Raw genomic sequence first — 72,089 nt, forward strand, 5'->3', positions numbered from 1 at the left:
TGGTCAAGCCTTATAATATAAGCCTCAAACAATAGAACTACGTAATCCAATTCACTCCAAAACCATTCTGAAACCAAACCATCCATCCTTGTAAGTTACAAAACAACAAATAATAATACGGGAAGCATCAAATAGGAAAACGATTATTAAATTCACAAAATGACCATCCATGTCGTTATATGCTCCTCCTCTTAAACAAATGTTCATCCTTAAATGAGTTTAGAGTCATACCTAGGATATCAAAAAGGTGAGGATATCTGCTCCACATATCATGCTTTAACCTCTTCGTTGAAACTATACTGATACAATATTCTTTTACCCCAGCTTTCGAACCTGCCTATCAAAAATGCTCACCGACTCCTCCTCATAGGCTAAATTCTCATCCAACTGCACAGAACTAAAATCCAACACGAGAAACGAATCCTCATAGTACTTCCGAAGCATGAAAACATGAAATACCAAGTGAACTCCTAATAAGTTGGGTGGAAAAGCAAGTCTTTAGGCCACCTCACCTATTCTATCTAGAACCATGAATGGACCAATATAACAAGGGCTCAACTTGTCCTTCTTCTCAAATCTCATTATGCCCTTCATAGGCAAAACTCGGAGAAGAACCTTCTCACCTTCCATGAAAGCTATATCACGAACCTTCCTATCATCATAACTCTTCTGTCCGGACTATGTTATACGAAGTCGATCCTGAATCAATTTCACCTTCTCCAAAGCATGACAAACCAAGTTTGTGCCCAATAATCTAGCCTTACCCGGCTCAAATAATGCAATTGGAGAACGACATCGCCTCCCATATAAGGCCTCGTACGAAGCAATCTGGATGCTCGACTAATAGCTTTTGTTGTATGAAAACTCCGCTAATGGAAGAAACTGATCCCATTGGCCCACGAAGTCTATGATACAGGCCCTCAACATATCCTCCAAAATTTGAATAGTCTGCTCGAATTGCCCGTCCGTTTTAAGGTGAAATGCGGTACTCAACTCAACCTCCATTTCCAACTCATGTTGAACAACTCTCTAGAAGTGCAAAGTAAACTTAGTGCCTCTATCCGAAAAAATAGGCACAAGAACACGATGCAAGCGTACAATATCCCTGATGTAGATCTTAGCCTTCAAAGTGTATGAAGTCATGACTGAAATGAAATGCATAGACTTGTTAGTATGTCCACAATGACCCAAACAACATTAAATATTCTTAATGTCTGTAGCAATCTACCATAAAGCCCATAGTGATGTGCTCCCACTTTTACACTGGTATCTCAATCTTGTGAAGTAACCCACTAGGAATCTGATGCTTTTACTTGACTCTTTGAAAATTCAAACACCGAGCAACATATCCAACATTGTCATTCTTCATCCTCCGCTCCATCAATAATGGTTCTTCAAATAATAGTACATCTTCGTAGCACCTGAATGAATAGAACACCGCAAACTATGAGCTTCGTCAAGTATCAAATCTCTCAACCCATCCACATTAGGAATACAAATCCGAACTGAAGTCTCAATACACCATCATCATCAATAGACACTTCCTTAGCACCACCATGATGCACTATGTCCTTAAGGACAAGCAAACGGGGATCATTATATTGATGAGCCTTAATGCGCTAAACCAAGAACGATCGGTATATAACATAAGTAAGAACCTTGCTAGGCTCCAATATATCCAATCTGATGAAGCTGTTGACCAAAGCATGAACATCTATAGCCAGAAGCCTCTCCCCAGCTAGAATAAATGTTAACTCCCCATACTCTCTGTCTTTCTACTCAAGGTGTCTGCTATTACGTTGGCCTTCCCAGAATGATATAGAATGGTGATATCATAGTACTTCAAAAACTCCAACCTCCTATGTTGCCTCAAGTTCAAATCCTTTTCTTAAATAGATGTTGAAGACTTTGATGATCTATATACACCTCAGAAGACACACCATATAAGTAATGCCTCCAAATCTTGAGCGTGTGAACAATAGTTGCTAACTCCAAATCATGCACTGGATAGTTCTTTTTATGGGGCTTCAACTTGATGAGTAGGCAAATCATACTACTTTCTTGCATTAATACACGCCCAATGTCAACCCATAAAGCTACAAAATAAATCGTATAACCCGATCCTGATGGAAAAACCAACAGTGGAGTTGTAGTCAAGGCTATCTTGAGTTTCTAAAATCTCTCGTCACACTCATCCAAACACATGAACGAAGTTCCCTTCTGAGTCAACTTAGTCAATGAGGGTATAATAGATAAAATCCCTCTACTAAACGATGGTGATACCTAGCCAAACCCAAGAAGTTCCTGATCTATGTAGCGGTAGAAGGTATGCGCCAACTCTAAACTACCTTAATCTTGGTCCACCTTGATCCCATTACTAGATACCACATGACCCAAGAATGTAACTGAGTATAACTAAAACCCATACTTGGAGAACTTAGCAAATAGCTTCTTCTCCCTCAAAGTCTGGAGCATGGTCCTCAAATGTTGCTCGTGTTCCTCCTTATTACAGGAATACACCAATATATCGTCAATAAACACAATATCAAAAGAATCGAAATAAGGTTGGATCACATTGTTCATCACGTGCACGAAAGCTATTTGGCATTAGTCAACCCAAATGAAATCACCAAAAATATCATCTACAAGCTTAAACAAGCATCTCATTAATGGTATACAAATTTTGACGAGTTATTTTCTCATTTGGTTTTGAGATGAATCTCACTGATGATTATGTATACCTCAGTTCAGTGGGAGTAAGCATATTTTTCTGATTTGTATGCATTTGGATATTTGCAAATAATTTTGAGACGTTGGGAAGATATTAAATAACCTAAAATTTTATCTTTAAAAAGCAGTCAAAAGGTTCATATGGTATTTACAGAGAACATACATATATTTTTATACTCACACAAAGAAAGCTGGAAAGTTAAAGATAATCAGCTATTCAGATACAGACTTTTCTAGATGCCCATCTAGTATGCTTGGTTGGTGATTTATATCGGGAAGAGTTTTAAACAAACACTCATAGATATTTTCACTATGACAGTCGAGTTTATAGAACAATATGAGGAATCTAATATATGGAATATGATTGTCGACTTTTGTCACTTGGCTGCGACTTTTAGATGAAATTGAAAAATCACTTCATTTATTTTATGATAATAAGTCAACAATCATGTATTTCAATAACAACGGGAGTTTGGTAAAGTCAAAGTATATTAACATAAAGAAGATTATTAAAGAAAGAGTTTAGAGTGGTTCGATGTCTATAGAACATATTAGTACAAACTTGATGGTTGTCCATCCACTTACTAAGGGACAACCACTCAAGGTCTTTCATGAGCACACTACTCATATGGGTATCGCACCCCCTTTTTTCTTTCCTAAGCAGAAATCGGGTTTATGACATTTGGAGAGACAACTCATTCCTTTTGGGAACTGGGTTTGAATTTGGAGAGTCGCCACTAATGATTAGGGTGCATTAAGACACCAAAAGAGTTCGATTTGAATAACCAGAGATAAGGTAAGGGCTTGAAATTATTCTAAGGGGAAGGTGTTAGGCACCCCTCAGAATCCACTAGTGTGGTTCCCGGCCAGACAATTATTGTGAATTGAGGTACAATTAACGTATAAGCAAATAAGGCTCAAATAATAGGGGATTTCAACACATAATGGTTTGAAAGTAAACAAATTTTGAAAGAACAATTAGAAAACTGATTTTTTAGAATAAGAAGTTAAATTGCTAAAAGAATAAAGAATAAAGGAAAGGGGGTCCTAGGTTTATTAAAAAATATGGATAACCCCACACAATGTCCGGTAATCACTCCTCAATGAGGGGCTACACGTGACATTATCGCGTGGTCATCATATCCATATCTACCCTTCCTACCCCATTAAGGTATTAAAGCGCAGATTGGTCTCGATTCCTTATTGCATGCTATTACCCGTCCCATTCCTATCAATCCCGGAGGCACTTAGGACTACTATCCTAAAAGGGAGGGATGATGGGCTTATTTAGAGTTTCAAAAGTAAAAATTCTAAGGCGACATACAAAAACACATATTGCATATGAAAGGGGAAACACATAAGCATATAGGCTCAAGTATACCTCCTCTAACAAACACATAAAGTAGCATGTCTTACACATACTGCTTAGGTCTGATTGAAAAGCATTAAAGACGAGGGAGATGAGATTGTTGAGGCAGTTTTAGTTTATTGCATAACTCAGATAAGAAGTTTGAATCAGGCCTACCTGCTGGTTGTAGTGATTAACAGATTCAGTTTAATTATTCTAAGGTTTGCCTCAGTGTTTAGACAAGGTCCTATAGGCATGATATCTACTGAATTTAAAAGATGATGAGATAGTAGAAACTTGAAATAAATTATTCGAAATCCTATAAGCATGCTTGTTAAACCTTGTTAAGCGAGGGAATTAGGTTATTAAGAGTAGCAGAATGAACAAAAATAAATTGAACTGGTTACATGTTCTGCAGGTGGTAGTATCTACTATTATTGACTTTAATTCCTAGGAGCATGTTATCTAACATTAACTGTGAATGACAGCGAATCAGATTGATTTAAGAAACCCCTATAGGCATGATTTCTATGCATTACTTATTTTAAACCTTATAGGCATGGCATCTAAATGAAGTTTGAATATGCAGAATTAAAAGTACCCTATAGGCAGGTTTTCTACATAAAGTTGAATATGCAGCATTAAAAGTACCCTATAGGCAGGTTTTCGTGAAGTTCGAATATGCAGAAGTAAAACACCCTTCTACCCTTGCATGCATAGTTACCCAACCCTTTTCACTAGCCAGCCCCAAGTGTTTATTACAACTTATTACAAACCAGAATAACAAATTACATCAAAACAGAAAAATACAAAGAAAGTACAACTAAAGAAGGCTTGATTCTTGACTTCCTGTCTGAGTTACGAGATAAACCAACTCAAAGACCATTGATCCAAATCCTTTCTCCAATTTGAGTGTGTCAGAGTTTCCTAAAAGACTCAATGGGACTCCGGGCAGTGCTCCCAAATTATATTACTAGAATAGGGACAAGTGCAGTGTGGAAGTGCCATCCCTCAAGTGTCCAAGTTCAGAGGGAGCTCATGGGTCACAAGATAAGGCTCACAAGAGAGGGGCAGAACTTAAGTCTAAGAGAGAGTGCAGGTGAAGAAACAGAGTAAAGAAGAGGGAAAGAGGTGCTGGGAAACAGTTACAGAGTTAAGGACTTCACACAAAGGGGTTCAGGGATTGGGGATTGCAAAGAGCCTATGCACTTAGGCGTTAGTTAATTCTGGGCATGCACAACAATAAGGAGTATTATTATGCTTACAAAATCAACCAGAATACACAATCACATAATGGTAACATAAAGGTTATGATCCCAGGGAAATCACGTTTGAGTCATAGACAGCAATACTTAATACTGTCATGCCTCAAACAAACCATCAGTATCAAACACATTGGGGTAAGGGTTTAGGACACATAATAGATTCAAAACAGGTAGAAGGAAATTACAGCATGCTAAATTAAGTAATGTACTAAACACAAGCAATAGGCAAACAAGAAGGCAAAAGTATTAAGTAAACATATTATTAGGATGCTGAAATCTTAATCAGAACATACCAGTTTAAAGAAGCAAAATATAGTAAAAGCAGGTAGCAGGACTTTGAATACAAGCCACAGTACAAGTAGCAAGAGAGAATAATTTGAGTGTAAGTGATTTCAGAACTAAGTGCGTTCGTCTATGTTAATGAAAGAGCAGGGTATTTATAGTTTGAAGATAGACAGAAAATAAGGCAAGGATCATAGTTTAGCAGTAATTATGGAACTATGTACCAATTAAAATCAAATCAGTATAAGGACTTCCTTTAATTAATGAGTTAAAATCAAATGGAAATGGGCAGAAAACATTTAATGAAAGAAATCAAGTAAGCATCATGTGCAGAGTAGACAATTAGGGGTAAGTGCATAGAGGTTTAATTAAGGAAAGAATCTTTGAAATACTCGGTTAGCCAAATAAGGTAAGAAAACAAAGTAAAGTTGCAGCATATGGAGACAATCGAAAATTAGTACATAGCAAATCAGGGAGTCAAGGATTTCAAAATCACTAATTTAATGAGAGTGACATGGGTTCCCAAGAATAAACAAGTAAACCAAGTTAAAGGCAAGAGAATCAAAAGTCTAAGGGGAAGTTTTCAAACCAATTCAAAAAACAGGGAAATCAGTAAAACAAGGAAAGAATCAATTACACGAGTGCAATCAGAATTACACGGGAGATTTGAAATCAATCCAAAATTGAATGTCATTTTAGAGGGGAATTTAGCATATAAAAGAGTGCATAAACATTAGGCATGCGAGGCTGAACTTGTGACAAAGAGAATAACAATCACAAAATCAGTAGATAGTGAATTATCCCAACATGGTAGTCACATAGGTCAACTTAGTAATAGGGAAAAAGGGTATCAGAGGCATGCAAAAGTCCGGGTAAAAAGACTTTTTCTGAAAAATATAATCTAGTTTCAATGCTTGCAAGAAACCAAATCACATAGAGAAATAGAAGTTGAAACAAAAAAGACTTCGAGTCCAGTCGAGCTAATTCAAACAGATGAAGCAGTTTTCAGAAGTCCGAATAGGTCCAGAGAAATTAGGGTTTTGAAAGTAATCAAATTCAGAGCATGACTAACAAGTAAATCACATAGTAAGAAGTCTCAAGACTCGAATGAACCCAAAATTTTAGGGTTTTCACCATCAATCGAGTTCTAGAGATGAAAAATAAGTAAATCGGACAAATACTAACAAAATAGATTCAGAAATCTCAAAAGGTCAAAACCCTTAATATGCAAACTCGAGTAAAATAACAACATAAGGAAACATAGAAGAGCATGTTATAAAATCAGAGAAAGCTTCGAAATAACTTAACAGAAACTCAAATCGGAAAAGATAAGGGTTCTTGAAGGTAGAGTTTTGAAAGAAACCTTGAGAAAACGTTTAAAAGTTTAGAGTAAACACAGATCTAAAACAGATCAAAAGAAATCGAAAGAACCTCAAAGGTTAGGGTTTCAGCAGAACCCCAGATGGTGAGAAAGGCTTGGAAACCATCGATCTAAGCAGGAGAAGTCAAGAATCCGGCTTGAATGGCCATGGCTGGCTGGAGCAAAGTCAAAGATGATCGGAGACAGCCATAAGAACTGAAACCGACCAAGGTCTGGACCGGTTTTTCCCGATATGGCCTTGAAACCATAGTACTCGAACACATAGAAGCCAAGGGAAGTGGATACAGGCCTCCAATGGCTTCGGAGGCCATGGATTTGGAGGATTTTCAAGTGGTAATTGAGGGCGGCGGCTACGGTTTGAGAGGGGATTGAGAGACGATTGAGAGATAAGGGGGGTTCAGAGGCGGCTGTAGGTGAAAAATGGTTAGGGTTTGGGGGTAGTTGGGAATTAATTTAGGAAAGAGTTGGTGGTGGCCGTTGATCATTTTGATCAACGGCTTGGATTGAATGGGTAGGTAAGGGATCCGGGCGGGTTGTTCTAATTGGGTCATGGGTCGGGTATGGCTAGGATTTGGGCTGGGTAATTGGGTTTAAAATTGGGGTTCAATTCAGGATACGATTGAAATACAATTGGGCTATATTTTAAATAGCCACTCTTACCTTATTTATTTTATAAAAAATAGTATAATAATTTTTAGAAATAAATTAAAGGTACTAAAATGATTAATAACACATAATTGTCAAATTAAAAATATTAGACCTAATTTTTATAGACCTAAATGTAATTAATCTAAAAGAGGCTAATGTAGCAATTATATGCAATTTAGCTTTAAAAATACTAAATAAGTTTGTAAAAATATGCAAAAATTACATTAGCTATATTTTAGTATAAATATGAGAGTCCAATAAATGAATCACCAAAAATAATAATTTTAGGAATAATTATTGTTTTTTTCTGGATAAGATAGAGTAATAAATTGATTTAAAAATCTTTAAAAAATTAAGAAAAAATAATAAAATATTTGGACATATTTATATATGCATACATATGCTATTTTAAAAGTATTTTGTATATTAAAAATATATAGGGAAAAATTGGGTATCAACAATGGGTTTCATGTCATTTGAGGATATTCAATTTTAGTGGGAGTGTAACCTTCTGAATGTTCTTTATATAGACATAATTTGGTTTTCAATTTAAGGTTCAGGTAATGATTTCAGTTTAAGAATACTTGAGGTTATTTTTGCAGAAATAAAGTATTCAGTTTATTTTACACTCAGGCTTATTTTTTAATTGGACTAGTTGAAAATAGATATGCTTAGATCAATTGCATGTAATTTTCATGCTACGTATTCATACGTGATCTATGTCATTTGGTTATGTTGGCATTCGTGATCAAGGAATGTTTAGTTGTGTTAAATGCAGCAAAAACTGCCTTGGTCCAATATTGGCATGATTGATGGACGAGATTGTTTGAAGGTATTTCAGATTATGATAGCAAGTATTTTGAGCTCATAGGGTGACATATAATTATAGGGCTATATGTACTATATATGTATAGCCCAAGTGGGGATTGTAAGTTGTATGGACCAACACATATATGTATTAATAATAATTGTATTTTGATTGCTATGGTTGTCCCAAATTGAAGTGATCCGCTAAAGTTTAAAATTAATGGATTCATAAGACACCTCATAAAGTTTGGGATCTTATGTGTAGACACACGGATATAATTCAATTTTAATGATGGGCTGAATTAGTATTACAAAAGTATGTGTATCTAAAAATGGATTATGGCATCCAATCGTTGGAAGAGAGTGAGGGCTTACATCTTGGTTTTGGAGGACCAATAACCACATGACGAATGATTACATTCTCTCTAGTGGATTCGATACGCTTCCGCATCTAGTTTTAATTCTTGATGATAGATCTTGCATAAAAAATAATAGTTTCATATTAAAGTTTTTGATTCTAACAATTGCCATCAGAGCAATGTATCATGTTAAATCATTAAGATTTTCTTCAAGTATAATCGATAAATAGAAACTAATAGCTTCTGGGTCAGGTAATTTAGGTTCTTCCGGGTTTTTGGCTCATTAGGAACGAGTTCTTCGTATTTCAAGTTGTTAAGCCACTCCTTGTGATTTAGTCATGGTACATTTTGGTTCGGAGAGTTGGAGATAAGAAGAGCTTTTTGAAGAGATGAGGTTGAGAAAAGATTTTGGACAGGTTGAAAAGGGTGTTCTGAAGAGATTAAGATTGTCGTTTCAAGTGAAATGGCTATAGAGGAAGGAAGAAGACTTTGTTATGCTAGTTTTAATAATCGCTATAGTATTTAGACTTTTGGACATCTTTTCTTGGGTTAAACTGCTTTGCCTCGTCTCATCGGAGGTTGGACGTTTAATGCCATGGTCCCTCGGAATTGTAGAATTCCAAGCAACTCAACCACATCTCAACTAGGTATCTCCAGCCCCTAATGCTGAAACCACAATTCAGTGGACTAAGTTAATGTGGAACAAATCAGGGGCATTTGCATCTATAACCGCTTTTTATGTCATGTTTTAACTTATGCCCGCTTTGCAAAAAAATTGCAAGCGTACCCGTTTTTTCGCATAACTTCAACATACGGGGCTAAAGTAGCAAAGACAATCACGCAAAACTTCAGCATTCTAGTAGTCGGGCCTGAAGTTCAGCTCTAGAGTTAAAGTTTTTATTTTGTAACTGGCGAACTTCAGCTCTAGTGTTAAAGTTTTTGTTTAGTAACTGACGGACTTCAGCTCTAGAGCTGAAGTTTTTGTTTTGTAACTGGCGAATTTCAGCTCTAGAGCTAAAGTTTTTGTTTAGTAACTGGCGAACGTTTTTGTTTTATAACTATCTTACTTCAAATCTAAAGCTGAAGTTAATTAGTTCTCTTTTCTTTCTAATGCTTGTGTGTTTGTTTTTCTTCTTCTTAATGTGTGTATTCTGAGAGACAAACAACTATTCTTTCAAAAAATTCTCTTCGACAGATCGGCATTTGGAAACATATGTCTGCTATATCCTTTGGCACAAGCAAATTGTTATACATGGATTGCTTTTCAGAATTTATTTATATATAAAATACTATTAAAGTCCCAACCTTCAATGACACGTGCCTTTCTGCGATGCAAAAATTCACACTGCTATTGATTCTCGACATGAACAAGCAAGTGAATGTTACCACCATACATTCTAGTGCAGCATCAACAGCAGCAGAAGGAGAAAAGGGGCAGAAATTATTTAAAAAGTGGGTATAAATTAAAAGTTTTAAAAAAATGGGTATAGGTTAAATGAGAGCGACCAAATAGGGCGCCCCGTGCAAATTTTTACAACAAATCAGTGAACCCACTTCCCAATTGTCAATTTGTTGCACACACGTTTAATATACCCAATAAGACCCTCTTCAATTGCAAGATTTGGTGGCCCGAAATTGGCTTGGCTTCACCCAAAAGGCCTTAGTGGGCCGTTGAACTGGTATATAATATGTGTCAAGTATAGCAATGCCAAATGCACGTCCTGTTTGATAATGCTCATGTACATATTATCTCTGCACTACTACTATACATCCAAGCAGAGACTACAAATCCCAAAAGATCCGAGAAAGGACCTTTCAAGAGAAAACTAAAAGCAGTTGGAAACATTACTAAGGTCAACAACAATTACAGTATGAATATCACATTTCCTTGGACCATTAAAAAGAGTATACCCCAAGAGGAAAAGTTATTGGATAATTTCCCATTTACTTATATTATCTGACCAAACACTGCCACAAGAGAAAGCATTTGAGTGCCAACCTGGGCAATCAGGGCAATAATACATCAAGCTATTCTAAGTTTCTATAGCACATACAAGTAGTTTTTATCCTACAAGTTAAAACAAAGTTTCTCAAGCTCTGCTGTACACTTAGAGGATGGTTCTGCATAATGTAGACACCACCTTGAATGCTGGTAAAGGGGTGAGCAACCTGATCTAATACCACAGGTATATGCTACCTCCCTTCCGTGCGAGTTTGTTTCTTTCAATAAAACAGTTGCATTGTCATGGTAACATTGCATCACCGGTTGATGTAATCATTTGTACATCTGTTTCCCCAGCTGTTCCATTCGTTGAAGGATAGTCTTTGGAATCACCTGCAGACATAATAATATAGAATATTAAGTTCAAGTTACAACAGTGCTGCAACAATAACTATGCAAGCAAGTTGAGCTCGGCTATATCAATCCTCATTATCTCATGTTGCTCCATTTAGGCTCATCTCAGTTTAATATTATACTCCCTCTGTTTCAAAAAGAATGAACCTAGTTCCTTTTTAGTTAGTTTAAAAAAGAATGAACTCTTTCTAAATTTGGAAACAATTTAATTTTAAAATTCTCTTTTTACCCTTAATGAGATGATTTATAGCCACATAAATATCTAAGGATTGTTTTAGACTACAAGTTTCAAAAGCCTTCTCTTTTGTCTTAAACTTCGTGCCCAGTCAAATAGGTTCAAACAAATTGAAACGCAGGGAGTACAAAATAAGGCCTCTGAATAAAAGAATGACAAGTGTCTCTAGTTCTTTTCTGTATATTTTCCATAGGCATATCTTACATGACTAAATGACATTGGACCTAAAGCAAATATACTAACATGACTAAAACTTAATCCAACTAATTGGTATCACCTATATAGATCTTTATCTTCCTTTATGCCCCATCTTTTGCTAAGTTATGACAATATTCAAGGTTGTAAAACAAAACTTACCAAATATGGAATCAATTGACCGTCTAGGTGAGGTACTCCTCGTAGGATCTGAAAATACAAATGAAGAGTTAGATCACTCGCAGTATTTCAAAAGCAAAGAGGAATTTCACAGATACTACATGCCAAATCAGCGTACAGGGCACTGTTGGGTCTCAGGTAGGTTATGATGAGGCAATTTATCAGCACAGTAGTCCACTTTACCCCCCCCCCCCCCAAAAAAAAAAAAAAAAAAAAAAGAGAGAAACTCTGATGTGGAGTATGACTCACCTGAATTGTTGCGTAGTGCTTTGACAGCATCAAAATTTTTGTAAGTATAGCCAACGAAGCTTAAATCTTTGGGTGTCAATGATATCTACAAACCACAAAACAAAGGTTCGATGCATTTCTAAGAATTTTGAGGCAAGATACATTACTTGGACTTTAATTTGCGCATAAAATATAAAAAGGGAAGCGAAGATGTTAGAACCAAGGAAAATAGGGAAGTTGAGACAGAAGCTTCAAGATTTACTAAAAATAAAGCTAATGGAAACTTGAGATACCCATCCACATTAGCACCTACGTCTTGTCTGCTTGATATTTTTAGAGAACCATAAAATATTGTGTCGAAAAGAATGGATATTTTTAGACACATAAAACTTCAAACTTCGAAAAGTATTTTCTCATGCATCTGTAATAGCCTATATGTCCCAAAAGGAACATGATGTGCCCGGCCCCTTTTCCGTAGATCATATTAGGATGAAACAGCTTTCCTTCATTAACATTCAGTGAAGATGCATAGGTTCTCTTTTTTTTTTTTTTTATAACATTCAGTGAAGATGCATAGGTTCTTTGAGTGTCTGCTATTGAAAACCAAATCTAGGGATGGGACCGATCCCGAAAGAGAGGCCTTTCTTCATGGTTACGAAATTACATTGATCAAAAAGCAAGTTGATGATGCCATAAGTCAAACACACTTTTAATTGGATTATTACAAATTGACATTTAGAAATCATAGTAAATGACCACATCATACTATTGATTCATACAAATTTAGGAGAAGAACGATCAAAGCAGATGAAAAAAAACCACACTACCAATTCATATTAACTGAAACACAGGGATGTCCAAATACATAGGTTTCATCTGACTGTGTATTACATAATGTGTATTGTTTTTATTATGTGTTGATTCACAATTCCTACTACAAAAGTCTAAAGTGAGGTTATGGGATACAGCTTGTATACCTACAGAATAATTTTAGACGGTATTCTTTTAATTTAACAAGGAACATAGATACAGTTTTTAAGCAAATTTGAAAACCCTCCCTTCGTCCCTCTTTTGCTCTTTGCTGTGCTAGTTAAGTTCAGTCGTAGTGTTAAGAAGCGGTTACATAAACTTTGATAGCACCAAAATCTTACCATATTTGAAAGGTATTGCAATAGATAACGATGAGAATTAATGCTTACATACCTTCCGAGAAGGACCTGAACCAGATCTTGCCGGTGTTGGAGAATCCATCTAATGAAAAAGCCAGAATGCAAGTTATAAAGAAAAGCACACTCATGAAGTATTGGATAAAAGAAAAAAAAAAGGAAAAGTATGTATGCATCAAATTATGTCTACCATCTCATTTAAATATTTAAACTAATTAGAAGAGAAAATTTCTATGTACTTCATTATGTCATTAATACGCCTACTTACATGCGAGTCAGATTCCTTTTTGTGAGCCAAGAACATGAAATTTTTTTACTAGTGGTAAGATTCCAACTTAAGACCTTTGTCTGTTATGCTAACATATCGAATAGTTTGCATCATTCCTTCTAAACGCTCAAGAAGCTAGTGGGACATTTGTTATATCTTTAACAATACAAAGAAGAATGGCATGTTGACTTAGTAGAATTTCATATGTTTTTAACAATATGAAGAAGAATAGCATGTGTGACTTACTATAATTCCATCATATCATTGCAGAAGGCACAAAATGTAACACATCTTCTCATTAAGAGGATTAAGAAGAGTGAGATTGACGACAAGAAGGTTGAAAATGACAAACCCACAATTAAAGGTACCAAGAGTTGTTTTTCTAGTATGTCCAGAACTATACACCACCAAGCCCACTATATGTGGCTAACATAAACCAGAGAATGAGATAAAGGACAAACTCAACTTACATACTACATCAAGCTTAATAAATTTGGAGTATTTTTTATAAATGTAAAATTTTACTGATATAAAAAAGGAAACTCTGATATGAATGGGATACAAAAGTAGAGAATTAAGAAAAACAGTATGATTCTCTACGAAGGAGTATCCAAACACCTATGCTAACCGGGATATCAAAGGTACTCCAAATAATCTTAAAATTTGAGCATATAACTAGTTTAATGAGAAAATCATCAGACTATTGTCCAAATGGATAACAAAACCACAGAACGGGGTAGATATATTGAAAAACAGCTGTAAGTAGAAATCAGAAAGAGAAAGTGAAGTTCATAAAAAACAACTGTTCAAGAACTGTTAGTTAATAGACAAATGGACGAACAGGAAGGATTCCTGCTGCATCTTTTTCTTATTCTCTTTTTACTAAAAATTCTCTGCCACTGCTTTCCTCGTAGATTCTGAGGAAGATAGTGAACAGAGAAGGTTGTAGTTTGTTTATCAGTTAATGCAGATAGTGGGAAACTTATAATATCATACGATTTCTTATCAATTGGATAATTAGAGAGCAACTGTACAAGAGATCCAAAAGGATAAAAAGAATGATAATTATGTGCCATTTTGGTACTTAGCCAAACAAAATGTGCGCCATTGGTTATGTAAGAGAAGATTTTTGTACACAACCTCATCAAACTTCATAAAATTCTGAGTATCCAGCTCCCCATTAACTTCTGGTTTGAAAGCTGCCTCCATTTCATAAAGCTTATCCCACAAAATATCCTTGAACCAAGGATGAGCCTGAGAGAAGGCCACTTGGAATAAGTTTTACCAGAAGAAACAGAAAATATGTGATGAAACAATTGAATGTAATTGATTGAGATAGTACCTTAATTTGGTTTGCACCTCCTCCAGTGCCAAGTCTATGTTCAACATCACATAGCAACCTGCAAATGAGATCCTTTGCCTCCGCTGACAATTTGGCATCTTCGGGAAATTTAAGCTGATTTCTCCAATGGACAATCTGGAACCATAAAACACAGAGTCGAGATATGATAAGATTAAAAGATGTAGGCCGCAGAGAGGTATATAGAAGGTGTTTGGATAAGCTTACAAGCTGGTTTGGCTTGGCCATTGTTTGGTAAACACCAAAAGTACTTATAAGCCAAGATCAGCCAAAAGCTATAAGTTTTTCAACCCTAACTTAAAAATTTTTAGCTTATAAGCACTTCTTGTTGAACCAGATTTTCCTATTTTGTCCTTTTTTTTTTTGTAATTTCCAGAATACCCATCCCAAAATAAAACCCCTAGATCCCTCCATTAATTTCTGCCATTTGTCCTTCTCCCTACTTACAAACTTTAGTCAAATTATTATTAGGGCAAAAGCTTTAAGACATTTCAGTCATTTTAACATTTTTCCCCAAACATTTTTTTTTAACTGGTAAATAAGTACATTAGTGATATAAAAAACACAAAGAAAATACTCTGTAAAAAAAAGGCTCCTATCTATACAGAAATTGATTCCTGTAGTGAATTGATGAAATCTAACATACTATTTTCATCCTTTACATCCTGTGTTGCACCAATAAGCGAAAACCAGAGACACTTTTATTTTAACATTTGTACAGAGACAGCTTTCCCTTCAAAACACCTAGTATTTTTTCCCCGAATAGATTAAAAACTTACTATCAGTTTCATCACTCTATCCTAACACGTCATTGCTTCTTATTAATATCAGTTCAGCATTAAAAGTTTTCTTCAAAGCGGGCTCATAGTCATGGCTAATAGCTGGTGATCATGTAAAAAGAAAGGCAATAGTTACACTACACTGAGTTCCATACATTGATGGCATGTCATCAACATTCCTTTCTCGCACTAAACACTGGTTTGTAGTACTGGAAACATATCAATGTGAACACTATACTTCTATTCCGCTTTTAAAGCACAAATAGATAAGTTAAACTCACCGGGGCCACATTAAACAATCAGTGACTTTCAGTACTAGGCACAAAGGTCGGATCAGGTGTTCAACTAGTCTCCAGTAATGTATTAAACATAAATTAGGTTATCAATTGGACAAAATCCTGTACTAGGTGGTAACTTGTACTTCTCAACCTTTTTATTTTCCTCTTTTCATTGATTTTAACTGTGAAAGTAGAGGGTGGCCGATCTGCTTGCACAGCACCGCTGAAATACTCTAATCAAAATGAAAACACAAAAATACACAAGAGGAAGACAGAAAAGCAGGAAATATGCTACCTTCCTGCAAGTAGTTATTGGATCATCAGAGTAGAACGGAGGGTAACCAATGAGCATTTCATACATAATTGCACCAAGGGACCACCTGCATGTTGTAAGGCAGATAAAATGAGAAATGGATGCAGACAATCCTCCCACGATTGCACTTGTGGAATTATCAACTCTAGCAATTATCAATAATTTTCCCCACGTTTCACCAACTTTCACAGGCTCTCTACATTAGTATTTTGGATGCTTTTGGAAAAGATTTATGCATACTAGACATTTATTAGCAGAGAAACCAAGAATCTTAGTAATTTCAAAGAACATTACTGGCTATATATAATTAAAAAACTAACCAGTCACACTCCATTCCATATCCTTTCTTCAACAGTACCTCCGGAGCAATATAGTCAGGCGTACCCACTGTTGAAAAGGCCTTTTGACAGAAGAAAAACAGAATCAGAAAATTAGTGTCAAGACTTACATGCAAATTGTGAGTTATGAAATAACATAGATCAAAGGTTAAGTATCTATAAAAGTGCAAGTACAGATTCTATCCGACAGTCAGACCGCCATTTGCAATGAAGTGAAAATTCTTCAATTCACTCTCACACGGGCCATAATAACCTCTAGTTCCTGTGGTAATTCTTCTTTATGTATGTGCATGTGTTTGGGAATGTGATCTCTTAAGCTCATAAAAGAAAAACCTTTAACAATAATACTCTAACAAGTTACATTACGAGCTGAGCTTCCAGCAAACAGCAGCTTTTCATACAGCACATTGTTATTAATCACCTTTAAATGTCAGATTGTACTTAATGAAAAATGGAATAACAAACAGTAAATCCAAATGGGATGCTGATGGACGTATTTCCATTGGAAGTACTGTCTACCAAATCTTAAGAGGTTAAAACATAAACCTCTCATGTTTAAATAAAATAAGGCGCTCCTCACGTCCAATTGTTTTCCATGGTTTGACTTAATGGGGAAGCTGTCATATTTTAGAGAAATCATTGATTTCTTTACATTATAAACATTGTTGTCTTACATAGTACAGCATTTTGGGATTAGTCTCAACTCCCATTAGAAACCTAAATTGCATCAGACATGTTGGATTTGACAAACAAGTCAAACAGTCCCATATAAGTTGTGCAAGAGACACATCATTGAACTGGAAGTAGGAAAATATAATTAATCTAAGCAGAGAACCTTCATGATTTCAGAAAGTCCTAGCCTTTAATCCCAATTATGTTTTCCTCCTTTAATAACAGAATAACTGCAAAATTTAACGACTCCCACAAAATCCAAAGAAACAGAATGCATTTTTATAAATATCATACCAATTTCCTCCTGTTCATCTGCCAATGCTGAATCTGCTCACGAGGGCTTCTCCAGTTACTTCCATCATTGGCATCTGGGAAGCTGCTATCAATGTCCATCGGGTCCCTGATATTCTCATCATCCATAGCTTCATTTTCATTTAATGTAGATAGCGTTCTACAATCAAGAGGCTTACAGAGACCAAAATCAGAGAGCTTCATGTGACCCTTTTTGTCCAGAAGAAGGTTGTCAGGTTTGATATCTCTGGATGAAGAAAATGGGCAAATATGAGGAAGAGACAATTAGTTAGCTATAAAGTTTGTACCTCAAGAGAAAACTGTTACAGTCACAATATGCTGTAGTCCTAAATAAATTTCAAAGCAAATAATCTTTACAAGTCAAAAGTAAATGATGCACCTGTGAATGTAATTATGCTTGTGAATAGATTCTATGGCTAGGACACTTTGAGCAATATAAAATTTAGCTACACTTTCTGACAATGTGTCTTCTCTCATCAGCAGTGTCATCATGTCACCACCAGGAAGATATTCCATGACAAGGTAAAGATACTCAGCATCTTGGAATGAGTAGTATAATTTCACAATACAATGGCTGGCCACTTCTGCCAGCAGGTTCCTTTCTGCTCTAACATGCTCCACCTGCAACAATGCAATTTGTCAACATGGACAATAGGACAGCAACAACAACAACAAACTCAGTGTAAACCCACAAGTGGGGTATGAGGAGGGTTGAAAAGAAATACACAGCATTGTTAAATAGAAATACAGTTCACAGTAAATGGACAAGCCACGGAAAATAAGCAATAACAAGAAGCAGTAACCACAGCAAGATAATAAGATAACCGGAGCAAAAGAAACACCCGGTAGTAGTAGAAATCCAAGTATAAGAAAGTACGAGATAATATTGATACTACAGGTATGAAAAAGATATACGTTCAACTACTTACTATCCTTCTACCCCTAGTCTCTTATCAACGGTCATGTCTTCGGTAAACTGCAGATGTGGCATGCCCTGCTTTATCATCTCTCTCCAATACTTCTTTGGCCTACCTCTACCTCTCCTCCGACCCACCATGGCCAACATCTCACACCTTCTCACTTGGGCATCTCCTCTTCACATGCCCGAACCATCTTAGTCTCGCTTTCCACATCTTGTCCATCTTATCAACATGGATAATGTCAACTACAATAAATTTAAGCATATCATGATGATGCAAGCCGCACATGGACAAGTGATCCCCCCACCCCCAAAAAGAAAATCACGCCATATTATTGAGAAAGGATAGGATTTCAGCTTCAACTATAGACAAAGAGGATCTCCTTACTGATATACTAGTAATAAATATCCAACCTTGATATGACGCTTGATCATTTGCATTTATTGAAGGAAACAATGTCCATCTTATAAGCATAGACCTCTCACTCTCGAGGAAAGGGGGTAGGAGAAGGGTCAACTTGATTATGTTTCAAAAGAAAGCTTTTTGATGAAATATGTGACCATCATATCTAAAAACTTAAGTTGTTAGAGAGTTCACATTCTTTTTATTAGTAGAGAGATCAATTGTTTTAAATACGCCAATTCACGAGCGAGGCGCCTGATTCTTTTTCATATGCCAAGCACGTTGAAATTCTTTTTGATAATGGGTGGCGGAGAGACTCAATCTTTGGACCTCTATCTGCTATTTCATGTTTTGAAATGTGTGTCTCATGTGAAAGCTTAAGCTATTTAAAAGCACATTTTTATCTACATAATTATGTCTCAGCACTTTTAATCTATGAATATGTGGGAAAGAACAGAGGGCCCTAATAACATTCCCAAAACCACATGCAGAACGTATGCTATAAAATTCTCCAACATATCCCATGATATGGCTAACTTCCAAAGATGAAGAGAATGAAGAAGAGATTAAAGCTTGTTATTTACAGAATATTCAAAACAAAATCTATCAAGATCAATGTTATCAAAGGCGCGCTTAAAGAGCGCTTAAGCCCTGAAGCGAGGCTCAAAACATACTAAGCGCTTCGCCTCGCTTAGCGGGCGCTTCAACGTTGTCATCAAAGCTCTAAGGCATACGTTTCCTTGCCAATGAGCGTAATCCTGAAGAGGCCACATTAAATAACCGATATTTCACTTTATTGTAAATTTTCTTTAATTTCTTAGTCCATATATTTGGTATTCATGCTTATAAATATTAGTTTTGGACCACACATACATATTTGTAGTTTTTCTCCATTTGCGTTTTTCTTCATTTAAGCCCAGGCTTTATTGTGCTTAAAGCCCCAACATAGCTTAAAACTTTTTTTGCGCTTTTCGCCTTTGATAACACCGATCAAGATGCGAGAAACAAAGCAAGATAACAAGAAAAAACTCTACAAAGAAGAGCCATTCATTATAGGAAGAGCTGAGTGGGGGAATGATAATATTTTAACATGCAAACAAAAATGTCACTTTTAAGCTCTGACTTGGGAATTGTGCCTGCGCCATTTTTAATTATGTAATTCTCTCTCCGACGAGGCCTTTTCTGGCTAAGGTGTCATTTTATTATGGGTGATAGACTAATCTTTATTTCAGGTGACAAATCTTTTGAGTTAACAAACATTAGCTATGATCGGAGTAGATGGTTCTCCATTACGGAACGAGGCAGACGATTTACGAGCAGTATCAAGATCGACGAAAGTAACTTCCAGTGGTTCTGTTCAGTGCTTCATCTAGCATCTAGGGGAACAAAGGATTTATACAGAAGACGGGGAAGGAAACGACAATCAAATCTTTATAGGGTCCACCAAAACTACAATGTATATGGTCGATTCTTGAGGGTGGAAGCTTGGCTAGGGTACCGGAAAAAAGCCATCATCATTCCAGAATCAGAATTTGACTATGGTTGGGTAGAAATAGCAGACAGAATACTTCGTCATCTGGTAAATTGAAACCATTTCGCACCTCCAACGCTATTACTAAAAACTTATTCTGCAGCTGCAACTATTCCAAGCTGGCCAGTAAAGGCAGCACCAGCTCCTCTTGTGCATGAAAGCGATCATCCTATTTCTTGATGTCTAATTGGAAGGTTCTCGAGGTGTTCCCGCAGGTCTGATTGGACCAACATGATGTAAATGTTCACTCTATAAAATAGGAGAAAATGAAAAGATATGTGAAACTCTCACCATCACTCAATTTTTTTTTTGATAAGGTAAATTGTATTAATCAAAAGGGATAGAACTCCCGTGTACAAGAAGTATACAAAAAAGTAGAGAATTTACAACAGAACATGATTCTTTACAAAAGGAGCCCAATCTTCTATACACGTAGGTGCTATACGGGTGCACCAGAATGCGATTAAAGATAAAAGACTATTCCTAAGGTGAGAAAAACTAGACTCAATCCCTTCAAAAGCTCTTCTATTTCTCTCCCCCCAAACTATCCACATGAGAGCTAAAGGGGCGAACTTCCACGCCTTTTGCTTTCTTCTTCGACGGGAACCGGCCCAGCTGTATAGCATTTCCTTAACAGTGCTAGGCATGACCCATTGAACTCCAAAGAAGCACAAGATTGTTCTCCATAGGCCCGCTGCAACAGGGCAATGCTGTAACAGGTGATCAACTTCTTCCCTGAAATTTTACACTATGTAGCACCAACTAACAACTGTAATTCCTCTCTTCCGCAAATTTTCAGCAGTCAAGATCATTCCTCACGCTGCTAGTCATGCAAAGAAACACACCTTCGTGGGCATTTTAGGAATCCAGATTGATGAGCATGGAAAAGTGGCCTCATCTCTCACCAGCATGCTCTGGTAATAAGACTTTACGGTGAACAGACCATCTCCACGCAGCCCCCATCTCCAAGAGTCGGTAGAAGTGTATGTCCTATGTTGGCCATATAGCAGTGCCAACAAATCTTGGAGTTCTGCAATCTCTCAATCTTGCATGTTCCTTCTAAATGAGAGGTCCCATACTATGCCCCCTTCATGCTCCTTGCGAATCTGTTGGACCAACAATTCCTTCTGGTTCGAAACTCTGTAGACGTTGGGGAAAGAGACCTTCAGAGTATCCTCTCCACACCACATATGATTCCAAAAGTTGATTCTCCTTCCATCTCCCACCCTATAAGTGATGTTTTCATTAAAGTCTTCCCAATTCTTCATGATGCTTCGCCACATGCCACACCCAAAAGGTGATGTGATTACCTTATTCCTCCAGCCCCCTCTCGCGGAATCGTACTTTTCTACTATGACCTCCCTCCATAAAGCATGATCTTCTATACCGAATCTCCACAGCCACTTCCCTAACAAAGCTGTATTGAATACCCTAAGATCTTTTACTCCTAACCCCCCCCCCCAGTTCTTTGGGGAAGTGACTGTCTGCCAATTCACCAGATGAAACTTTCTAGTTCCATCCGCCGCATCCCAAAGAAAATTCCTTTGAAGCCGCTCCAGTTTTTCTATGACGCTCACAGGAGCTTGCAGCAGGGACAAGTAATACGTGTGCATGGACGATAAGGTGCTTTTAATAAGCACTTCCTTACCGCCTTTTGATAAGTAGCGTTTCCGCCATCCTGCTAATCTTTTTTCAACCCTTTCGATTACCGGGTTCCAAACCTAAGTATCCTTGTGCAAAGCGCCCAAAGGGAGGCCCAAATAATTAACGGGGAGAGAGCCCACCTTACATTTGAGAACGTGAGACAAAGCATTAATGTTAGCAACGTCACCTACCGGAAAAATCACACACTTGTCAAGGTTGATCTTTAGGCCTGATACTATCTGGAACCACTGCAAGACATGTTTCAAGTAGGTTAGTTGTTCTATATCAGTGTGTCATCCGCAAAAAGTAAATAAGAGACTCTTCGTGCACTGGGTACCCCGATTGGAGCTGAGAATCCTCTCAAGAAACCTCCGCCCGCCGCGCGATCCATCATTTTACTCAAAGTGTCTATCACTAAAATGAATAGCATGGGTGATAGTGGGTCACCTTGCCTAAGACCCCTGGAGCTGCCAAAGAAACCACACGCGCTACCATTAACCATAACAGAAAATTTGACTGAGGAAATGCAGTACTTGATCCATACCCTCCATCTAGCCCCAAATCCCATTTGCATCATGATGAAATCCAAGAACTTCCAATTCACATGGTCGAAAGCCTTCTCAAGGTCCAACTTGCATAGTAAGCCGGGTTCTCTATTTTTCCTTCTGGAGTCTACCAATTCATTTACCACCAACTGCGTGCAGGATCTGCCTTCCTTCCACAAATGCATTCTGGGAGGACGACATTGTCACGTCAAGAACCCTCTTGAGCCTATTGGATAACACTTTAGAAATAATCTTGTAAACTCCCCACTAGGCTAATAGGCCTGTAGTCCGTGATAGAAGATGTACCCTCTTTCTTAGGCACAATGGTAATAAAAGAAGCATTGCATTAATTCCCCTTTAATGGTGTCCCAAAAAACCTGGAAAAAGGCCAAGGAAAAACCATAAGGCCCAGGGGCCTTATCACCAGTACAACTCGACACAGCCTCTTGCACCTCCTCCTCCTCGAAAGCCCTCTCTAGCCACTCACTGTCTCCCTCCCCCATATGGTTGAACTCTATTCCCCCTAAAGTAGGCCTCCAGCTAGCTTCCTCCTTGTACAATTTTTCATAAAACCCCACTATCGCCCCTTTGATAGAATGTTTCGAGTCTGACAGTGAAGGCATGACGAGCCCTTTAATCTCTTCAAATGATGGTGCTACTAACTGAGACTGACTCACTTCTTTTAGAAACAGATTTCACCAGTTCTAGCATAAGGCAACTAAGGTCTATATCATGGAACTAAATTCCCCAACCAAAAGTTAGCATTTGTGTGCATGAAATATTTGTTATTTGTGGTCCCCCGCCATCACTCAATTAAAAGGACAACTTTGGTATTTTGCATATATTTGGCTTAACTGTAAAAAGTTTTCTTTAATTTTTATATTCCGTACCCAATCAAACACCTGCATCTCAAATGGGACTGAGGAAGACTAATTTTGACTGGAGTTCTACCCTTGCATTATGAAGAGTTTGATTTGCTAAAGAATCGATTTTTTTATTATTTTTTGATGAAGTAAGGTGTTGTATTGCTGGCATCAAGAAGATGCAATTAGTACAAAAGAAGAGATGTTAGCTCCAGAATCGATTTTTTATTATTAAATGCATGTTTTCTTAAAATACTTGCCCCACATTCTAGAGGGAGGTTTATGATACTTACTAGGTATCTTATACTCCCTCCACCTTCTTCGTGTTTACAGATCCGGAGAACTATCACGGCACTACAGCTTAAGCACCAGTTCTTCCACTTATATCTTTGGTGGTGATATTCATTTTTTGCTTACTTCTTTGTTTATCCAGGCCGCGTCCCAATACTTTCATTGTATATTTTGATACTCTTAGAGACTCCAGATTGTCCTTGTAGTTACCTTACCTATGTCTAATTTGGATCACATACCATATTATGTTACTTTTGGGGATGATTGTTGGCATGGTCCCTTTATGAGACGCGTGTATTGAGTAGGGGATTTTCAGTCTTCGATATCTTATAAATGTGATGTGCGTTGAAATATTGGTGCCTAATATGGTACTTAGATTATGATAGGGGTTAAAGGATACAGGTTCATTCGACAGGGAATATGCTGTTGTATGTCCGTCACAGCCCCCTATTTTGAGTTGTGTGTACAACAGAGATAAATCTATTTCATATTCACCGGAAAGAGGTAATGATGATGCGAATCTCTAGGAGTTCACCAGCGTAATTTGTATGGGTGGCTAATAAGGAACTGGAAAAGCTGCTGGAACAGTGAAACGAAAAGCTTTTGGAAAGGTTGCAAAAAGTATGACATGCACAACGGGCATAAGAGGCAGTGTGGTTGGACATTCCAACAGATAATATATGTAGTGTCATACAAATGGTCGCAGCAAAAGCATGGTGTCATGGCAACATTTGCCAAAAGAGGCTCAGTGCTGTTAGAATAATAACTGTAAAGCGGAATGGTGCTGAAGGAACAATAGCCAAGAATGACACACAGAAAATAAAAAGAACTTCTGAATTACAAGTAATGAGGAATCAGGAATGTTTCTTAAATCTTGGGATGCTTTACTATGACAAGATCATTATTTTTAATAATTATTATGAATAATTAAAAAATTATACACAATTCTTTTAAATGATTCCTAGACTTTACACTAGAGGGGGTATTTCCCAAGAAGTATTGAAAAGCCTACTGTGCAGACGTTTTTACCACAGGCTACTAGGATTATTTATCTTGGAAAATTGATCTCTCGGAAACAAAAGGGATTGACATAATGAGACGTCTTTGCATTAAAGTTAATGCTTCTTAACTGGTGCATCAAAGAATGTTAAACTCATTATATCAAAAAAATCAAAAGGCTCTGTTATTGTCCTCTAATAACACAGTTGGAGCAACCATCCGCCATTCACCACATCCCTCCCTCCCAAAAGTAAAGGTACAGAAAAACAAAGAGAATAGAAAGAGTATAAAGTTTATAGATAGTGCTTCATCATAGAAAGTTTAAACTTAGTTGCTTCAACACACATACCGCAGACATACATATGACAAAGCAGCAACATATGCTGAACTGGGCCCCTGCTTAAGAACATTGCAGACCAGGGACTTGTAATATCCAGAACCATCTTAGTGCACTCACTTTCCAACTTACAGCCTTTTCTCTTTTCTTTTTCTTTCTTTTTTTTTCATAACTACCAACTTACAATCTGTGTGAGCACTCACTTTCTAACACCGAGTTTTCTTACCATCATATAATGCATACTTTACCTTGTCGCACCATCTTACTGTTTTACTGCTCTTACTTTTTTTTAATCCTTGATTGTAATGGTAGTGCCGTCCCAAAGGGCAGTCTTACGCACCCCTGGTGGCTGGCTTAGAAATTAGATATCTAAAAAACCACCGAAGTGGTAGTTCTTGACTGCTCTTACTAATAAAAGTCTTACTTCTCCCCCAAAAAAGAACAAGGACTACATACTTTGCCAGAGAACTTGGAACAAAAGAAAAAAGATAAAAGGAAATATTCCTCTTCTGACCTGTCCCCTTATGAGCATTTCAGATTTCTTCAATTTCTTCATAGCATATATATTGCCTGATTTCTTCTCCCTGCATAAACGAACCTGCAGAGCCAAAGTATCAATATTATATCAAAAATAGGAATACATCTTCATGAATTGCTAGATTCAGATTTAGGGAATGCATCTCTTCCCTTCCAGGGTAGGGGTAAGGTTGTGTACATCCTACCCTCCCCCGACCCCACTTGTGGGAATACACACTGGGATGTTGTTGTTGTTATCCTTTTAAACAAAAGATGTTTTTTTCCCAGAGGCCACAGGATACTATTTCTATTAATTCATCATAGCTTAAGTAGTAGGTATTGGAAGAAGAGAGCCAGTTTTGATTTGATCCTGCATGAGTTTGAATGCATCTACCAACTTGGACCATGGAAGTCAAGTGCGAGCAGTATGGTTTTGTATGATTTTATTAATATCATGAATCGATATAAATGTTTTAAAGGGTTATATCACGATTTACATTTCACTTGCCCTTTAATTTATATTGATGAAGAACATGAGTTTTTTGATAGAACTGCTTACTGTTTATATCAAATATCAGTTGCATTAATTTTTATAAAAGTCTTGTCTCAAAAACTTGAGTTAGAGAGGGTTTATTGAGTATTGTGACGGTGTACTCAGCCCATGCGGGCTCCCCCTCTCCAAGGCCCCGCCTACTTTATATGTTTCAGGATGAGCCATGGTACGTGCCATGTGGATTGGGCTTAGAATGACTCTGTTTCAGGTAATTGATGAGACGCCACATCTATTCCGTGGCAACTGATATGTTAATTTTTATTTTCTTTTAGTCGGGAATTGTCCCGGTATTTATTCGAGGCTCCATAGATAGTTGTGAAGAGTTGTAGTAGTGAGGTTGTCTACGACATACATGAAAAGATATTTATTTTGCTTGGTCTCATTGTTATTGTTTGAATTGGAAAAATGTTCCATCATTTAACTTGAAAATATATATGATTTTCAAAGAGTTTCCGCGATTAAATTAGTTTTCATGCATATGGTTTGGGTGCATCATATGGGTTGGTTCGCTTGGGTCGAGTAGTGGGGGGTGTCACGAATTTGGGTCGTGACAGTTGGACTCGATACAAAGGTTAAATTAGTTTTCATGCATATGGTTTGGGTGCATCATATGGGTTGGCTCGCTTGGGTCGAGTGGTTTTGGGGGGGTGTCACCGGTCACCAATTTGGGTCATAACAGTTTGACTCGACACGAACTTTAAGATGGATATGAAAACTTTTGAAAGGTATATGAGTAGCAGTAAAATCTTCTCAATAAAGGTAAAATGGAAAAGTTAAAGATAAGTGTTCCAAATATAAAAATGTGTCATTCTTTTTTGAAAGGACCAATGAGGAAATAATGTTTGATAAATTGGAAAGGGGGAGTAATAATTATACCTCAACCTAAACTAGTTAATGTCGTTTTTTTTCCATGTAATTTCAAGTCTACCTAATCCCTTTTTACCACCTTCGGTCATTATAGTGTTGCACTCACAGACCAATGCATTGGAGGTCTGCGTAAAAGGGGAGCCTAGTGGACAAGGCATCCCGCGTTCACGCAGGTCTGGGGAAGGGCCGCACCCCAAGGGATGTGATGTAGACAGCCTAACCATACCCTAATGCAAGCATTAGTGGCTGCTTCCATGGCTCGAAACTTGTGACCTACAGGTCACACGGAGAAAACTTTACCGATGCTCTAAGGCTCCCCTTCATTTTTGGAGGTCTACGTAAAAATGGCAAAATCATGATGATAAGTTGGTGTTTCACCAACTTATCTCTTCTTTGTACTAAAACTTTTATATGATTTTATTAAGAAACTAAGGTATTTGTTAAGATTTATTAGCATATTTCTGGTATTACGTGATTTAGAAAAGATACAGAAAAAAATATGTCAAAATGAGTTAAAATGGAAAAATTTACTGTTGCCAGATATTGCTCTTTGCGATCACGGAATGAATTAATGCGATTGCAAACTTCATGGAAAATGTCCATCACGAATGCGGAGGATGAGCTGCAAACGCGAAGAAGGACGAGATGGTCAGCGGCTGGTCAAGTACCTTACGCGATCGCGAGTTGGAAAGATGCGATCGCGTCCGTCTTGGAAGATGCCTATCAAGAACACGAAGACCTTTATGCGAATGCGATGCAGAAAAGCATGGCCAACGGCTGGTCAAATGGTCAACATGAACACGAGATGCAGTACGTGATTCCGATCCTTTGCAGTGTTGTTCAATGCGATCGCAGGATTTTTCTTCGGGATCGCGATTCATATAACTGGGCAGAAAATCTAGACAGAACTGTCATTTCACATTTTTTGCACCCAAACCACTTAATACTCGACTCAGCTCATTTTGGAAGATATCTTTGGCAGAAAATACAAGTTTTGAAGCTAGGGTTTTTTGCACCACGCGTGGGGGTTGAAGATTCGAATGAGAAATTTCTTAATCTTTCACTCGTTTCTTCAATTCCTTGTTAAGTATTAAATGTCTAAGTGTGTAGCATTTTATTCCATTGCTTGAATCTTGTTTAGGGAACTATTCATTGTTAAAGTTTGGATTAAAACTCTTGTTATGCTTATATATTGAATGATTTTTATTAATTATGAAGTGATTTAATTGTTTCTTTAATTATTCTTGTTCTTTAATATTTCCAAAAGGATTAACTAACCCTAGGACCCGCCCATTAACTTCGAATTAATCTTGGACAAGGCAAACTCGGAGTTTTGAAAGATTAATTAACAAGAACTTGAGGCATTAGTCCTCATTTTATAGATTCTACCTAGAAATAGGATTGAACTACTTGTAGCTATATTCAAGTGTACCTAATTCTCTTAATTATTTTAGGGATAATTCAGTTACGAAATCTTGTTAATCTTCGGAAGAAGCTAATATAGAATTAAAATTCGCGGCTAATTAACATAAACTCGCTCATATTTGTAAAATCGTGAAATACATTGTATCGTTACTTGAGTGTAATTCCGCTTTTATCCATGCTTGTAGCCATTGATCATTTAACTTGCTTTCTAGGTTAGTTTATATTTCCGCATTAATTATAATATTTTCTCAAAACCCCCTATTAGTGTTTGGCTTAGCATAAAAAGCGATAATTCTCTTACTTGCCTAATCGCCTACATATTGTTCCCGTTGGGATTCGACCCCGACTCATAGTTGGGTAAATTATGTTGCATGCGACCGCGTACACTTACTCTTTGAGGAGTGAATTTGGACGTCATCACATGCGATCTTGTCTCATCCCATCCTCTATGTGTGCTACTTGCATTCACAGTATAATGTGATCAGTTGCCCAAACTACAAACAATAAAAATTAAAAGGCCTGCTACTTGCACCCTATGTCTAATGTAATAGTTGGCCCAAGCTACAAAGGATAAATATTAAAAAACCTTTGAATAGATAGGCAGTTGGAATGGTCGCAGCTGGAATGGGCTACTGAGGAAAGCAACCACACTGAGATTTGATTGGTCAATAGAAAATAAAGGCAACAAACCTAGTAAACATGTGATTGGGTTTGGGTCTATGGAAGAAGTGAGTAACAAAGCTTAAACATTCTAACTGCTACAAACTAGTTTCTGAGGTGCACTATTTCCCATACAAAAAATAGACAACGGCACATGCCAGGTGGGAATATCATCTTGCAGACTTAGTGGGCTTATGAAATAAGGAAATCATCTTTATTTATAGTTGTGATCCGAAAAGGGGTGTGATAGACTGACAGTAGTCATGTATTATCCTTTAGTGTCTTGCTTAGACTACAAGAGTGAGCTTGAGACAGCAAACTTTTCCATGACTTACTGTTATCATCTTGTCCTTAGCTAATCATTTATATGAATATAATGCAATTGAAAATGGAAATTAAAAGATCATGAAAGAGAAAAAGATGAACTACCAGTATTTGCAATAAACAGATCACTTTGTTTAAATGGGAATAATCACGAACCTCGCCAAAGGCTCCTCTGCCAATAATTGTTAGAAGCTCAAAGTCATCCACGCAAATCTTGTGCCTCCTCAGTCTCATATACTCTGTCTCCTTTCGCTCTAGATCCTTGATCAGATTCATCTGCTCCTCTTTAGGCACATCTGAAGATGCTAACTTTCTCTCTAGAATCCAGCGCCTATTGTCAGTCAATATTGTGTTAGAACAAAGGCATACTAAGATCTATTCTAAATAAGACTAGTTCGGGCATATGTAAAAATGCAGTAGTGAACTTCAATAAACAATGATAAAATGTTGTTGAAGTTTTATTAAAAAAAATGTCGTTGAAGTTTAAGTTGCTACCCATGGATAAACATTGCAAATGTAGGTTGGTATATGCAGTTAAAGCAACAGAAGGAAGAGGCACAGACAACAGAAATGACATTTCCAGCATAATAGGGACAAAAAATGTCCTGGAATGTGGCAGACAGGGGAATGAAAAGAAAAACTTTCCCAAGTCAATGCTAACCTCAGTGCTCAAACGACACAAAACAAATTACAAGTGAAATGGTTGATGCATCGTGGAAGACTGTGCAAGCCTGCCCCACATCTCCAGAAGAACATGCAAGAGGAAACTTTTATTCACGTACTGTTGCCCCAACTTTAAGGGTCATTCGGTTCAGAGCAGAGATATCCAGGTATTGTAATCCCGGGATTATAATCCCACATCATATATGGGATAGCTAATACCAAGATTGTGGTATAAAATTCATTCTGGTATTAGCTAATACCCACAACCAAATACGGGATAAATATAATCTCAAATTTTATAACGAGATTAGTATCCTTCTCCAGGTAATGTAACAATGCCTTAACATTTGCCTTTTTTCCCTTTTTTTTCCTATAATAAACTTAGATATGTCAAAGGAGTTAAGACAATTGTGCAGCAATTGCAACGTCAATGGGTACTTCAAGAAGAAAAAAAATGGAGATTTAAACAAAGAGCACAAGCAGATAAAACAGCTGAAGGTACTGTGTGGCATGAGAAGAACTGAGAAAGATTGGCTTACAACTACAAAAATATGATAGACACCCCCATCTAGATGTGTATTCTTTTAAGAAGAAAATAAGTCAATGTGCGTCTCCAGATTCCCAGCATTAGTATTGTAAGTTCCAGACATTTAAGATTCACTTGTTCTGGAAAAGGTAACTGAAATGAACACTAGCCTTCCACAGCAGTAGCATTATAAGTGACCAATTTCTTATCACACTGTGTAACTCAGACAATCTTATAATAATTGTAGTTGAATTAAGGTATCCATTCAAAAACCTCAAAGCTACTACACTACAAGAAAGATACCTAAGCCAAAAATACTACTCTTTTAGTCTCAGATTGTTGTCAACTCTTCTTTAGTGTGAAATTTCGGTAGCTGGACGAGTTTCAGTTGAAAATAATATTAAGAGATTTGAATATTACAAAGACACTACACTTGATATATTTTTTCATTTTAAAATGCAATATTGTCCAAAACGAGAGAATCACGGTCTAATTTTTACACCCACTCAATAGGTCCACCATTATATCCATCCATCAAAACCTTTCAAATATAACCTTCAACCTTTGCAAAAGATTATTACAGCGGGTTCCAAATTCTAGTCACAGTAAAAAATCATTCCAGTGAACAATGTAACAACACATGAGATTATTTCCTGACTCATCATAATGTATCTTTTTTTTAATAAATAGGTAAGCTCATCCGATAATATATGTTTTAGTTCTCCCACTCATACTCCTGTTTGTTTGAGAATGGAGGAAGTAGTGCTCCTAAATTTATGACTGATTGTATGCCCAAAGGAGAATACTTCTGTTGCAAAATCAGTCAGGTTATCTTATCAATCAAAAACAAAGTCAATCAGGTAATCTTCCAATTCAACAAAAGCACAAGATAAACGGATTTTCAAGGTGTTATCCAATATACTAGACAAGGAAGATGGCAGAATAGAAGATTTCTAACGAAGGATCAAACTCGGAAATCCATATGTTAGTGGGAGGGGATTTAATGAAGGAAATTGATTCTCGGGGAAAAATAAGGAGGGGTCACATTTTGTGCACGAGAAAGTGACGAGGACGAAACAAATAAGCGCATATAGTATATGCTCCAATGATGATGAGCAGGGACTTAGACGGGTATTGTTTCGAATATATAAGAAATCATTGTATAAAGTGAATTGTCTGGTCAGTTGTGTTGTGAGAAGCCACCCACATGCTGCAGAATTTTTTCAGCGACCAAGCTAAAAAGTTTAATCGCGCTACAAGAGCATTTTGGAAGAAGCATTCCAAATATTATCGAAATATCATGATGTTGTGAATGAATTGATAATGAGACGTACCTTCACAAGCTTTTCTTTTCTGTTTAATTCCTAAGTAGGACTTTAGGTAGTAAGAGCTTTAACATGTTCCTTCAGCTATTCAGTGAACTAAATCAAAGAATATGGAAGAAGCTTTTTTCTGTTTAATTCCTAAATAGGACTTTAGGTAGTAAGAGCTTTAACATGTTCCTTCAAATTTTCAGTGAGCTAATTCCAAGAAGAAGAAGATTAAATGGTAAAACAGGCGCGTGTATTTCACCACAGAAACATAGATGTGGTTGTGGCATTTTAAGCGGGTACTTTTTCCACTTCGGAAATGACCAAGAGGGTTAATAGGAGTCCTGCAAAGTACAAGTGTATAACTGCAAATAGAAGAGAGAGAGTAAGAACTTCAAACGAAGCTTTGTCATCACCTAACGTGCATCTGCCCTTGACAAGTTCCATGCATGTGAGACAAGGAAGCACATAGTCGCTCAACATGATTTCCCTAACTCCCATATTAGCTTATCATTTCCTTGTCATTTTTCATTTTGTATTATATATATCCGGAGATAGTCTTATGGTCCTCTCACCAAGTCAAAAGCTAGTCAATCTCAACTTGTAAACTCTAATCTCAACAACTAACCAGATTAAAAGTATAGGCCTTAACATAGATATATACCCCCAATGGATGGCTGATTAGTGACTGGTTAAGGCATAGGAGTAACAACCTAGAGACCCCAGTTCAAATCTCACTTATACACCTATCTTTGTGGGAATTTGCCTGGACACTGTTGCTACCCGAGAAATAGAGATTTGAATGACATGAGAAAACAATTACTTATCCTGGAGTCACCCCACAAATGCCAGATTCCATTTTACGATAGTGATGTCCGGACCAACTTGTGCGCACCTCGACTATTCCATTGTAGACCTGCTACCTTCCACCAGCACAGGCATCGGGTAACTTCTACTTACCAAGGCTTTTAGATGAGAAGAAACAATGACCTAATTTTATTTTTTCTGCCTTGGAATTTGAACTTGAGACCTCGTGGTTCTAGATTATATATCAGAGAAACACTCCCCTATCTCAAGCAGCTGATGCAATTGGGTCAAATTATTTCCGCACAAGCAATAATCAAAACACCCAATTAACTCATTTATATAGTTCCAACCATGAAGACATACAAACCAAGGACATAAATACTATCAGTAGATCTCGACGTGAAGCACAAGCCAATTGACTCGCAGCAAAATCAAGTAAACTTGCAGAAAATAACATTAGAATATTCTCAACAAAAAGAAGGAAAAAAAAAACAAATACCTCTCTTTGCGGTCTTGAATGCTTTTCATCTGAGTCTTATAGTGATTCTCAATAAATTGTTTAGCAGCAGCAACTTTCTCCATTGTTAAGCTTGAACCAAGTACTTCCTCTTGCTGTTGTTCTTCCTCCATTCTTTCTCGCTCTAACGTCTAAACCAACCTCTTTCTCTCTCCAGAATTCGTATATAGAGAAACGCAGTTCAGACTTACATTCAGCAGTATATGCGGAACGGGGTCGGATCCCCTGTACTTGACAGGTCCACTCTACTACTACAGGCCTTTTACTTAGACAACTAGCCATTTATTACTACGTTCTGTTTGGAATGTCCTTTTTTTGACGCATATCTTATTCATTTCAGAAGAAATAAATTGTTTTTATAATTTAGAAAAGATAAGAATATTTATGTCGATATAAATCATCTACTTCATTCGCTCCAATTTATGTGACCTTTTTTCTAACTTATTTTTGAAAAATAATAATATTTTCTTATATTTGGCGGTAACAATTTAACTTTAAATATCTATTTTTTTAATAATACGATTTATAGCAACGTAAATATTTTTGACTTATTTTAGATTCCTAATTTTAAAAAAATTTCTTACTCAGTCAAGTATAATTACATAAACTGGAATGAAGAGAAGATTTAAGGATAAATAAAGATCTTACAAAATTTAAATATGAAGATTTCATTTTTTAAACATACTAAAAGAAAATATATCATATAAAATCACATATGGAGCATTTTTTTGTTACTTTTAAAATTTTTCCTTTTTACTCTTTGTAAAAGGAATTTAAAGGTAACGGGTGGCTTTGGAGAGTGAAGGAGGGAACATGGATGATCGAAAATGAGAAGGTGTCGATGAAATTGAAATTTTGTACTTAAAAGTGGTATAAGTTGAAATTGCAAAAGAGAGTTTCTTTCCGGCCTAAGTTTCGGCGATGCATTTTTTCTCTCAGTGCATGGTAGCTTAACGTGTGCATCCATAGGGAAGAGGGCACGAATTCCACCTCAGAAAGCACTAATGGTGCAAGCGTCGTCATTGTTGGTAACTACAAATCAAGGAAGGAAAGGAAATCAAAACAAATTTGATGTGGTAGTGAATCGGTTACCGAGGGGTAAGGAAAACACACAACTGGAGGAACAATTGAGGGACGAAGAGACCGATTCACATGTAAAAGTGCAAAAGGAATGGGCTAAAATAGTTCAATCGCCGTCGAGCAATCGCAATTTGTCTTTGGGCAGAGGAAGTGGAGGAAGTAGAAGAGACAGTGCCTAAAAGGTCAATTTGGGACAACTTCAATATCGGGAAAATCTCGAATGCCGGTTTCAAAATGAAATACATCGCTCCTGAAACCCACGGTAAGTCTTCTATTTGTGTACTTGACGTTGAAGATATAAGTTCTGAGCTAGATTACTGAAAGTTGACAGTAGTTTGCTATGTCCTTGGGACACCCCCCCCCCCCCCTTTTTTTGTTGTGCTAAGTGGATACATTCAGAGGTTGTGGGCAAAGCATGGAATCAACAAGATTTCTATGTTGGAGAATGAAATTACATAAGTTCGATTTGATTCAGATGAGGGGAAAATGAAGTGATACAAGGGGAAATTTATCATTTCGATAATAAAACATTTATAGTTAAAGCATGGAATTCGGATATGAAATTTACAAGAGAATAACTACTTACAGTTCCTATATGTATCAAGCTACCCGGCCTTCAATTCAAATACTGGAGTCCTAAGGTCCTAAGCAAAATAGACAGTTTAATTAGGAAATCACTTCTTATGGATCACAATACTGAGAAAAAAATGGGGCTCAGTTTGTCTAGGTTATTGATAGAGGTAGAAATGCATGCTAAGCTTCTTGATGTGATAATGTTCAGGAATGAGAAGGGAGTACTATTAGAACAAAAGGTCCAATATGATTAAAAAACCTACATTATGCAATTTATGCCGCAAGTATGGGCACTCCGAAGAGGAATGTAGAAAGAAGAAGGTTACAAAATCTGGATCACCAAAACAAAGAGAACATGTGAGGAAGGAGAAACCAGAAGAACAGAAGGAGAAACAAAGGGTGGATATTGAAGAGGCAGGGAATCAAGAGAAGATACACTATGTTAAAGCAGTAGCCATGACTGGGGGGGAGGGGAATGACACTTACTGAATCATCTACCAACTTAGTGAAGACTCAAAATGTGCAGAGTGGGTGACCAATTGATCAGACCACATGGTGGATTACTCTAGTGAAAGTAAGAAAGCAGCAGTTCAGACAAAACTAGCAAATGATCAATAAATATTCATTCCAAGTTCTTGACAAGGAAAGGAATAATACTCAGATTCAATCAACTCAGTTGAAAATGAGGGAGGCTAGCTTATTTCTCTCTCAGTAAATGGTTAGTCTTTTAAGTTGGAATGTAAGGGGCCTCAATGGCCATAATAAGCAGAAGGAGGTCAGACTCCTCTGCAATGAACAAGAAGTAGGACTAGATGGTTTATTATAAACAAATGTCAAAGCTAATAAGATTGAGGGTCTAGGAAACAAATTGTTTGCAGGCTGGCAATATGTCACAAACCTAAAACATCATTACAATCGTAGAATTTGGATTACTTGGAGGCAAGATTATTATCATGTAACTCCTGTTACTAGTTCAGCACAAGCAATTACTTGCAAGGTGAGGTATACTCCTATGTAGGTGATATTTATGCTGACCTTTGTGTATGCTTTTAACCAAAGGGCAGAAAAGAGGGAATTGTGGAGCTATTTGGAGAATTAGAGTATAGGGTGTAATATCCCTTGGTTAGTCCTAGGTGATTTCAACTCAGTGTTGCACCAGGAGCACAGAATTAGAGGGAATCCTATAACTTTAGTTGAGATGCTGGACTTTCACACTTGTGTAGAATCATGTGGACTGCTAGAACTTCCAACTCATGGTAGTCAATATTCATGGAATGATAAACAAGGAGATCAAAGGTGTTTACAAAAATATACTGGGCTTTTGCTAACAATAAGTGGTTAATTGACATGCCTGCCTATGCAGCCATATTTCTGCTTGAAAGCATAAGTGAACACTACCCAATTAAGCTATGCTGAATACTCCTCCTAGAGTAAGGAAGCCATTTCAATTTTGTAATATTTGGTCGAAACATTTTCAGGTTGCTGATAAAGTGAAAGAGGTATGGTAAGTCCAATTATATGGATGTAAAAAGCTACAAGTGGTAAAGAAACTTAAGTTACTAAAAAGGAAACTGAAAGAGCTGAATGGGCAACATTTCAGAAACATTCTAACAGAGGCAAGTGAAGATAGGAAGCTCCAGTTCTGGCTCATAGATCTTTGCAAGCCAACCCTTTGGATCCAGTGCTTCAGCAAGATGAAAAAGTGAAGTATCAGAAGTACATGCAATCATCTTATCTGGTTGAGTTGTTCCTGCAACATAGAAGCAAGGCAACATGGATCAGACTAGGTGATGACAATACAAAATATTTTTTCTCAGTTATAGGGATAATACATAAGATGCATCCTGTACTTGTGCAGAAAAATCAGTTTCACACTTAACCTTTACGGGCGTTCTTTTTCCATCTTATACTTGTTCGAAGTGATTTAAAACCTCCCCGAGACATATACAACCAGTCGCACAGTAGAAGGTGTTGCACCCTCTCCCTATGTCTTGACCACATATTACCACACCAGATTCACTTTGATTTAACTTCTTCTTCTTTTTCTAAAATTTTTTTTACTCCTTTTCCTTATTCTTTTATTTATAAATTTGCGTCTCTTTCCTTATATTTGTTCTGAAAATCTCTTCTCTCAGACTCCCTTCATACTCTTTACTCCAATCAAATTTTTTAAATTTAGATAAATAGTTTTCAGGTTAATTACGATTTTTGGCATTGTAATACCAAGAGGAAATGGGTTGAGAAGAGAGATATGAACGTGCTTGGAGTTTGACCGGAGAAAATGAAAGCTCGCCCACGTCGGAGGAATTTTTTCGGCCAACATCTGGTCGGATTTTATAGATTAATTGACTTTTTCCATGTTAAATCATTTTCATGGGTTTTCATTAATCAAATATGAAAATACAGTCGATGATTTTTGCACTCTTTGATTAATTTTCCATCTTAATTTTCTGTAAGGAAGAGGAAAGGGGATCGACATCAATGGAGGTTTTGCTGATAGAAAAATAAAAGGATGAGGAGAGACAAGAAAAGTTGGGGAAAGAAAAGGAAAAAGAAAAAGAAAGAAAAGAGGGTCACGCCTAATTAAGTTAAGTGTATTAAATACATAATATCCAATAAATATTTGATACGTGTACAATTTAATGAGTTTTAAACCTTTTTTGGGCTCTTCACTCGCTTTTAAGAAGATTTCTTTTTTCTCGTTGCCACGTCATCTTTCAGGGAGGTATTAAATTCACTTCGGACAAGTATAAGGAGGTAATGGGACGCCCATAAAGGTTAAGTGTGAAACTGATTTTTCCGCACAAGTACAGGATGCATCTTATGTATTATCCCTTATAAAATTAGGAAGATGCAACAAGTTATTACTCAGCTACATGATAAGAATAATAGGGTGCAAACAGAATCTAATGCTATAGCTGGAATACTGGTGGAGTACTATGAAGAACTATTGGGGAGGAAGGATACAACAAGAATAAAAGCTCATACAAGATTGTTGAAGAATGGTCCAACACTGAGCATAGAGTAACAAATTGAGTTAGTAGAGCCTTTCACAGAGAGGGATGTTAAAGAAGCTATGTTTGGAATAGATAATAATAAGAGTCCTTGTCCGGATATATATAAAAGTAGATTTTATAAAAAGCTGCATGGGAAATAATAGGCAAAGACATAACTGAAGCAATGTTAGAGTTAAATTTTAACAATGGAAAATTGTTGAATCAAGTGAATGCTACCATGGTTTCCTTGATTCCAAAAGTCAAAGTTTCGGAAAATGCTAGCTAGTAATAGACCCATCTCTTGTTGTAATGTATTGTACAAATATATCTCCAAGATGCTCTGTACTAGATTAAAGATGGAAACCACTCATTTAGTAGCTGATAACGAAGCAACATTTGTTACAAGGAGGTCATTGGTTCACAATGTACTTATTTGCCATGATTTGTTAACGCACAATAATAGGAAGACCTCTCCTAAATGTATGATGAAAATTGATCTGAGAAAGACATGAGAAAGACATATGATATGGTTAGTTGGGACTTTATTGAAGAGGCAATGGAAGATGGTCGATTGGTATTTGAATAGGACATACAAACTAAATTCATCAGGAAAATATTCAGTGAGCAAGAGTTACTTAGCCATGAAGACTAACATGTCTAAAGTTCCAGAAGTTGGCTTGATTTGGATTTCAGTGTTGCAACCTAATCACAGAGTTATTGTTTGGTTGGCAGCTCAAGACAAACTACTCATAAAAGAAAGATTGGTGAAGCTGCATATACCAGTGGAGGACACTAGTTGCTGCCTATGTGAAGTTGTACGTATGGAGACACAACAACACCTATTCTGTGAATTTAGCTGGATAGAAGCCATCATGGAATTAAAGCTTAGCAAACTGGATTGGAGTAACTATCGGGAAGCTAGGAGTCATGTATAGTTTGTAGTGGATCAAACCCAGACACCGGAAACAATTCGAAAAGGAAGTGATCATTGCAATATGGGGGGCTACAATCTACCATACATAGACTGTTAGAAACTGGATGCTCTTTAAAGGAACAAATATAAATAGGTATTTTATAATTGCACAGATAAAAAGAGAGATCACAGAAAGAGAGTAAATTTGCTAAGAGGATCAAAGAGAGCTCATAGATGTAGTTTACTAATTAGGAAATTATGTAAATAGTTTTGTTTGGGGCCTTAACAACCAAATTGGTTTCTTAGGTGCTCTATAGGTATATTGTTTTGTTTTTGTTTATGGTAATTTTCACAGTTGTTACCAACAAAAAAAGTTGAAATTGCAACGACTGTGCTTCAATCCACTTAATTATTGAAATTGCTTGTTATTTTGTTTTTGCATATTGAATGCTATATTGTGCAAAGATCCTTTTTATTAATTTGTATCAAACAATTCCTAAAGATTGGCTGGAAAGCTTAAATTCCTTGAAAATATAATTATATATGGATGTTTTAATTTACAATAGGAGTGTAAAAAAAATCACATATTCGTAATTTTGGTACTTCAAATTTTGAACATTTAAGATTATTTTGTTTTCAAGTATCAATGTGTAGATTTTCTTTCAGACTTTCATATAATAAATACTATTTGAAACAAAATAATAATCCATTTAACTGTTTGTTTGTTTCAACAAAATTTTGTATTTACTTGAGTTTTCTCATAGTACTATTTTTGCAAAAAGATTTTTTCAGAAAAACTATTTTCTTGCAATTTGATTTTAGGATGCACTTCTAAACAAAAGTTCTTTCTTACACTGGTTAATTTTCAAAATCTACAATCATGGGACTTTTTATTTTGCAGACTTTTTTCTCATGAAACTTTATTCAAAATGTCTGAAGTTCCACTGATATATACAAAATAGAATTTCCTTCAAGTTCCTTTTAGTTTACTGCATTGTTAAAAAAGATATTAGGAAGCTACGGTTTGGCCATAAATTTTTTTTACTTTTTTTCGAGAAAATATTTACTTTTTTTCGAAATTAGTAGGCGTTTGGACATGAATTCCAAAAAAAAAATTAATTTGGAATTTCACTAAAATTTGAATTGAAGAAGAAGTTTTTGGTTATAATTTTTGCAACATATTTGAATGTCTCTTTTTCAAAATATTTTACAACTAAAAATTAGCAACCTTCCCATTTTCAATTGAAAAACTGATTCTCACTAGTTTTTCAAATTTAAAAATGCATTTTCAGTGAAATTGAAAAAATTGTAATTTGATAACGAAACACTATTTTGAAAAAAATAATTCTTTGGACATACAAAAAATTTGCTTTTTTCCAAAAAAAATTGAAAACAATTTTTGGTTATCCATATCTTACCAATTTCACTTGAAAATGCATTTTCACTACTTTTAAATTTTACAAATTTACCCTATACTTTTAAAATGACCCCATCAATTATTAACCTACAACTACCCACATGTTTTTCCTCGACTATCAGATGAAGTTACTGCAGCGGATAATGAACTATTTTCTTGTGACGACTACCATGTTGCTAAACAATAGAATGTTTAATTGTTTATTTCAAGTAGTATAATTAAATTGGGACGATTTTGATATTTTTTACAAGTTATGGGGTATAAATCATATTTCATGGTTTTACAAAAAAAAAAACATTCAATATGTTGCAAAAATTATAACCAGACACAACTTCTTCTTCAATTCAAATTTTAGTGAAATTCCAAATTTAAAAATTTATTTTGGAATTCATGGTCAAACGCCTACTTAGTATTTGGCCATATTTTTTCAATTTTCACTTGAAGATAAATTTCTGAATTTTTCGAAAATTGAAAAACTCCAAAAAACTGTCTTTCAAAATTTTTACTTAGATTACTTACAAAAATTAAAAAATAACCCAAAATCGTATTCATGTCTAAACACAACTCTAATTTTCAAATACTATTTTTAATTATTTTAATTTTTTTTTTACTTTTTTCAGAAATTTTACAATTATTATGTCCAAACACGCCCACTTATTTTCTACTAGTGCTTGAGCATGTCAGAGAAATCAATTCTATCCCAACTTTTATAAAATAAGGAGTAGAGAGAATAACATTTAATGAAAGTGTACCAAATTTAGTCATAAATAATGCAACAAAACATTAATAAATGTCCTTGTTCTGCAAAAAGCGATGCCTCTCCCTAAACGGCGAAACAGCACTAAATTTGTACATTTTCTTATCTGACTGGCACGTGGCTATGACGTGATCCAGGTTGTATTCCTCCATAGATCCATGGTAAAAAAAATATTTTCCATTCAAGTCAGTATTTGAGAAATGACTAAACAAAAAGCAGCCGCATTTGTCGGCGCGTGTTCATAACTCTCGGCCGGCGGTTCTCCGGGAGGATATCGGGTCTGAATCAAGCAGGTTATAAGGTGACCACTACTTCACAAATTTTAGTACAAGGAAAGGTCCTGCTGCTCTGTTGTGATGAATGCTGTCTAAAGAAGGAAGAAATGTACCACATTAATGACATCAAACTCCACTTGCCTCGTTTCTGGATGAGTGAATTTATTGAGGTGTATTTAGTAGAGACTATTTGTTGGTCTTATTTTATGCTCCATTATCTCTTATTTGACATGTATACTAAAAATAGATTTTTATTTTTATTTATTATTTTACGCATATAAAGAGAAGGCAAAGTTTTTTTTCATGGTATACCCACTGTATTTATTACTCATTTCAAATCATTTTTTCAAATCCAAAAAAATATGCATTAATTAATATGGGTATCATGGTAAATTATACACTTCATTTATTATTCTTAAGGGGCGTGAAAAGTCAAAACGTGTCAAGTAAAAGTGAATGGAGGGAATAATTTATACTACTAAGAAATTAATTTGATTATTAGTGGTAATTAAATCCTATGGACGAAGCCATGATTGAGAAGTATGTATATTAAGCTAGCGTTTGGACATGAATTTGACTGAAACTTGAAAAAATGAGTTTTTGAAAATGAAATTAAAAAGTGATTTTTGAAAGTTAAAATTGTGTTTGGACATGTGTTTTACTTGAAAAGAATTTGAAGTTTCATGAGTAGAAAATTTCAAAAACTTTAAAAACTATTTGAAGATTTTCTTTTCACAATTTGCTAAAAATGCTTAAAATCTATAAACAAACAGATATTTGAAAACGAAATAAAAAAAAACTTTTCAAATTTTATGAATGATAAGGGTACATTGAAAGAAAATAATAAATTTTTCTTGATTTAGGCTAAAATGGATAAAAAAACTAAATTTAATTTTAGTATATTGCAGTAGTGAAAACTGAGGGTGCTTATTGGGCGGTTCGACTAGATATTTGTGCTTAACAGTTCGATTTATCGGTTATCAATTTTTAAATAAACTAATCTGCTAACCTAACTACTGAGATATCGTTTGGTTCGATATGAATTTAAAGGTTAGCGATCGATTTATAAGGTTTAATCAACAAGCTAGTTGAAACTATAATGAAATGATAAGGAAAGTGCAGCAAATGTTTGCAGCATGGAGAACACTTGAACATCAGTAGCTAGAAATTTCGAATTGATCAGCTTCACACTATAGGTTGAGAATGATGTCTGGACTTTATTATCATTAGCAACTATTTTTTGATGTTTTAGTGCCAAATTACAAGAGGTGCCATGATATAATTCTATTGCATGAATTAGATACTTTGGTTCTTATTCTACATATATGTGTTGTGGTAGGCTTATGGAGAAACATTACAAAGTATATTGTAGTGTAGATGTTAGATCTACAAGAATTCTCTCTCAAGTTTCAAAAGTTTAGTCTTAAAGATTTGAATCTTCATGCACCAAAACATCCAAAACCAAGACAATGATCTGGGAAGACTCATCCCTCGGAAATCCCTCGATATTATCAATGAATACACTGGAACAAACGAACAAATTCATGTATCCTTCTTCAAGGATAAACTTCTAGCCCGTGAGATGATGACAGACTCCAGGTCACTCTAACTGGACATCAGCCCCAACTCGTTCGAACTCTTAACCACACAACCAATACAACCTATGAAGGAAGAGAGAATTGAAGACGAAGACACAATAGAACTGAGCACCAAAGGCATCAGACATATTCAACTAACAGATGAGGATTGGAATTGTATGTACTTTCCATGGAAACACTCCCTAATAATCAACCTAATTGGCAAACGTATTCAACATCAATATCTGAAGGAAAAAATCGTCAAACTGTGGAAACCAATAGAGACGTTCTCTCTGATTGACTTGGGCCATGATTTTTTTGTTATTGAGTTCACAAAAGAAGAAAATAAAATACAAGCTCTACAAAATGGACCTTGGTTCATTAATGGGTACTTCATATCCGTCAAGCAATGGGAACCAAGTTTTGTAGCCGGAAAAGAAAAACATATACACACCGTCGTTTGGGTATGCCTGCCATAATTACCTACGGAGTTCTATGATGGTCTAATACTCCAGAAAATTGGAAACTCTATTGGTAAATTTCTGAAAATTGATGCACGCACCAGTGTTACACTAATGGATCATTACGCTAGACTATGTGTAGAACTTTAGTTGGAAAATCCAGTCCAACCAAGTATCTTAATCAGAACTCACCTCCAGCAATTAGCATATGAAGGTGAAAATTTCTTATGCAAAAGTTGTGGTCGTCTAGGATACACTGACCCCTTATGTCCCCATGTTCACAAGAAACCAGTAGCCATGAAGGACCTCAACACAAGGAATAAAGTGAACTTATAGAGGAAACATGGTGCACTGTCCCTTTTCCAAGAAGGAGATACAATAACAAATCGAAGAAGATGGAAAAACAACAGTCACTACAATAAGATCAAGATTTGGGTGCATCTTCCAATCCAAAATCAGGTATAGACGTAAAAAATTTCGATGCGGCTTCAGGTAAGTATCTTGATACTCAAAAACTTTTTTATAAAGCAAAAAATTAGATTACAACATTGTCTCTTCGTCTACAAAACCTTCCTTAATTAATTACACTACTATTTTCATCTTCCCAAGATCTTGAAACCACAAAAGACACTGAACATACCATCCAAACGACCACTAATTTAGGGTCAATCCCCACAAAAAAGGAAATTAATTATATTCCTACCTCTAATAAATTTTCCTCTTTAATGGAGGAAGACATTAATCCCCCATACTTCTAGGATACTAACGGATGAATCTAGTGACAAACATTTTCCCAAATCAAACTTTTTGATACCCCCTAGGCAGCCTCTATCACCAAATAATACCCCAACCAATATGTATACGACATGTAGCATAACAAAGCCATGCAACACTCAAAACCCTAGTCTACAATATAACCCATTGATAACTAATCTACCCGCTAATACAAATCCAATTTCTCAGTACAATCTTCAAACAAACCATACAATAGCTAAACACTTGGCCGACCTGGATGGCCATGTGTCGATGAACATTGAGGAACCAATCCTCAACGACCCTCCTCCCCAAGGCACCTAAAATACCATGCAAACACAATCTCAATCAAAGGATTTGCAACCATTACAACTAAACACACACTTAAACACTACTACTACTACACCCTCTATATCAACTTGCACTAATCTTCCCAACTTCATCAACAATCTTCAATCTTCTGAAAAAATTCCAACATCAATCCATGGAAAATCCTCCTCCCTTCCCGCCACAAATTTTATTTTACCCACCCACCTATGTGTCTCCACCGCTTCCTCCCAACCAAGACCCAATATCATGGATAGAGCAGGGCCTTCAGGGGCATGCAACTTTCTTTCCAATAAACATCAATGGCTAGGAAGTATGGATAGTGCTTAAGAATCTGAACTTCCTAGCCCAACTCATCTCCGAGGGAATGACTCTTGTAATGGAAAACTATATCAACCACATGTGGATGAGCAACATACTAGACCCAATAGCCCCCGCTATGGCTCCAATATTATTCTACAACATGTAAACCCATTGGAATCACCTAGACCACTTCAACCCGCTCAACAACATGAACCTAATCTACCAACTTTCATACTTCACTCCAGAGGAGCAAGTAACAAACAACCCCATTTTCTTCCCATTGCAACCCATCCCTCAAGACCACCCAATCCCACTAGATATACATCACCAACAACCACCCCTACCAACAAACCAGAATAAGAGGAACAACAGATGGAAGATAATTTAGTAGAGGAAATAATAATCCCTCACCACAGGGGATCATTCACAGAAATTTCAAGCATTAGAGAAGCATCTCTCATGCTCTTTCAGGAGATGAAAGATAGAAAATACATATTCAAATGCCAGTAACCATGTACAAATGCTTCATAGCAATCCGGCCTCGTCTCCTGGAAGTAGTAGGGAACTTTGTAGTGATGTTGTGCCCATCATTGAGAAGGCAGACTCAATTACTTCAGGAGGAGCAACCATACATCCCCACCCAACTCAAATGAATAGACTAATCAATCTAGTTATTTGTAATATCCGTGGAGAGGAGATTTTAATGAGGTCTTTTCCCAAGATGATAAGTGGGGTGGTAGACCTATCAACACTAACCATGTATCCAAATTTTGGTCATGCATCAATCACTGCCTACTAATGGATCTAGGTTTTAAAGGGGCTAAATACACCTCGACAAATTGTAGAGTTGGATCTAATGGTTTAATTTTAGAAAGACGTGATAGATGTTTAGCTAACGACCGATGTATAGAAAAATATCTTGATGCAACCATAACTCATCTACCTAGAACTCGCTCCGTTCATACCCCTCTACTTCTAAATATTATTAAGTGAACCCTCGGTCTAGAAATAAACCTTTCAGACTTGAAACTTTTTGGTGCCACCATCATAACTTTGAAAATATAATAAAGACTAGCTGGCATATAAAACCCTTAATGGAGGCTACTGAAGCTTTCCAGCATAAGGCGAGCAAATTGGCAAACACGACTTTTAGTAACACTAACTGTAACGACCCGATCGGTCATTTTGGGTATTTGCACTTTGCTTGGTAGTTTATGTGCGTGAGTAAATCCATATGATGTATTAAGACTTGTGTGAATCATCGGTTTTAGTTTTCAAGTCATTTGAGATTGATTTGGAAGAATGATTCTCAACTAGGAAGCTTTAAATTTGAAGAGTTGACCAAGTTTGAATTTTTAGTATTTGACCTTGTATTGGAGTTTTGATGGTTCCGTTAGGTCTAGATGGTGATTTTGTACTTGGGTGTATGCCCATATTTGTATTTGGATATTTCTAGAAGGTTTCGACACAATTTGGCGAAAATTGGAAATTCGAAGGCTTGAAAAGTTCATAAGTTTGACCGAGAGTTGACTTTTGGATATCGGATTCGGAATGTTGTTCTAGAAATTGGAATAGCTTCATTATGTCATTTGGGACTTGTATGCAAAATTTGGGTTCATTGCGGGTTCATTTGAAATATTTCGGTGCGAGTTTTGGAAGTTGAAAAGTTCAAAGTTCATTAAGTTTGATTTGAGATGCGATTCCTTATTTTGATGTTGTTAGGTGTGATTTGAGGCCTTGAGTAGGTCTGTGTTATGTTATGGGACTTGTTGGTATATTTGGATGGGGTCCCGAGTGGCCCGGGTGAGTTTCGGACGAGGTTGAGATCATTTTCATTTCATGTTGCATTGCTGAAGGTATGCTGGTTGCGGTGCCTCTGCATCTGCGGAAGAATGGACGCAAACGCGAGTCTGCATATGCGGACAAATGGTCGCAAAATCACAAATGGGCTTGGATGGAGATCATCATTGATGTGGAGGAAGAGGCGCACCTACGTGTGCACAAAAGCGAAATCCTTGGGCGCAGGAGTGGTCCTATGCGCAGATGCACGTTCAGTGGTCGCACCTACGATGGCGCAGGAGAGGATGTTTTCCGCAGGTGCAAAAAATAATTTTCCCAGCTTATTACGCAGAAGCGAGCTTCATGTCGCAGAAGCGATGCCGCAGAAGTGGCTCATTGTTCGCAAAAATGAGGAGGACTAGACAGAAGCTTTAAGTTCGAGGGATTGGTCATTTTTGCATATTTGGAGTTATGGAGCTCAGATTGGAGCGATTTTTGAAGCAATTTTCACCATGTGGATTGGGGTAAGTGTTATCTACTCATTTTTTATTTTATATCATGAATCTGTCTTCGTTTTTAGCCTTTTGAGGGTTTCAAAAGAGAAATTAGGGGTTTTGGCCAAAAGTTTCATAGAGTGAGTTTTTGAGTTTTGAACATCGATTCAGAGTTGGATTTGATCGAAAATAGTATGGTTGGACTCATAATTGAATTGATTCTGGGATTTTATAAGTTTTTTTGGGTTCTGAGGCGCGGGCCCGAGTTTTGACTTTTTGGCCGATTTTGGGCTTTTGATTAAGGATTCGACCTTTATCATTTGGAATTATTTCCTTGGGCATTATTTGTTGTTCTTGAGTTGCTTTTGGCTAGTTTTGAATCATTCGGAGGTCGGTACGCCCTGGATGGAATTATTGGAGCATCGCTTGGCTTACTTGATATTGTATTGAGCTTATTCAAGGTAAGTAACACTTCTAAACTTGGTAGTGAGGGTATGAAACCCCGAATTACATGTTATTGTTTGGTGCTGAGGTGATGCACATGCTAAGTGACGGGCGTGTGGGCCTGCACCGTGTGAATTGTGACTCCGTTATTCCTGTGGTACTGTGTAGTTACCTGATCTTATCTGTAACCAAAAAATCTCAACGTACTAGAGCTAGTGAGATGTGATCCATGTTAGAAACCATGTGTAGCCGTCATGCTTATTCTGTTGGGACTCACTAAGGTCCTGTTGAATTACTTGTTTAAATTGTAATTTCATACTCAGTCATGTTCATTTATTTCCTATCATATCTCAGTCTCTGTTGCTATTAATTGACACATCATATTATTATTTTGGGCTAGTTTCATGGCATTATGAGCCCGAGAGACTGGAGAGATTGATGATTGTGTGAGGAGAGGGCCTAAGTGTGAGTGATATTATGGGATCGGGCTACACGCCGTAGCATGTTATATTGATTTATGCCTAGATCTGGCTTATTATGGCGCTTGGGCTGAAATAGCCCCTCCGGAGTCTACATACACCCCTAGTGAGAGCAGTTGATTTATATTTAGGGATGAATATTCCTCGGGCTGTATTGGCCTTATACAATACTAAGTGACTGACTATCAGTTTCTATGTATATATTCGGGATGGATCTTCCCTGGGCTGGATTGGCCATATACAGTACTAAGTAACCGAGCATGTCGAGTGGTTGAGCATGATGAATGGAAAGTGTGAGATAGTGAGATTGAGTACTCTGAGAGTGTGAGTACATGAGTTCATCTCTGAGACACATTGCATTGGCATGGACATATGCCATACATGCATAGAGATGCATTTTCCTTATGTTGTACGGTGTCACGTCATTCATGATTTCTCACACATATTGACATATAGGCATAGAGATGTATTTTCCTTATGCCATTTGAAAATAAAACATTTTCCTGTTGAAAGATTTTTTTTGGAAAAATTACAGTTTTCAAACTTCCTCATATTTTTGGCGATTTCAGGTAAAAAATTTAGGCTTTCACTGATATACTTGAAAAACAAGCATATTTTTCTGGAACTGTAAACGAGCTAAGCATTTTATCTCTGAGTTACTTCTTCTATTACTTTTATTATGTTGTTATGAACTGTTGTTGACTATTGGTGTTGGATTCCGACCTTTGTTCCAACTCGTCACTACTTTCAACCTAAGGTTAGGTTTGTTACTTATTTAGTACAGGGGGTCGGTTGTACTCATACTACACCCCTGCACCTTGCGTGCAGATATTGTTGTAATCCACGAGAGCTGGAGTTAAAGTCGTACCTGCATTCCGGTTGTAGCTGTCTCTTGTTTATGGTAGCCTTAGATTCATAAAAATCTATTTATGTACATTTCGAACAGATGATGTATTTATTTCATACCAGCTTTGTAAATTCTAATCTTATAAGCTCATGATTTGTACTATGAATCCTTGGGGAATGTATAAGATTCAGATATTTTTTTATATTAAATTATCTTATTAAATTTCATTGGAACTGGATAGTTGTTAATTGGCTTACCTAGTGGGTTGGGTTAGGTGCCATCACGACGGGTTGGATTTTGGATCGTGACAAGTTGGTATCAAGGCTCTAGGTTCATAGGTTCTATAAGTCATAAGCAAGTGTCTAGTAGAGTCTTGCGAATCGGTATGATGACGTTTATACCTATCTTCGAGAGGCTACAAGACATTTAGGATATGCTTCCCATCTTTCTTTCCTTATCATGCGACATTGATTCAGATTGAAGCATAACTCTTTGATTTCCTTCCACGCATTCGTATACGCATGTGAGTGATCGGTGTCAGTTGTGCATCGACGACTTATGATTCCATGTATGAGGTGTGGGATGTGATTTCGATGTGCTAATGATGGGCCAATTTGGAGGATTTGAGGCCAGTTTTTAATTGTAGCTTGAGCACATGGATTTCGGTTATGTGAGAATGTGCTTTTGGACTTATACGTTCGGTAGTGTCCCTATGAGTGGGATTTGTGACCGGCGAGTGGTTGGCTGACTAAATGATGAGTAGGATGTGACTGAGGGCTATGTTCAGATGATTTGAATGTGATGAGAAGAGTCTGCTTAAGATGAAAAAAGGACTAATAGGTGCTTGATTTCAGTCTTGATGTAACATATAGTCTCGAGTTATGAGTGTGTTGAAAGTTTTTTCATGTTGTTTGATTATGGAACGAATTAGATTTTCATGTCTTGTCGATGAGTTCAGACTTAGGAAGATTAAGTAATTGCATAGTAGTTGTGGTTGTGGAAGGATATAAAGAGATTTTAGTTTGAGGCTAAGCAGGTGGGTTATAACCTGCGAGGTAATCTACATACGTGTGATCTTTATGATGTTATGTAAAGGCTTTCTTATCTACTAGTGAGTTATATTTGTGCGATTTGAGTTTGGATCGGTTGTGATAGTTGACCTGGCCGTCGCGAGGATGAATACGAGATTTGTAGATGATTTGAGGTATTAGATGGTTTGTGTTACATGAGCTTATGAAGTATTTGGTTGAATCTCACTGCAGTATTATGGTTATTGTAAGTTATCAGATATTTTATTGCATGACTTTGAGCCAAGTGGGGGAGTTTGCTATCGACGAGTTAATTGCACAGTTATGTATTGTATTGGTTTCAATTTGAGGTATACTTGTGAATCGGTTATGACTTGCAGAGGTTGAGATCGAGGATGACTTGAGTTAGGGAATTTTTAGATACGTGTTGTATTACACTCTATAGGTATATGGAGATCATGGAATGATTGAGTGGTTATTCGTGAAAAATGTGGTGCGCATGGAGTAGGAATTTGCTTGGTTGCATTAAGGTGGGGTTACTTCTTTGGGTGTTGTTATGCTAATGGGGCACATGTCGTTCGACACATTTGGGTGGTGCAATTGAGATTTGAGTAGAGTGGATGACTCTTGAGAATAGTTCTAATGGATTCAAGATTTATATGTAGCATTTGGGAATTTTCAGAATTTGCATATGGCTAGAATCTGAGATTTATATTGGATGGAATCAAGACTCACGGGATTTCTATATCATTGTAGATTATACATTTCAGTATCAGGAAGGTGAAGTTAACGACTTTAGGTTCACAGAAGGTCCCTTTAGAGTGGGTGTCGCGATTGTGACATTTTTAGGGGTGCTTAAGAGGAAATGCAATAGCTTATAGTCCTTAGGGCAGTGTGGTTTTATGCTAGGACCTCTTGTGGTGAGCGTTGGGTTAAGGGTCGTAGTCTACTGGAAAGGAAAAGTGTCAACTTGAGGGTAATTTGGAAGGAACTCATAGAAATAAGATAGTTTGGTGGTAGGTTGGATCAACACAGTAATGGATACGATCGGTTCTTTGGGAATTTATGATGTGGTGAGTCTCTATAGGTGTTTTGTGGAAATAATCTTGGTTGTGGCTGTGAGCACGTGATTTTTTCCCTATGAGAACTACTCCCAAAAATTCAAAATAAAATGGTTTTGTGTTGTTTGTGATTTATTTGTATTTTGTCTGTGCATGTTTATTTCTACTTTAATTAAGAAAAATACAAAAATATGTGTTGCATGTGCATTTAGGATTTAATTTTACAATTTAGGAATTAATTAAACAATCAAGTTTGTTTTACAAAATGGAAAAATCACAAAAATATGTACTTTGCATTTTTGCATTTAATGTCCGAATTGTGTACTTTGGACCAAATCGGAACTGGGCCGTTATATTTTGACCAAAATCAGGCCCAAACAGATGCCCAGACCGGTCCAAATCTCACAGATGTTCGAACGATGTCGTTTCAACGGCAATTAATCACAGCCGTTGGTCCTGCATGATCCAACGACTCAAAAGTCGTCTCCCTTACCCATTCCCTGGCCCGACCCATTACCCGGTTCAAACCGACCCCCTACTTAACCCAAACGACGTCGTATTGGTTAATCTCCTTGATCCTAGCCGTCAATCATCATTGATCCAACGACCAGGATTTAATCCCCTCCCCCATATATAAGTCTAACCTCTCACCCCACACCCCCTAAGCCATACCCTCCGTTCATCCTTCGTCTCTTTCAGAGACAAACCAAATGACCCTCGAAACCCTAGCCGCCCTGAAACCATTTCGCTTGAAAGCCGGCAGCAACGATGCCAATGACTATGAAACTAACACCTCTCGAGCACCTAACCACCCTCTCCATGAATCCCTTACCCGTTTTGCTCAAATCAGCCTGTAGCTTCTCGAATCTTCAATCGAAGATTCGAGCAAAAACTTGAAAGTACCCCAACCAGCCCCAAACTCACCACACGGCACCCCCTGACCACCTTCGTCACCAAACCACCATTGGTTTGGTTCGAATCAGATCAGAACCCTTTGAACCCCAAATCGAACCCCCAAGAACCCTAGAAAACCAAAGGTTGAAGTCTGTCCGAAGAAAAGGAATTTGGGTGTCCAGTGGACCTTAGTCGAAGTGTTCTCAGTTGAGAACACTCGATTAAGGTCCGTTCGACCTCAAAAAAAATCTGAGTCATAGTCCAAGTCAGGATCGTCTAGTGTCCGAGTTCTTGAGGTATTTTTCCTGTCCTGTTGGTTCCATTTTGTATGTGTTTATATCTGTTTATTTGTTTAGTTTAGTTTTATTGATTTTTCAATTCTTTTTGTCGATTGATTTTGTCCTTCTTCAATGACCTTTTATTTGGTCGAACTTTTTCTGGTCATGGTCAATGTATATGATAAACTATATAATCGATTTGAATGAGTGTCGTCGATTGGTTAAGTTTTATTATGAATCCCTGTTTCTATCAATACGATTCGAATCACCTGTGTGCCTGTTCGATTCTTATTTGCTATTGATTGTATGTGTTATAATTCGTGTAGTCGATTGGATAAGTGTCGTCGATTGGTTTTACATGCTTGAATGTTAGAATAACCTGATTTAACTCATGCTGCTTCAATTCTGATTGAATCACTGTTGGAATTTGATATGCTGAATTGGTTATAGCTGCTGTAGTTTGGTGATTAATTAGGAATCAGCTTAGTTATCTATTTAAGGAGATTGATTATAGCTTATGAGGTATGGGGGATTGGGTAGGACAGTAATTTCAAGGACCCTAGGTGGGTATTTTGGGATTTGAAAGGTTTGAAATGGGTTTAAGTTGAATGGTCTGACAATAGGGTACTAAAGTGCCATTAAACTAATGAATTGTTTAGTATTAATGGGGAACAAAACATAATAGCATGGGGAGACCTAATGGGGATTTAATTAAAGTATGCACTACCCATAACCATTGAATAAAATAAAGGAAAGACAAGAGTTAATGGGGGACAAAAACAAACCTTAGTGGAGTCCTAGAGAAGATCATGGGAAAAATGTTTGATTAATGGGTCTAAATGCTCCTAAGAGCTGGAAAAAGATAAAAAGATTGGCTATAAATGAGAGGGGTCGGGACAGTGTGGAGGAAAAAAAAGAAGAGATTTTTGGAGAGGGTAGAAAGGGCATTGTTAACACACTCTTAGAGTCTGGTCTGGCTGTTCTTTTGGGCAGTCTTTAGAAGAAAAAGGGGATCGAAGAGAGGTATTCTGAGAGGTTTAGGAGTTCCTGAAGGATTCAGTTTTGAAACTAAGTCAGAGAGTTTGAAAAGAGAAGAAAAAATAGGAAAGGATTTAAAGTTACTGTTCCATTGGTTCTTAGTTGGATTTGGAGTCTTAAACACTGATTCATGCTCTCTGTTGCCTGCTGAATCTACTCTTGAAGTCTATTGGTCTACTTTCTGGTTTAAACTCAAGTTCTGTTAGGCTTACTTTGGGTGTTTGTGTTGCTATTGGTATTGCTGGAGCTTTAACTGGTTTTCCTGATTTATTCCTGGTGTGTTTTGCTACTGGAAGTGTTGTGGGTCAATCTCTTTTCTATTTCGTTCCTGGGTTGCATTTTGGTCCTTCTGGTACCACATTGGGTCACTTTCAAGCTGTTGGTTATCTGTTGCTGTTTGTTGTTGCTGTGTTGTTACTGCTCTGCTGATTCTCATCTTCCTTTTCTTATATTTTCAAATGCCAGGTACACTATTGCATCCTTCGAATGACTGTAGGCTGAAAATGTGCGGAAATAATGCTATATGAAGAAGTGAAGCTTGTTTCTGATTTAACCTCTCTTTGAGTTGTGTGTTTAAATTCTACACTCACTGATGATATAGATCCCTGTTAGTCTATAATAGTTGGACTGAAATTAAGTTGTATGAGTTTCTCCCGTTGTTTAAAAACATAGTTCATACTACTACATGTGGGCATCTGGGAAGTTAGGAACGAGCTTAATGGACTGTTAAAATCAATCGGAAGCTATAGTTGTTAGATTATGTTCTATTAGTTTTGAGTATTTAGATTGCATACCATTTGATAATTCAGATATCACTGCAGCAATTGAAAAGAAGAGAAGATTGTAAATGTGACTAGCATTGTTAGATAGCACCAGTCGTAGGCGTCAATTATGATTTTAGCATTTCGGATTGTGTTGTTCTACTGTTAAATAATCACAGATTTCTCAAAACAAAATTGGTAATGGTTCACTAGTTTTGAAGCAGGAACATGTAATTCAAATTAAGGGTACTGGTTGCCCGGTTTGACGTTAATAAAGGCAGTGTTAAACCAAATTGGACTTGATGCATGATATAAGCCATTTCTTATATGTAAATAACGAACAGTAGAATGAGTAGAAGTAATATTCGTGTTTTAGTCATGTAACTGATGTTGTGGAGATTTGACTTGGGGCCCTGCCCTCAGCCGTTGTTTAATTGGGCTCACATTTGGGCCCAAGCTGGCGTTTGTACTGATTTCTTACACGGACTGTAGAAAGGCCCAAAACCGTTGAATTATTTGAATTCATGTGCCCATGAACCCCAGTTATAACAAACCTTATTGTACCGGACTTTGTGAATTAAGTTGATTGGGTAAGATTTCTTTTTCTTTCAGAGATAAATAAAAATAGAAAAAATGTAGTCACTTTAGGAATGTCTTTTTAAAATAAACGAGATAAGCCTCGCCTAGTAAAACTCACAGATTGCGGGGCCCTCATGATTGTATATATTAATTACTTAGAACTCGGGATCGGCCGCTTAGCGAATTTCACGGCCTTCTTCCCAAAATAACAACGCGTTAGTCTCTTTAGGCGCGTACTTTAAATAATATTACCTTCTTAAACCCGAGTGCACATTTATGTGACCCAAATCCAAATCTCAACGAAGTAGAAATATGTTGATAATCACGGGTACATTGATTGTGACGTGGTTCGAGATGCATTTCCATGACGTTGCAATTCTTTTTTCAAATAATGAATGAGACGAGCCTCGACAAACAAAATACATAAGCTGCAGGGCCCGCTATAAGTGTTTGTAAAATTCCTTAGACTTCGGGATGGACCGTTTAGCAAAAGTTCATGGCCTTCCCCAAAATGATAATACGCTAGTCGCTTTAGGCGCGCCTTTAATAATTTACTTTCTTAAACTCGGGTGCACATTTATGTGACCCAAATTCAAATCTCAATGGAGTCGAAATGTGTCGATAACCACAGGTACATTAATGTGACGTGGTTCGAGATACGTTTTCACAACGTTGCAATTCTCTGTTAAAATAATAATGATAATAATAAAAGCGGTTAAAAGTTAAAATTTGCACATAGGTTCATAATTGTATAAAAATCAGATAATTAAGCCGAATATGACAGTTGAGCGACCGTGCTAGAACCACAGAACTCGGGAATGCCTAACACCTTCTCCCGGGTTAACAGAATTCCTTATCCGGATTTCTGGTTCGCGGACTGTTAAACAGAGTCAATATTTTCCTCGATTCGGGATTCAACCAGTGACTTGGGACACCATGAATCTCCCAAGTGGCGACTCTGAATTTCTTAATATAAATCCTGTTTCGATTGTCCTTTAATTGGAAAAACTCTCTTATACCCTTACAGGGGTGTAGGTGAAAAAGGAGGTGTGACAGTGGCGACCTGCATGGCTTGGTTAAGTTAGAGAGATTCAGTTCTGATGGTCTGGTTTTGTGAAAATAGGTTTTGAAGAGTTCTTGATGATTTCTATCATGGTTCGAGGTGGATATTTCCTACTGGCGTTAGGAACATGTCACGTATTGGGATTTTCTCCTGGATGAGATCAAATGGAAAGTTTCTAACTATTTCTATACATTAGTAACGAGAATAAATAAAGTAGAAACACCATAAAAAGGGATAAAGGGGGACTCCGAAGTCTGTGGACACTGGCAGATATACCTTGAAATCTCCGGAGTAGCAGCAAGTACGCAACTAATAGCGGGGCTGGTAGGAGGTACCTAGATGTGCACACAAAACATGTGCAGAGGAGTAGCATGAGTACATCACAACGATACCCAATAAGTGCCAAGCCTAACCTCAATAGAGTAGTGACGAGGTCAGGTCAGGGCCTTACTAGAATATAATAAATTCAAGGCAGAAAAATATAGCAATGTAATAAGAGACTGAATATTTAACAAGGAGAAACTACAGAATATAACAGCACAGTGCACAGGGATAAACAACCGGGGCACTCTCGAGATACCGTCTCGTAGTTCCAAAAGTAAATACTCAATAGGGGATCTCCCCAGATACTATTTCGTAGTCCCAAAAGTAAATATGCAAGACTCCTGAGGTATTGCCTCGTAGTCCCAAAAGTAAATATACATAGGGATCTCTCGAGGTACCGCCTCATAGTCCCAAAAGTAAATATGTAGGGGGATCTCCCGAGGTACTACCTCGTAGTCCCAAAAGTAAACACACAGCTCGAAATCGATGGAAACAACAATTAACAAAAAGAACTCTAAAATTTAAGACTGATGCAAATCAAGGAAAAATAGGAATCTAACTAAGCATGCTGCATAGATTTCAAATAAGCATTTAAGACATGTAGACATGCGATATTAGGCTAAACAGGTTAACTACACATGCTGGTATAACTCAATTAAGACGTAACATGTTATTACTCAGTAAAAACCGTATTTTACAACAATTAGCGCGTGTACGCACTCGTCACCTCGCATACTGGCACTCACTTATCATAGAAGTATCCCAACAGTACCAAGTCTTAAGGGGGTTTTCCTCACACAAGGTTAGGCAAGCCATTTACCTCGAACCAAGCTCAATCAATCAGTAAGAATACCCTTTCCTCGATTTTCCAACTTCAAATGGCCCATATCTAGCCAAAAGCAATTATATACCATAAATATAACTATAAAAAACTAGTCCAATTAATGAAATCAAGACTTTAGCAAGAAATTAGAAAATTGCCCCAAAAGGTCCACCCGAGCCCACGTCTCGGAATTGGGTAAAAGTCACAAAATATGAACTCCCATTCAACCACGAGTTCACTCATACCAAAATTACTCAAATCTGATATCAAAATCTCAATCAAAACCCAAATATTTGGTTGAACAACTTTTCCAACTTTCCCCCATACTTCTCAACTCAAATCTTAAATTAGAAGATGAAATTAATGATAGATTAGTGGGATATAACAAAAAACAAGTGAAGAATCAATACCCAATCAATGCCTCTGAAAATCCCTCAAAATCTCGTCCAAATCCTAGCTCTCTATCTCAAGTTTTGATAAAAATGGCAAAACCCTCATTTTTGAAATATAATTTGCTGCTCAGGTAAATCCTTCTTCGCGAACACGGCCTCACTCTCGCGTTCGCGTTGAAAAAATAACTACTGACCAAAAGTTCCTCCTTCATGAACGCAAATGCCCTCTCGCGAATGCGGAGATTCCACTGCCTGCTCCTTTGCGAACGTGTTCACTTCCACGCTTTCGCGTAGGCCAATTGCATGGTGACCATCTGCCCCTTCCTCTACGCGAACACGAGGACCCAATCGCGAATGTGTAGGCCTAAGGTCACAGTGTTTCATGAATGTGGGACCGCGAACGCAAAGGCTCAATTCCAGTAGCACTCCAACTTCCTCTACGCGAACACGGGAGAACCTTCGCGAACGCGTAGAAGGAAACTAGACACCAGCAATAGCTGATACTTCAGCTATAACACTAAGTCAAATTCTAGTCCGTTAACTACCCGGAATTCACTCGAGGCCCCCATGACCTCAACCAAACATACCAACACGTCCTAAAACATCATACAAACTTAGTCGAGCCCTCAAATAACAACAAAAGCATGAATCACACTCCAATCCAAACTTAATGAACTTTGAAACTTCCAACTTCTACAAATGATGCCAAAACCTATCAAATCATGTCCGATTGACCTGAAATTTTGCTCACAAGTCGTGTTCGACATTACAAACCTATTGTAACTTTCAAAATTAGAATCTGCCCTAATATCAAAAAGTCCACTCCCGGTCAAACTTCCCAAAAATTCAACTTTCGCCATTTCAAGCCTAATTCAGCTATAGACCTCTAATTAACAATCTAGACACGCTCCTAAGTCAATAATCACCCAATGGAGCTAACAAAACCAACAAAACTCCATTCCGGAGTCGTCTTCACATGGTTCCAACTACGGTCATAATCCTAGAACTTAAGCTTCCGTTTTACGGACTAAGTGTCCCAATTCATTTCGAAACCAAAAATAAAACCTCCCGGCAAGTCACATAAGCATCAAAAGATACGGGGAAATAGTAAATAGGGGATCAGGGCTAATACTCTCAAAACGACTGGCTGGGTCATTACATCATCCCCCTCTTAAAACGGTCGTTCATCCTCGAACGAGCATAGGGACATACCTGAAGTGGTGAAAAGATGAGGATAACGGCTGCGCATTTCATGCTCTGTCTCCCAAGTCACCTCCTCGACCTGCTGACCCCTCCACTGAACCTTTACTGAAGCGATGTTCTTTGACCTCAACTTTCAAACCAGTTTGTCCAAAATATCCACCAGCTCCTCAACATAAGATAAATCCTTGTCCAACTGGACTGAGCTGAAATCCAACACATGAGACAGATCACAGTGATACTTCCGGAGTATAGAAACATGGAATACTGGATAAACTCCTACTAGACTGGGAGGCAACGCAAGCTCATAAGCAATCTCCCCAACTCGCCGCAACACCTCAAAGGGGAAAATAAACCTTGGGCTCAACTTACCCTTCTTTCCGAACCTCATGACACCCTTCATGGGTGAAACCCGGAGCAAGACCCGCTCTCTAACCATGAATGCAACATCGCGAACCTTCTGATTCGCATAACTCTTCTGTCTGGACTGGGCTGTGCGAAGTCAATCTTGAATCACCTTAACCTTCTCCAAAGCTTCATGGACTAAGTCTGTAACCAATAGTCTAGCCTCGTCCGGCTCAAACCAACCCACTGGAGACCGACACCGCCTACCATATAAAGCCTTATATGGTGCCATCTGAATTCTTGACTGATAACTATTATTGTAGGCAAACTTTGCAAGTGGCAAGAATTGATCCTAAGAAACCCAAACTCCATCACACAAGCACAGAGCATATCCTTCAGTATCTGAATAGTGCGCTCGGACTATCCGTCCGTCTGAGGGTGAAATGCTGTGCTCAACTTAACCCGAGTACCTAACTCATGATGTGTGGCCCTTCAAAACTGCGATGTAAACTGCATACCCCGGTTAGAGATGATAGATACCGGAACGCCATGAAGCCTGACAATTTTGCAAATATAAACTCGAGCCAGCTGCTCGAAGAATAAGTAGTGATCACATAAATGAAATAAGCTGACTTGGTCAGCCTATCCATAATCACCCAAACTGCATCAAACTTCCGCTGAGTCCATGGAAGCCCAACAACAAAATCCATAGTGATCCGCTCCCGTTTCCACTCTGGAATATCTAGCTTCTGAAGCAATCCACCTGGCCGCTGATGCTCATACTTCACCTAATGGCAATTTAGACACTACGATGTCCTTCTTCATTCTTCTCCACCAATAATGCTGCCTTAAGTCTTAATACATCTTCGCGGCACCTCGACACCTGGATAAATGGAGTACCATGAACTATGAACCTCATGGAGAATCAACTCATGCAAACCATCTATATTGGGCACACATAGCCTGCCCTGCATCCTCAATGCACCATCATCACCAATAGTGACCTCCTTAGTATCACCGTGCTAAACCGTGTCCTTAAGGACAAACATATATGGGTCATCATACTTACGCTCTCTGATACAATCATATAGAGAAGACTGAGAGACCACACAAGCCAAAACTCGACTCGGTTCAGAAATATCCAATCTAACAAACTGGTTAGCCAAGGCCTGAACATCCAATGCCAATGGCCTCTCTATTGTTGCTGGTAGATATGCTAAGCTCCCCAAACTATCCGCCCTCCAACTCAAGGCATTGGTTACCACATTGGCCTTCCCAGGATGGTATAAAATAGTGATACCATAATCCTTAAGCAGCTCTAACCACCTCTGCTGATGCAAGTTAAGATCATTCTGTTTGAATAAATGCTGCAAACTCCGGCGGTCAGTATAGATCTCACAAGGGACACCATACAAATAGTGCTGCCAAATCTTCAAAGCATGAACAATAGCTGCTAACTCAAGGTCGTGGACAAGATAGTTCTTTTCATGCACCTTCAGCTGTCTAGACGCATATGCAATCACCCTACCTTCTTGCATCATGACCGTGCCGAGACCAATCCGCGACACATCATAATATATAGTATAAGACCCCGAATCTGTAGGCAATACCAATATTGGGGCTGTAGTCAAAGCTGTCTTGAGATTTTGAAAGCTCTCCTCACACTCCTCTGTCCACCTGAACGGAGCATCCTTCTAGGTCAACCTTATCATAGGTGCTGCAATAGATGAGAAACCCTCTAAAAATTGACGGTAGTAGCCCGCCAAACCAAGTAAACTCCAGATCTCCGTAGCTGAGAACGGTCTAGGCCAACTTTGCACTGCTTCAACCTTCTTTGGATCTACCTTGATCCCCTCACTCGACACTACTTGTCCCAAAAATGCCACTAAATCTATCCAGAACTCACACTTTGTGAATTTTGCATATAACTTCTTTTCTCTCAAGGTCTGAAGCACAGTCCTCAAGTGCTGCTCATGATCCTCCCGACTTTGGGAGTATATTAGAATGTCGTCAATAGACACAATGATGAAAGAGGTAAGATAGGGTCGGAATACACTATGCATCAAATGCATGAATGCTGTTGGGGTGTTTGTTAGCCCAAATGACATCACAAGGAAATTGTAGTGACTATACCGAGTCTTGAAAGCAGTCTTCAGGATATCTGGCTCCCGAATCTTCAACTGATGATAGCCTGAACACAAATCAATCTTGGAAAACACTCTAGCACCCTGTAATTTATCAAATAGGTCATGAACGAGACAATGGATACATGTTCTTCACTATAACTTTGTTTAACTGGCGATAATCAATTCACATACGCATATAACCATCCCTCTTCTTCACAAACAAGATTGGGGCACCCCAAGGTGACATACTAGGCCGAATGAAGCCCTTATCAAGCAATTCCTGTAACTGTTCCTTTAACTCCTTCAACTTAGGAGGAGCCATACGATATGGAGGAATAGAGATGGACTGAGTGCCCAACAATAAATTAATACTAAAGTCGATATCTCTGTTGGGCGGCATGTCCGGAAGATCAGATGGAAATACATCGATATAATCCCTCACTATTAGAACGGACTCAACCATAGGGGTATCAATACTGACATCTCTCACATAAGCTAGATATACGTCACACCCCTTCTCAACCATTCATTAAGACATTAGAAATGAAATAACTTTGCTGGGAGTATAATCCAAGGTACCTCTATACTCTAATCGTGGTAATCTTGGCATCGCCAGTGTCACGGTCTTAGCGTGACAATCAAGAATAGCATAATGGGGCGACAACCAATCCATGCCTAAAATAATATCAAAATCTACCATATTGAGCAATAATAAATCGGCTCTGGTCTCAAAACCACTAAGAACAACCAAACATGACTGATACATATGGTCAACAACAATAGAATCTCCTACGAGTGTAGACACATAAATAGGAGAACTCAAAGAATCATGGGATACTCCCAAATATGGAGCAAAATAAGATGACACATAGGAATAATTGGATCCTGGATCAAATAAAACCGATGCATCTCTATGACAGATTGGAATAATACCTGTAATGACAGAGTTAGAAGCAACTACCTATACGAGCAAGAAGAACATAATATTTGGTCTGGCCTCCCCCTCTAGGATGACCTCTACCTGCCCGACCTCCACCTCGAGCTGGATGAGTAGGTGGAGTGGTAGTTGGTGCTGTGATTATATCCTGGGGACCTGGTGGAGCATGCGGTACCTAAGAAGTCTATGGAGGCGCACCCCTCCTAAGTCTGGGGAATCCCTCACCATATGGCGAGTGTCGCCACACACAAAACAAGCCATCGGAGGGCATGGCTACTGTGACTTGCTCGGGCCAGGTCTGCTGGACTAATCGCTAAAAACACCCCGTACAGGAGGTGCACTAGACACTAGCGGTGCATAATAAGGCTCCTAGGGCCTAGGAGTAGCCGAAATACCACTGGCTGCTGGAAGTGCTAAATGAACAGGGCGACTCACATAGCCCCTACCATGGCGAACTACAGTTGGGGCACGAGTACCATTATAAGTGCTAGACTCTCGAGACCTCTTAGCCTCCCTTTCATCTCTCTCTCGAGCAAGGATACCCTCCAATCTCCTAGCAATACCCACAACCTGCTGGTATGCAATATCTATCTCTAACTCTCTAGCCATGCTAAGCCTAATACTGGGGTTGAGCACCTCGATAAACTGATGGACCCTCTCTCGAACTATAGCAACTAAGGCTGGTGCATGTCTAGACAAATCATTAAAGCAAACTGCATACTCTGACACATTCATAGAACCCTAGTGCAGCTGCTCAAACTCTATGCGCCATGCATCTATGAGACTCTAGGGAATATACTCCCTCAAGAACATGTCCGAGAACTGAGTCCATGTAAGTGAAGCTGCCTTAGCCGGACTACCCAACTCATAAGCACACCACCACTGATAGGCCACTCCTCTAAGAAGGAATATAGTGAAATAAACCCCACTCGACTACGCTATACCCATTGTACGGAGGACACGGTGGCACTCCTTAAGAAAACCCTAGGCATCCTCTAACTCCAAGCCACTAAAAGTAGGAGGGTGGTACTTCTTGTACCTCTAGAGCCTGAGCTCCTCCTCCTCAGAAACTGCTGCCCTACCCTCGGGTCGAACTGGGACTACCAGCTTCATTGGTATGTCCTCTGGAACCTGATTGACCTGAACCCGCTACTCTGGGGTGTGGGCGGCAGGAGTCTATGCTCCTTCCCTGTCCTGAGATGTGACAGGAGCCAGTGGGATTAACCCTGTCTGAGCTAAAGTACCAAACATGCTTAGAAACTGTGCAAGGGTCTCCTGAAGAGCTGGTGTAGTAACAGGCATCTCAAGTTCCTGTACTTCGACTGGAGCTACTAGTAACTCCTCTATAGCAGCTCGTGCGGGTGCTCTGGCTACACCACGTGGACGTCCTCGACCTCTACCCCGACCCCGGTCTCTCGCGACTCTAGTAGGGGGCATGGGTACCTGGTCATCTGATCCGACCGTACGTGTCCTTACTATCTGTGAGAGAATAGAAGACAGAAGTTTAGAATTCCGAAGTCAACAATTTCACATGACAAGGAATCAAAAGAAGTGAAATTTTCGTAATAGTTCCATATCCTCCAGAAGATAAGTACAGACATTTTCGTACTGATCCACGTGACTCTACTAAACCTTCTTGTGACTCATGACACCTATGAACCTAGAGCTCTGATATCAACTTGTCACGACCCAAATCTTCCTCCGTAAGATGTCGTGATGGCACCTAGTCTCTACGACTAGGTAAGCCTAACAATTTGCTAAATAATTGAAATAAAAATAGAATCAACAGCTAAACTTCAACAAATAACTATATAATTGAAAAATACCTCTCGGCATGTACAAGTAACCAACTACTCACGTATAACAATATTCCCAAAACCCAGTAATCACAAGTCACAAGATCTAACAATTTGTCTAACTGTTTCTACACATCAGTAACAAGAAGAAACAAAGGAAGAACAACATAAAAGGGATAAAGGGGGACTCCGAGGTCTGCGGACGGTGACAGATATACCTTGAAGTCTCCAGAGCAGCAGCAAGTATACAACTAATAGTGGGGCTGGTAAGAGGTACCTAGATCTGCACACAAAATATATGTAGAAGAGTAGCATGAGTACACAACAACAGTACCTAGTAAGTGCCAGCCTAACCTCGGTAGAGTAGTGACGAGGTCAGGTTAGGGCCTTACTGGAATATAATAATTCAAGGAAGAAAAATATAGCAACGTAATAAGAGACTAGAAATTCAACAAGGAGAAACTATAGAAGATAACAACACAATGCATAAGGATAAACAATGGGGCGCTCCCAAGATACCGTCTCGTAGTCCCAAAAATAAATATGCAAGGGGATCTCTCAAGGTACCTCCTCGTAGTCCTAAAAGTGAATATGCAAGGGGATCTCCCAAGGTACCGCCTCGTAGTCTCAAAGGTAAATGTGTAGGGGGATCTCCCGAGGTACCGCCTCGTAGTTTCAAAAGTAAATGTGCAGGGGGATCTCCCGAGGTACCGCCCTATAGTCCCAAAAGTAAACACACAGCTCGAAACCGATGGAAACAACAATTAACAACAAGAACACTACAGTTTAAAACTGATACAAATAAAGTAAAACAGGAATCTAACTAAGTATGCTGTACAACTTTTAAATAAGTATTTAAGACATGCAGATATACGATATTAGGCTAAACAGGTTAACTACATATGCTGGTATAACTCAATTAAGGTATAACAGGTTACTACTCAGTAAAAAACCGGATTTTAAAATAATAAGCCCGTGTACACACTCGTCACCTTGCGTACACATTGCTCAAATATCACAAAAGTATCACAGCAGTACCAAATCCTAAAGGAATTTCCCCCATACAAGTTAGGCAAGCCACTTACCTCGAACCAAGCTTAATCAATCAGTAAGAATGCCCTTTCCTCGATTTTCCGACTTCGAATGACCCAAATTTAGCCAAAAGCAATTACATACCATAAATATAACTATAAGAAACTAGTACAATTAATGAAATCAATACTTTAGCATGAAATTAGAAAATCGCCCCAAAAAATAGACCCAGGCCCATGCCTCAAAATCGGGTATAATCACAAAATACGAACACCCATTCAACCATGAATTCACTCATACCAAATTACTCAAATCTAATATCAAAATCTAAATCAGAACCCAAAAATTTGGTTGAAGAACGTTTCCCACTTTTTCCCAAATTTCTCGACTCAAATCTTAAATTAGAAGATGAAATTAATAATAGATTAATGGGATATAACCAAAAACAAGTGAAGAATCATTACCCAATCGATGCCTGAAAATCCCTCAAAATCTCGTCCAAATCCGAGCTCTCTATCTCAAGTTTTGATAAAAATGGCAAAACCCTCGTTTTGAAATATAATTTGTTGCTCAGGAAAATCCTTCTTCTCGAACGCGGCCTCACTATCGCGTTCACGTTGAACAAATAACTACTGACCAAAAATTCTTCCTTCGCGAATGCAAGTGGCCTCTCGCGAACGTGGAGCTTCCAATGACTGCTACTTCGCGAACACGTTCAGCTCTACGTGTTCGCTTAGGCCAATTTCCTGGTGACCCATTTGCATCTTCCTCTACGTGAACACGAGGACCCAAACGCGAACGCATAAGCCTAAGGTCATAGTGCTTCGCAAATGCGGGAAATACATCGCGAACATGAAGGCTTAACTCCAGTAGCACTCCAACTTCCTCTATGCGAACGTGGGAGAACCTTTGTGAATGCGTAGAAGGAAACTAGACACCAGCAATAGCTGATGCTTCAACTATAACACTAAGTCCAATTCTAGTCTGTTAACCGTCCGGAATTCACCCGAGGCCCCTAGGACCTCAACCAAATATACCAACAATTCCTAAAACATCATATGAACTTAGACGAGCCCTCAAATCACACAAAACAACAACAAAAATACGAATCGCACTCTAATCCAAACTTAATGAACTTTGAAACTTTAAACTTCTACAACCGATGCCAAAACCTATCAAATCACGTTCGATTGACCTCAAATTTTGCACACAAGTCATATTCTACATTATGGACCTACGCCAACTTCCAAAATTGAAATCCAACCCTGATATAAAAAAATCCACTCCAAGTCAAACTTCCCAAAAAATCAACTTTCGTCATTTGAACCTTAATTCAGTTACAGATCTCCAATTCACAATCTTGACATGCTCCTAAGTTCAAAATCACCCAAAAATGCTAATAGAACCGATGAAACTCCATTCGGGAGTCATTTTCACACAGCTCCAACTACAGTCAAAATCCTAGAACTTAAGCTTCCGTTTTAGGGACTAAGTGCCCAATTCACTCTGAAACCAAAAAAAAACCTCCTAACAAGTCACATAAGTATGAAAAGATACAGGGGAAACAGTAAATAGGGGATCCGGGCTAGTGCTCTCAAAACAACCGGCCGGGTTGTTACAAGACTAAGGTTGAAGTAATGATCTTTAGTATGTTGTGTTGTCGGGCCTATGTGGAATGGGTGACGTGGTATCACCCCTGGGTATGTGCATGGTAAGGGTTCATGGTAAGGGTACATGGTGATCTGACGACCTAAGAACAACTTTGGGCACGTTCCAGGATGAACGTATGTTTAAGTGGGCAAGGATGCAACGACCCCACCAGCCATTTTGGGCATTTGCACTTTGCTCGGTAGTTTACGAGCATGAGTATCTCTTTATGATGTATTATGACTTGTGTTAATCGTCGGTTTTGGTTTTCAGGTTATTCAAGATTGATTTGGAAGAATGATTCTCAACTAGGAAGCTTTAAATTTGAAGAGTTGACCAAGTTTGACTTTTCAGTATTTGACTTTAGATTAGAGTTTTAATGGTAAATTTAGGTCCGTATGGTAATTTTGGACTCTGGCATATGCCAGGATTTGCATTTGGATGTTTCTAGAAGGTTTCGGCAAAAATTGGAAATTCGAATGTTTAGAAAGTTCATAAGTTTGACCGAGAGTGGACTTTGTGGATATCAGATTCGGATTGTGGTTCCAGGAATTGGAATAGGTTTTTATGTCATTTGGGACTTGTGTGCAAAATTTGGGTTCATTCCGGGTTGATTTGATATGTTTCGGCACGAGTTTTGGAAGTTAAAAAGTTCAAAGTTTATTAAGTTCGATTTGAGGTGCGATTCGTTGTTTTGATGTTGTTAGGTGTGATTTGAGGCCTCAAGTAGGTCCGTGTTATGTTATGGACTTATTGGTATATTTGGATGGGGTCCCAAGTGGCCGGGGTGAGTTTCAGACGAGGTTCAGATCATTTTCATTTCATGTTGCATTGCTGAAGGTATGATGGTTCTACTGCCTCCGCATTTGCGGAAGAATGGACGCAGATACGAGTCTGCATATGCGAAAAAATGGTCATAGAAGCGCAAATGGTCTTGGATGGAGATCATCGCAGATGAGGAGGAAGAGGTGCACCTGCGTGTGCACAGAAGCGAAATGCTTAGTCGCAGGAGCGGTCCTATTCACAGATGCGCGTTCAGTGGTCGCACCTGCGATGGCGTAGGAGTGGATGTTTTTCGCAGGTACGAAGATTTATTTTTCCTGCTTATTCCATAGAAGCGGGTCTTCACGTCATAGAAGCGATGCCGCAGAAGCGGCTCATTGTTTTCAAAAACGGAGAGGACTGGACAGAAACTTTAAGTTCAAGGGTTTGGTCATTTTTGCATATTTGGAGTTGTGAAGCTCGGATTGGAGTGATTTTGGAGGCGATTTTCACCATGTGGATTGGGTTAAGTGTTCTCTACTCATTTTTGATTTTATATCATGAATCTATCTTCATTTTCGGCATTTGATTGAGGATTCCAAAAGAGAAATTGGGGGTTTTAGCCTAAAGTTTCATATAGTGAGTTTTTGAGTTTTTAACATCGATTCAGAGTCGGATTTGAGTGAAAATAGTATGGTTGAACTCGTAATTTAATGGGTTCCCGAATTTTACAAGTTTTCGGGTTCCAAGGTGCGGGACCAGATTTTGACTTTTTGGCCGATTTTGGGCATTTGATTAAGGATTCGACCTTTATCATTTGGAATTATTTCCTTGGGCATATGTTCTTGAGCTGATTTTGGCTAGTTTTGAACCGTTTGAAGGTCGGTATGCATGGGATGTCATTTTTGGAGCATCGCTTGGCTTGCTCGGCATTGGATTGGGCTTGTTCAAGGTAAGTAACACTTCTAAACTTGGCGCTAAGGGTATGAAACCCCGAATTACGTATTATGTGTTTGGTGATGAGGTGACGCACATGCTAGGTGACGGGCATGTGGGCGTGCACCATGTGAATTGTGACTCCATTATTCTTGTAGTACTGTGTAGTTACCTGATCTTATTTGTAACCATGAAATCTCTACGTACTAGAGCTATTGAGCTAAGATCTATGTTAGCAACCTTGTCTAGGCATCATGCTTATTCTTTTAAGACCCATTGAGGTCATATTGCTGTTGAATTACTTGTTTAAATTGTAATTTCATACTCCGTCATGTTCATTCAATTCATATCATATCTTAGTCTCTATTGCAATTTATTGACATATATTATCATCATTTTGGTCTAATTTTATGGCATTGTGAGCCCGAGAGACTGGAGAGATTGATGATTGAGTGAGGTGAGAGCCTGAGTGTGAGTGATATTATGGGATCGGGTTGTACGATGCAACATGTTATATTGATTTATGTCTGGATCTAGCTTATTATGGCGCTTAGGCTGAAGGTGCCCCTCCGGAGTCTGAACACACCCCTAGTGAGCCCGATTGATTTATAGTTGGGGATGGATCTTCCCCGGGCTGCATTGGCCTTATACAGTACTGAGTGACTAATTGTCATGTGCTATCTATATATTTGGGATGGATATTCCCTGAGCTGGATTGGCCATATACAATACTGAGTGATCGAGCATGTCGAGTTGTTGAGCATGATAAGTGGAAAGTGTGAGACAGTGAGATTGGGTACTCTGAGAGTGTGAGTACATGAGATTATCTCTGAGATACATTTCATTGGCATGCACTTATGACATACAGGCATAGAGATGCATTTTCCTCATGCTGTACGGTATCACGTCATTCATGACTTCTCACATATAATTACATATAGGCATAGAGATGTATTTTCCTCATACCATTTGAAAAAGAAACATTTGCCTGTTCATATTTTTTTTGTTGGAATACAATTTTCAAACTTACTCATATTTTTGGCGATTTTGGATAAAAATTTGGGCTTTCACTGATATACTTGAAAAACAGACCTATTTTTCAGGAACTGTTAACGAGCTGAGCCTTTTATCTTTGAGTTACTTCTTCTATTAATTTCATTATGTTGTTATGAACTGTTGTTGACTATTGGTGTTGGACTCTGACCTTTGTTCCAGCTCGTCACTACTTTCAACCTAAGGTTAGGTTTGTTACTATTGAGTACATGGGGTCGATTGTACTTATACTACACTTTTGCACCTTGCATGTAGATGTTAGATGCAGATGTTGCTATGATCGATGAGAGCTGAAATTGAAGTCGTACCTGCATTCCGGTTGTAGCTGCCTCTTGTTCATGGTAGACTTAGATTCATAAAATATGTTTATGTACATTTCGAATAGATGATTTATTTATTTCATATTAGCTTTGTAAATTCTAATTTTAGACACTCATGATTTGTACTACCAATCCTTGGGAAATGTATAAGATTCAGATATTTTCTTTTATTAAATTGTCTTATTAAATTTTATTGGAACTAGATAGTTGTTAATTGGCATACCTAGCGGGTTAGGTTATGTGCCATCAATACTGGTTAGATTTTGGGTCGTGACACTAACAAAAAGAAGAATCAAATTCTTGCCAGACTTAAAGGAATCCAGTCTTCCCTATGTTTCCCTACTAGCCTTTTCCTGTAACTTCTAGAAGAGACCTCATCAATGATTATAATAACCTGCTAAGAATCAAAGAAGATTACTGGAAAATTCGTTCTTGCATCAATTGGATTAACGACTGTGATGCTAATACAAAAAATTTTCATCTTAGTGTTGTCAACCGACGAAGAACCAATAATATTCCCTTTTTTAAAAATATTGAGGGTATCTGGATAACTGACCCGCAATAAATTCTTAGCCATACCTTAAAACACTTCCAAAATATTTTAACAACCGATTATATAGTAAAACCGTGGAAAAATATTCTTCACTACCCTACTAGTTTTGATAATATTGATCTCATGCAATTAGATCGCCCTTTACAAGACTATGAGATTGTACATGCAGTATTTTCCTTGAAACCACTTAAAGCGCTTGGCCTAGACTACATCCACCCTTTTTTTCTACCAAAAATATTAGCATCTTGTCAAGGACTCTGTCATATCATACTGCCATGAAATTTTCAAAACTCTCTCCATCCCAAAAAACATCAATTCGACTCACATATGCCTCATCCCTAAATTCTAAAATGCTAATAATCTCAATAATTTTTGACCTATAGATTTATGCAATACTATTTATAAAATCTTCACAAAGATCATAGTTAACAAGGTTAAACCTTTCCTGGAGAAACTTATTAGCCCCTATGAATCTACATTTCTAAAAGGAAGATGCACTAGTGATAACGATCATCATCCATGAAATTTTGAACCATTTCCAAAAACTCAAAGGGCGCCGGGGGAAACTCCTCTTAAAAATAGACCTCGAGAAAGCGTTTGATAGACAAGAATGGTATTTTATTTATCGAGCTCTACTCTTTTTCAAATTCCCTCAGCGTATTACTAAGATTATTATGATTTGTGTCCGTTCCTCTAGAATTACAATCCTAATCAATGGCTCTAAAACGGAGTTCTTTCATCCAACTAGAGGCATCAGACAAGGTGAACTGATGTCCCCCTACCTATTTATACTCTTCATGGAACCCCTCTCTAAATATATTGGTCACCAGGTTAACATCGCCTATGAGACCCTATTCAACTTAACCATTCAAGGCCACCCCTCTCTCATCTTTTCTATGCGGATGACCTTACACTTGCAACAAACACTAATATATTATCAGTTCAGACAATAAACCAATGCCTCAAATTCTTTAGCAAACTTTCAGGTCAAAATATTAACATTAATAAATCCAAAATAATCTTCTCTAAAAACTGTGCCACACATAACCGAAATTAACTTGCTAATATTCTCAATATAAATATAAGTGACAACTTTGGAAAATACTTAGGATTCCCAATCCTCCCTCGTAAACAAAAAGCATCTGACCTCCACTACATCATTGATAACATGAATTCTAGACTAGTTGGATGGAAAATAAATGTTCTATCCATTGCTTGTAGACCAACGCTTGCTAAGTCCACTCTAAACTCGCTCCCAAACCACTCCATGCAATATATCTTACTTCCAACCTCCATTCTCAAAAAAATCGACAAGATCCAACATGACTTTATATGGGGTACTACCATGACAAAGAAAAAAAATCACTATATTAAGTTGGATATTATCACTCAATCAAAACAAGACGAAGGTATGGGTATTGAGAAAAATCTAGCATTACTCTCCAGCTTATCTTGGCTCCTCTTCTCAAACCCAAATTCTATTTGAGCCACCATATTCATTAGTAAGTATAGCCACAAAAGAAACCCCACCTCCCACTCCTTTATCTGGTCTAACATCTTAACGGGCTGGAAGTACTGCTCCGATGGACTCTCATGGATAATTGGACCAGAAAATATTAGTTGTTGGTTCTCGGCATGGAACCCCAATATTCCTCCACTTAGCTTCCTTATCCACATGCCTCTAACCCAAATTGACTCTTTCCTCAAAGTGAAAGAACTTTGGGATAATAATCGGTGGGACCTCTCCAAAATTTTCTATAATCTACCTCTCTATATCACTCAAAAAATACGTTTTATTAATATTTCAAATTTACAAGGTTCCAAAGATACTCCGATTTGGGCTCTTACTTCTAATGGCTCCTTCTCTACTAGAATGTCTACAAGATCACCTCCTCACAGGGCCACATTAGCTATAGATTTCACTGGATTTCGAAATTATATACTCTTAACAAAATAAAGTTTTTTATGGCAATGCTCCCGCAAGTTCTTCCTACAAATTCCTATCTTTATCACATAGTCTTAGATATCGATACAGTTTGCTCAATATGTGAAGGAGCCGATGAACCAATAGTCAACATACTCTTTGAATGCCCAATAACTCAATCCTTTTGGGAAGAAATAATTCCTCAAAATCAAACACTGGACTACAACTCTGACTACTAGCTAATAAGCTCAAAGACTGGACCATTAATATAGACCATTTAAATCTCATTTGGAATGAATTCTTCCCGTTTGCCATTTGGCACCTATGGTTGAACAGAAATAACAATTACTTCAATAACCTCTATAATCTCCTTGCCCTTAATTTTGTGACCATGTGATGTATGGAATATAAATATACCACTAACTCTCCAAATAATAACCTCAACACCTCCCCAATAACTAAAAAAATGGAACCCCCCAATGTCAACTGAGTTAAAACTCAATATTGACGGGGTGTTCAAAGGTAGTTATACAAAAGGCGGG

The 72,089-nt window shown here is 37.8% G+C and overlaps 1 protein-coding gene and 1 long non-coding RNA gene across 2 annotated transcripts; one reads left to right on the top strand and one right to left on the bottom strand.

Annotated features, from left to right (window-relative positions):
- Positions 1–10,684: 10,684 nt before the first annotated feature.
- On the bottom strand, positions 10,685–33,433 carry LOC104244915 (uncharacterized). Its single transcript, XM_009800434.2, has 13 exons — positions 33,183–33,433; positions 29,534–29,708; positions 25,547–25,630; positions 17,880–18,121; positions 17,483–17,726; positions 16,499–16,578; positions 16,161–16,245; positions 14,791–14,925; positions 14,589–14,702; positions 13,218–13,265; positions 12,036–12,120; positions 11,769–11,816; positions 10,685–11,155 (listed from the first exon to the last, which is right to left on the bottom strand). The coding sequence occupies exons 1-13, from the start codon at positions 33,311–33,313 to the stop codon at positions 11,064–11,066; spliced, it is 1,563 nt and encodes a 520-aa protein (XP_009798736.1). The 5' UTR covers positions 33,314–33,433; the 3' UTR covers positions 10,685–11,063.
- Positions 33,434–33,853: 420 nt separating this feature from the next.
- Positions 33,854–39,148, top strand: LOC104244916 (uncharacterized). The gene is made up of 2 exons (XR_715614.2): positions 33,854–34,542; positions 36,332–39,148. It is a non-coding gene; the product is annotated as an uncharacterized lncRNA (long non-coding RNA).
- Positions 39,149–72,089: the final 32,941 nt, after the last annotated feature.

This window comes from Nicotiana sylvestris, chromosome 2 (assembly GCF_000393655.2).
Source record: "Nicotiana sylvestris chromosome 2, ASM39365v2, whole genome shotgun sequence".
NCBI classification, from domain to species: domain Eukaryota; kingdom Viridiplantae; phylum Streptophyta; class Magnoliopsida; order Solanales; family Solanaceae; genus Nicotiana; species Nicotiana sylvestris.

Coding starts and splice junctions, on each gene's coding strand:
- LOC104244915 (XM_009800434.2), bottom strand. CDS start 33,313: ATGGAGGAAGAACAACAGCAAGAGGAAGTACTTGGTTCAAGCTTAACA. Junction 14,926..16,160: donor CAATAACTACTTGCAGGAAG/GTAGCATATTTC, acceptor TTATGGTTCCAG/ATTGTCCATTGGAGAAATCA. Junction 14,703..14,790: donor GAGGTGCAAACCAAATTAAG/GTACTATCTCAA, acceptor GCCTTCTCTCAG/GCTCATCCTTGGTTCAAGGA.